Consider the following 72089-nt stretch of genomic DNA (forward strand, 5'->3'; position numbering starts at 1 on the left):
ACTCGTAGCAAGCCTTAAATCACTATTAATTTTTCGCAAATAATAAACAAATAACATAAAGCAACAGAAGCAAGTATACATAACATGTATACACAAACATTTACACTAACTGTTCAAAAACCTCGCGGGCTCTAGTTACCATACCCTGTACGAACTGGCCTCGCGGTACTATATCCATCAGTTAGTGTATCCAACATATCATCGGCATCTAGTGCCGTGCACAACATATAAAACATGTAGCCTACAAAAACATATAAACAGGACAGCAAGTAATATGTACACTCAAAATGTACTGCTGTCCAGGCTACGACTCTGTCACACGGGACCACTACTGCAGCATTCATAGAAGTCAGATACCAAACATATACAATTGACTTCTGGACTTCCAATTTGGCCTCTAGCTAGGTCCACATACTAAGTACCTGAAAGACATCAAAGGTGAGGGGTCAGTATTTGGGAAAATATTGAGTGAGTTGACATTTACTAACGGTATTAATATAAAAACATAGCATCGCATTCCAAGAAACAATAATATAAAACATATAAACATGTATTTGATCCGTACGAAACTAATATCCTAGCATGCGACACATTTCTCGAATAATCATTATCATTCAACCCAATCGTAAATATCAATCGCGAGTCTAACTCGCTGGTGGCCCAACCACTAGATACGGGGACTCCAGACTACACCGTAGCCGAGTACTCACTCGTATCAAAAACCCAATCGTAAATATCAATTGCGAGTCCAACTCGCTGGTGGCCTAGCCACGTAAATTTCATAATCATCATCAGCTCCCAGCTGTGTAAAGTCATTTCTCAAATGCAAACATACTAGACTGACTCGATACCGGTGATCACACAGCCTATTGACACCCAATAGGTAGCTAGTTTCTTCGGATCGCATACTAGTTCTCATATATAGAAACTAATAAAACATATAACATTTCAATCAATTATATATAATGCGATGCATGTAAACAATATATATATCTATATAAAATAACTTTAATATATAATACACGAAAGTAAAGTGCAACTCACAGTGACCGCAATCCAATCAATAACGTGGTCGATTAAATGATATGCCCTCGCTATCCCACGTCTACTGACCTCTCTGCTCGCTGACACGTCTGATAAATAATTAACGTTTAATGATTAGACGTGAATCTCGTATTCCTATACGTATAATACTTTTAAGTTTTAGGGTTTAGTTTCATTTCGATGAAGTTTCAAGGAGTTTTCAGGACAATGTGCAGGTGCTGCCTGCACACTGACACTGTTTAGTAAAACGACGATCTCTCCCAATTGAACTGTTGGATCGAGCTGAAATTTGACAGAGGCGTTCCTAAGAGGCAAATCTATAAACTGACCGTTGGGATTTTGAATCTGCCAAGTTTTGGGTAGTGTGCGAACGCACACCCCAAAATTCAAGGAGTGTGCGAACGCACACTCAATGTGTGCAAACGCACACTCGTGAAAGCCCCCGGAAAATCGTTTTCCAGGGCTTTTCAACCATCCCGACATGCTAAAAACCTTCAAACACGCCAAACCCATATTTCCGTTTACACCAAAACGCTAAAACGACTCTAAAAACGTCAAATTCCTAATCCTTAACTTTAAAACATAAAACAGCCCTCTTTTTCACAATTTTAACATCCAATCATGAAGAATTACCTTAAAACGGAACTTGAGATTGATAGAGGACGAGATTCTGAAGAAATTGCCGCGAAAATCGCTTGAATCGGACGTCGAACGGCGAAACGGCGGTATCGTCGAAGGTTTTCTCATTTCTCTCGATCCTTCTCTGCTTCTATAATTCAATCTTTCATTTCATATATAATCCGGCTAAAGTGCCACTTTGATCCTTGTTCTTTTTGTTTACTATAATTTATCCTTTAAACTTTTCTTTTATTCGATTTAGTCCATAACTAAATCGATAAACTCTTAAATTATTACTGTTACGTATTATTTATATCCGATAAATAATACGAAGCTCAATATTAATACTTTCCGTCAAAATCTTCAAATTTTCATTTTCGACACAAAGTGGCTAAATTACCACTTTGGTCCACGTACTTTATTTTGGACTTTTCTTGACATATTTCCTTTTAATTCCAATTCTAAATTTAGAATTGAAATATAACCTTAAATTTTCTCATAGTTAATTTCTCAAAACCGACCTACTTGAAACTTATTTACTTTATCTTTTCAGAAATTCTTCTGATATCACCATTCTGGCGAATCAAAACTGGACACGTGGTCCAATTAGCTAATTAAATATTTTGGGGTATTACAACCAAAACCTCGAATCCTACCGAAGATCATTAAGATCAGATCGCAATCAATTGGATTATTGGTTATGCTCAAACAAAATTTTTCTAGAAAGACGCTTTCCTTAAACACAATAATATAATAACGCAATCCATCTTTAATTTGAAATCATTGGCACCTCAAAATTAAATTTTCACTTTCAACCGAAAATAATTAACCCGTTGAAAAATCCTTTTGTTTGTAAACGTAGCAACATAATAAAATACTTTCAATTTGAAATCATAACCGAACCTTACTTTCAAATAATTTCATGATTTTATAAAATCGTTCACTTAGAAAAATCTTAAAATCCAATTTTAGATCAAAAATGATAAAGTTTCATCACTTCTCAAAAAATTAAAATTTCACAAATAAGATTTCCTTTATTTATGGAAAATTTCTATATCTGTATCAAAACGTTTTGTACAGAAATCGAATCTGTAAAAACAAAATTTCTTTTAAATTTTTCAGTGTAAATAGACACGCAGAGCATAACTAATTTCCTTAAATAAAAAATCCTCAAATGCATACTCTAAACTGACACAATTCGTAAATCCGAACTAAACCTCGAGTGCAACCTTATAACCATAGTTCCTATTTACCAAATACTGATACTCCAACAAAATTGAATAAATCCTTACAAAGCAACTTCTCCTAAATCACCACCGTCGTCACAGAGTATTTGTCTAGTTTTCAACCAAATAAAAATTTCAAAACCGTTTGAAATTTAATAACTTTTTAAACACCGTTTTCACAATATAACTCGCGAGTTTATAACAAAACATTTTTCTTGAAAAGTCTCACTGATAAAATTTATTTTACATAATTGTGCGCCAGGGTGATGACAGCTCTCATCCCCAAAAAGTTGCATCCAACCCTAATAATTTAATATCGTGATGAATGTTCTAAATGCATGTATCAATTATCTATTTCTCTTTTAATTAGTGATCATACTCAATGCTCAATGCAGTTTCCTATTCGTGGCATTTCAAATGCATGTTCATGACATGTCTGGGCACAATTACGTGATAAAAACATTTCAATTACTTTAACAAGTTAACATTTGAAATCAATTTTCCCTCGAAACATTTTTTAGACATTACATTTTGTGAGACGTGCACTCGTCCATCTTGACATAGTTTCTCATCTCCATTATCCTAGTCCACCAATAGACATCGTCATTAACGAAATAACCGAAATTCAAAAACGACACCAAATTTACCTAACAACGAATTCCTGCTTAAATCGAATTTAATTTTTTTCCAAAGGCATCAAAAGGTAACACGACCGCCTTCACAGCTCCACTATCATTTTTAGCATTTCACCGATCCACCTAAAGATAACACCAGTGTATTACTACACTGATCAACTTCGAACACAGTTTCCATATTTTTTTCTTGAATGCCAACAGCCGAAGAATTTTGATACTCAAATTTACACAACGGACACGATCTAGAAAAGCATAACTCTCGAAATTTCACGCACGAGGTAAACACTCACGAGTAGAATTATTCCACCGGTGCTGAGTAATACAACTCAAATAACCTTCCTCCAACAAAGATAGATTCTTAAACAGGACCTACTACCGATCTGAAGAGTCGCCTCTCAAATTCCTTGATATGAAATTTATCACCTAAAATCTCCAGAGTTCAAATGTTAGTTCCGGCTAAACTATTTAGAACATCGAAACTAATCGCAGAGTCGAAATAAAGGTTTGAATCGCACATCAACACCAACGCCCAAAGTTAAGCCAAAGAAAGATTAGCGAGAAATACCCTCACGTGATACTCCACACAATGAGGCCAACGAGGACAACACTGATATGGCTTAACTTAAACAAACATGAGAGACATAAATAATAACACAGTAACGTAGGTTATGAATTTTCACATGACCGAAAACCACTCAAGCATTTTGCAATAAAACAAATAATACCAATCGAATTGAACATGTAATATTTTATTTGATATCATGTTTCTACTGACATGATAATAAAACTCAAACAATCAAATATGATAACATTGTTATATCATATAACAGCAAGCTCATAGCGCCAAATTAGATCAAAATAAAAAAAATTACTGACCAAAAATATTTAGCAAAACCCATTTCGGAAGGTAAAATTTACAAAATAGATTTCAAGTTAAAGTCGAGCCCCACAGTTTTAATTTTTTTTTCGGAAAACCTCCTTACAAAACTATGGTTAAAAATTTGTTTCCGTATGCCTCAAATTAAAACCACCGAGTTAGCCAAGTAATTACAACTTCTAAGCTCAACTCCAAATTTAGGTGACCCAAGTCAAACCAATTACATTTGTAAAATGTATACAAACATTTTCAATCCGGAAAAACGCATTTCAAAACAAATCTCATTATTTTCAAAAATAAGAAGCTCGACGTCACCCAAAAACAACATCAGACTCATCACCCAAGTGAGAAAACAATTTTTCTTTAACAACCTTTTCAGAAACACAAGCTTCAATCAAAATTAGCAAATCGAGCACAATACCAACAACACTAAGGTGTTGAAAACTACAAAATGGTAAAATCACAAAAGTTATCTTAAATCGTCAAATCAGTATCGCCTTTTAAATATATAATTTTATTTTAAAACGACCATTTTGAAAAACACTAAGCTAGACGTAATATTTGAAATTGCAGAATACGAAAAATTCATTTTATTTCAAAAGAACATGCCTTTTTCAATCCTTAGTCAAATATAAAATTTTGAAATACATGAATTTCATTTTACTGGTAAGATACTAAAAATAATATTTTAGGGTGTCGTGTCCAGACTACCCGTTTGACTTTTTGCGTCAAAACACCAGTTAGGCAAAAATAATTTCATTAAGGAACTTTTAAAACCAATTCATGGTCATCAACATAATCCACAAAACGTGATAAAGATTTTTCGGTCAAAAATCACTTAAATCCAAAACAATGCCAAAGCCTAACAAAATATTACATTTAGAAATCAAAACTCACGGCCAAGGCCAGAGGTACTCACAAAATAATTCAACGTCAACTATTTTATTAAGGGCATAAAAGACAGAATACTATCACCCAGTAAAACGCATCAACAACATGATAAGAAAAAATACCATCATGCCCAAGCATGAACTAATGAAAATTACCAGAATAAGATTTTCTGAGAAATCAAAAGCAATTAAAATCACCCAAGTGAAACAGCATCAACAGCAAAATTATTAGCATCAAATCAAGACATAAAAATGACTGACTCGACACATTCCTATCGGTGTAGGCAGAAAATTTAAAATTAATGGATGACGTTTCAAAAGATAAGACACGAATCCTAATTCCGCAGTAGTATCTATGACTCAATAATAGCTTAACAGAGTAAACACATAGCATGCAAATGGCCTTGGTTTGAAACCAAAGCTCTGATACCAAGTTTGTCACGACCCAATTTCATGGATCGCGACCGGCGCTAGGGTGGTATGGTTGTACCAAAACCCGTAGCAAGTCTTGCGAAAAACAACCAATCATATAAACCTGCAGAAAATCCAATGCTCGGGGGCAACCGAGACTCAACTTAAACTAGCAGTTTATATAATAATATTTCCATTAAATAATAAATAACCAGAGTTTTAATATGTCAAAGCATAAAATAAGCAAGTCAGACCCAATCCGACAACAACTATGATAATATAGACTTCTATTTTACTACTGCGGTCTAAGAATAAAAATTAGTTTGACAATTTGTTAAAATGAAATAAACCTCCGAGGAATAAAGAATCGGAGATCAGTAGACTCGCTCAAAATAATAAACCTGGAAAATGGGAAAACAACGGGGTCAGATATACTGAGATGAGTTTGCAATACTATTTACATTTATTAAGTTTAAAACCCTTAAATCAAAACATTTTATACTAATATAATATGATTATGGAAAACAGTATTGAAATGATCCCAGCGTAAGTATGACATAGCATACTGAAAAATCCAAAGTGGACGGGAACAAATCCTCGTCATATATATATATACCAGCGTAAGCAAGACTTTAGTCTGTCGATTCCCAGAGTACTTACCGGTGCACACAGTCTCGATACAACCTATCGAGTAGCTCGTTTCAATCCAGATCCATAATCGCTTAAAACAGTTCGAAAGCATTTATAATACTAAAATAAATTGCGGTACTTAATAAAGCGGTAAATAGCACTACAAACTCACAGCTTGCTTATCCACGTGAATCTTGGCAACTAGCTAACCCTGCGTAGACTCCGAAGCACGAGCAGTCGACGAGTCTAAAACAATATATAAGTTAAAATCCATACAACTCCTAACTCTAAGAATACTAAACACCACATAGGACAAGCACAATACCGAGTCAAGCATAAACGTAGCCAGAATAGAATGAACAATTAATCACGTAATGACCCGAGTCAAAAGTGAACCACAACGAGTAACACATTACGCAAATAAATAAATAAGCCAAGTCTATTGGGTTTCCGCTTTAAAATTTGTTCCGAAAAGTATTACTTAAATAATAAATAAATAATAACTTAAATCAATTTACTCAAATATAGGGTTAGCCGAGTTACCAATAACTACCAAGCTACCTCACATGTCGGTGACCCAAGTCTAACTCGACCCAAAATATTTTATCAAAATATAAACCAGAGTTTATAATTCCCAAAATCACTTTGATAAAATAAGTATAATCATACCCAATTATAAACCATAGTTTATAATTATAAAATCAACTTGATAAAATAATAAATCAATATTTAAAACGGAACCCAATAACTTTAACCTCAAGTAACCCAAGTTACAATCGAAAACTTAATCAAATAAGTTTTAAAAACGTTTAAGGACTAAATTGTAATTTAGCCAAAATGACATACCAAAAAGATATTTAAAATCAAATATACTTACTCAGGTAATTATATTAATTTAGATTATAAAATAATCATCATTTTTAATTTGATAAATTATATAACGAAATCCAAAAGTTAAAATATAATTTAATCACGTTGGCACACCAAGTCAATATTTAAAATAAATTACAATTACCCAAGTAATTATCCGATAAAAAGTTTATAAAATAAATATTTTTTTTTAAAATATAATAATCCAAAAACAATTTGAATTATAATCGATATTAATTTTTTTTTAGACTTGAATTACGTTATCAAATATCAATTTAGAAATCTAGACGATATTCGAAAGTCCAGTTTTAAAACCGATATATAACAATTTAATAGCTTAAAATAGAGACCCAACCAAATACTATGAATTAATTGTTGGCTCAACAAATTTGAAATTTGTTTCTATCGCCTAATATAAACCAAAAGCAGTAAAACCAAAAGGAATTATTAAATAAAAATATAATCAGCCAACACTCTTATTACTTTAGTTTGCATCCCTCAAAATCCGAACCAAACACAATCACAGGTCAAATAATTGATGTCAAACCAACAAATTTTAATTTAAGATGATAAAATATTAATAATGATGAACATAAACTAAACATTACTTGGGACCACAAAATAGCATATTATCCTCCATTAATCATCGACTAAGGCATGCGAATAAGCATTAAAAAATCAAACAAGAAGAAACCAAACCCAGCACTTAGCAACCAAGAGTAATTCCAATGCATCAAAACAACGTAAGGAAATCAATGAACCCTAGCAGTAACTTCACCAAAAACCAACAAGATGAAAATCCAAACAATAAGAATGAATTCCTGCAATGACAATCAAAAGCTTCCCTAGCACACTGGTGAAGAAACGAATCGAGAAGAAGCAAATAATTTCACGGCATAAACCCCAAGAACAAACAACAGCTTAAGAATTTTAAAAAAACCGATAAAATGACGATACTTAATACGAAGAGATTAACGTACCATTTTAACGATTTCAAAGTATAGAATTGTAGATAATGACGAATACCGATGTAACCAGCAATGGTTTGATGCTAAACGACGGAGATACGAATTAGAAACGGCAAAAGCGATAACGAACGGAACAGCGAGAAAAGTGATGAGAAGCTTACCGGGTTGAAACGAAAGAATGGGATGATGAAGGCGATATCTCAGAATGTTTCAGAGCGTATGGCGGCTAGGGTTTTGTTTAAAAACAAAATAAAGAAAATAGGTTTACAAAAGATAAAACATAAGCATATATATATACGAAGAAGAAGAAGATGAGTCTGCAACTCTTTTATGTAACTAATTGTATTGGACTTAAAGAAATGGGCATCTCATGCTATTAATAGAAAACATGGGCCAAAGTTATGTGGATAATAATAAAAAAATTAGACATGGGGTTTTTATTTATGCATGAATGGATTCTATCCAGTTATTATTATTATTATTATTTTATATAAATAATATGCTTGCCAAAATTTATTACTACAAACCGAACACGAATCGAAGCACGACCGAGTCAACGAACGATTCAATAAAATTAAATATATAAATAATAATAATAAACTACACAGTTTGACGGAATGAAAAAAATTAAAATTAATTTTTTTTTTTAAAATATTCAAAAATACGGGATATTACAGTTTCTTTCTTCATTTCCTCCTTCGTTTCTGGGCTCTTTCCTTCTGTCACTTCTTCCTTTGGTTGGCTCCTATCGGCTTGGATTTGTATTTTCGGTTCTCCCTCTTCTTCTGGTGGCAGTTGGGCTAAAGTTTTCCCTTAGAATTTTCATTATTTCATCATGTCTGTCATTTGTTCTTTTGGCTTCACTGGCCAACCTATCCAGATTTGCTTGGACAGATTTCAGCACTTTTTTCAGCATATCGTTGTATAGATCTTGCGCTGCCATGTCTGGCGTCAGCTCTTAGATTGAAAGCAATTGGGTTACTTCCTCTCATCGGATTAGTCTGGTACTGGGGGTAGAAAAGGAAGTTCCTCGGGTATCACTTTTCCCAGCAGAGCTATACAGCCCATCTTCAGCGACGTTGATTATTTCCGGCGTGTTTTTAGGATCCATTGGTTGTTTGTCTTTCTGGTTCATTCCTTCAGAAGTCATCTTCTTCAATGAAATTTGTTTGAGTTCAGAAAAATTCCTTCGAGTTTGAAGTTTAGATAAGCTTTTCCCACAGATGGCGCCAATTGATGGAGTCTGCCTTCTGAACCGGTGAATGTACTTGCAAAACAGAGTAGAAGCTAACCGGACGATGGTTTTCCGATTAACTCTTCGATGCTAAAGTCAGTTTAGAGCTTTGAACTGCGTTTTGAGTATATCAATGTAATTGTGTTTTTAATTATAGTAGATAATCGCATACCTAATAGTGTTGTAGTAGGAAAGTGAATCCTACTCTGTAGGGATTAGCCCCGATTTGGTGTAGTCCACCTTACTCGGACATTAGTTCTATTTAGGAACGTCTTCCTAAATAGTCTCCTCTTCCTAAGTTATAGCTTATCTTCCTAAGTTGGAGTTTGTATCTAAATAGGAAGGTATTTCAAGATAATGTAGTAGATCTGGCGATATATCCGGATTCCAGGATCAGCGCGCTTTGGCCGAGTTGTAAGGGATTCGGTCTTCGTCTTGTTGAATGATATAATGGCGAATCCTATGGATTCGGCCGTCTTCCTTATATGCATTGTTCTTCTAATGGGAGTCCGGTATCACCTGAGAGTAGGGTTGTGCGTTCGGTTAGTTCGGTCGGTTCGGTCACCGAACCAAATAAACCGAACACCGAAGTTTGGTAAAAATCCCAAACCGAACCGGACCGAATTTTTTGGCTTATACTAAACCGAACGGAAAAGTTCGGTTTGGTTCAGTTCGGTGAAAAACCGAAATTTTTTACTTTCTTCATTTTTTAATTTTTTTATCATAAAATAAATTCTAATACTAAATAATAAGTGTCTAATAAATATTTTTATATATTTATTAGCATAATTATATGTTGTATGAAATTTATTAACTTATATATCAACTATAATTAAAATATTAAAACAAAAAAATATAAATTTACATATATTTATATATTTTTTTATTTTTTATTTAATTGTTCGGTTTTTCGGTTTTTTCAGTTTTTAAAATGCTCAAACCGAACCGGAAACCGAACATCAAACTTTTATCTAATTACAAACCAAACCAAACCATAGTGACAAAAAACCGAACCATAATTGTAATTTCGGTTTGGTTCGGTGAAACGGTTCAGTTTGGTTCGATTTTTGCACAGCCCTACCTGAGAGTGGATCTCCTGTGACTCGGCTCCATTATAATTAGGGTAGAATTCAGTATCCATCAATAATTATAAATTGTATTTAAATATAAAATATCAAATAATTATTGAAATAGTAGTTAATTAGAAGTAGTATATCTTATTAATATAGAATATAAATAGAAAATATCAAGTAATAGTTAAATTAGTAATTTATTAAAATTAGTTTATCTTAATTAAAATTTTAGATGATTAGATAACAATTAAAGTAATAATTATTAAATATTAAAATAGTCTATTTTAATTAGTACTGTAGACAATTATCTTAATATGGTATTATAAGTAGTTTATTTTAATTAGTACTCTAACTCTAATTAACTTTAATAATTATCTCAATAGTTTTTTAATTAGTAATTATATTTCATAAAGTAAAGAAGATAATTCAAATACATGTAAAACAATACTAATTACATCTTGAAAACAATCAGATACACTGCTTAAACAGATAAATACACCACTAAAACAGCACTGATATGTCTCATAACCATCTTAGATATATAATACATCTTAGATATATAATTAATAAATATTACATAAGAAATGAAATCTTTGAAACAAATTAAATACATTTTCAAAATATTTCAGATACATCTCGAAAATAATTCATATACATTTTCCGAAAATAAGACAACTCAATTAACTTTTTGGAAAGAAAAAACATTATCGAAATCCTCAACAAAAGATAAAATAAAAAAGAAAAATCAGCAACCAATAATAGAACAATAAAAATCACAAAATGTATACAAAATGCATAAACAATACATATCTAAAATAATATTGAAAATATATCCAATATGTATATACGATATATCAACGGTGCATCTATACTATATCCTATATATATATATATATATATATATATATATATATATATATATATATATATATATATATATATATATATATATATATATATATACACGTGATATATACACGGAAAAACAAAAATAAAAATAATATAATACATTCATTAAACAATAACAATTTTTTATTTTGTGAAAGAAATGAATTTTAAAAATAATTTAATTATATTTCAAAAATATGATAGATATATCTTAAAAATAGCTAAGATTGTAATACCCCAAAATATTTTAAGGTAATTAAATCGTGCCACGTGTCGTGATATCCGATAAATTAAATCAAGGAGAATTTAATTTAATTATATCGGGAATTTAGAATAAATTTTAATAAGTCAATTAGCGGGATTTGAGGATTTGACTTTGAAAATTAATATAAAATAAATTATAAATCCCGTAATGGATTTTATTTCACCAAAGTCCGCGAAATAATATATAGTATTTGTGAGAAAAGTTTCGAGTTGATCGGAGATCGTTTAAAATTTGGACGCGGATAGTTTTTGGGCTAAATTGTAACTTTTGAAAAGTTTCAAGGACTAAAGTGCAAATTATCCGTTATATATATATATGTTTTCCTTCAATTGAAGGATCCAGATCCTTCATTCTTCAACTTCTTCTCCTTTCTCATTTCTTCGACGAAGGTTTACTGTCCGTCGCGCGGTTTCCGTTTCTCGTCCGTTTCCGACGTTTAATAGCTCAAAACGATCGTATTTCAGTGGCGTATCACGGTAAGCTTGACGTTTTCTCGTATAAACGGATATATTTTGAGTTATATCGATTCAAAGTTTTAGGCTACGAAACGATTTTATCGTTTTATCGATTATAGGATTGATATATAGCGTTTTGAGCTAAGAATACGCGTTTTGGTTGAGTTTGGAGCGTTTTGACGTATGTAGCAGGTCGGAAACCCCGGAAATCGATTCCGGGGGATCGTGCACGTATGGTGCACGGATGTGCACCATCAATGGTGCACGAACGTGCACCAAGGTGCACGAACGTGCACCAATACGTGGTGCACGACCGTGCACCAATACGTGGTGCACGACCGTCCAGCACCGAGGTGCACGATCGTGCACCCCCCTGCACGAACGTGCACCCTCCGACCCTCGCACCCCGATTTGTATTGTTTAATGTTCGTTAGTATACGCGAGTCAAGATTGAAAATCAATTGAAAACAATTAGGTATCGATTGATGTTAGCAGTTAACCTAATGAGGTTAAACGAGAATTGAATTAGAAATGATATATGATCCGTAAACAAATTAGATACTGTTTATCGGAATATACGTGAGAAGCACGACGATTAGTGAAAGTAAAACGTGTCGAGTCTCGAGTCTAGAGTCAATCTTAGAATAGGATTCTAATACAAGTCAAATGTTTTAAAAAAAAACTGTTTTAGATCCGGCGAGGCAAGAAGCAGCTGGATCAGTAGTTCGGGAAGTTTGACGTTCTAAAACCATTAGATAAATGGAGCACTGGTTCTGCTTTGATTGAATCAATAGATTGCAGAAATTATTGCCTGAGCAAACGCGAGAAACAAGAAAAGGAAATTGAAAATCGAAGAAGAAGAGGAGAGTAAAAAGTGCCATTACATGTGGCAATTAGAAAATAAATGGGTATAAAAAGTAGTAATTTGGCCAGCTCATCTATTTAATGTAAATATATTTAAGAAACCCTAACAGTGTATTGGTATTAACAAAAAAGGACCTCTCCCTTTATGTGTTACTAGTTCCGTTTTTTTACCTTGCCATGATAATATTATGTAATGTTATTGATACAGTTTTGATAATAATATGATAAACTTATGATAAAGGTTAGATAAATTACGTAAACTATTTTTTGCATTATATGGCTATGATATTGGGACGCTGTACTTGTTGTAGTACACTATTTCGTCACGTTCCTATTACAGCAAGGATTTGTGTATCCTGGTCGGACAAGGAAGTACACATAGTAGAGGGACAAGAAAAAACTATAAATATACATTGCGTTTATGTTAGGGCTCCACACAAATTATTTGACCATTAAGGTTAAAGAAAGAGGTAAAGAAATTTAAGTTTAAAAAGTAAAAAAAAAGTAAATCAAATTTTTAAGTGAGACATTAAAAATAACAATAGAACTTTATGAATAGAATACCAAAAATATTATTTTTGAAAGTCGTTCGAGAAATAACTCTACAAAAATAAGTATGGTTGATTGCATATATATAATAAATTTAATAAATTATGTATAATTATATAAAAAAATTGCAATCTAATTCGTCAGCCCAAAATTCAAAATCTCTAAAGAATCGAAATATCGAATTTATTTGTAAATACACATTAAAAAAGTCAGTATTATATGACATTAAAATATAAGTGAGTCAAACATAAACATGATCTGTTTATTATCAGAATTTATCAATATTTATCATATGAAAAATAGTATAAATACTTTGTATTTCAAATCATCCTTACAAAAGACCAAAACAAATATGAGTGGCTGTCTATGCGGTAATCATAATAAAAAATATCTATTTTATTATCAACCATAAAAGAACATGAAACACAAATAAATTAATTTGATGAATATCTTAAAGATACCGATAATTATGGTATTTGATATATATTTCATTACGAAAAAAATCTACGTGAAATCTTTTAATCCTTTATAATAAACAAAGACGAAAAGAAGTCATTGAAAATATAATATGATAAAATTCCAAGACCAAAACTTTATAAAATATAAAAAATATATAATAGATATTTAATATTTAGAATAGTTGATTATAATTGTTATAATAAAATTTAGTTTATTTACTTTTTATTAGTTTATAGATTATAAATTTATTTTGAACATTTTTTGTATCAAAGTCTTTTCAATAAAAATACTATTAAAATTGATTCTGCGCAAATGTGCGGGCATAGGACTAGTTTTAAATAGATGTGAGGAGAAAGAAGAGAATAAAAAGGTCGCCACATGTCAATTCCACGTGAAAAGGATAGTCAGTCAGACTCAGAAGATAAATGTTGCGCTTTTTGTAGTACACTATTTGGTCACATTCCTATTCCAACGAGGATTTGTGTATCCTGGTCGGACGAGGAAATTCATATACTAGACGGACAAGAAAAAACTATAAATATACATTGCGTTTGTGTTAGGGTTTCACACAAATTAATCTCAAGCTCTACTCTCTTCTTCTTTACTTTTCTTTTTTCCTGCGCTAAAACCCTAAACGCTCTCCAAATACACAGACCACAATTTGCATTACAGAGATGACGAGGTTAACCAAAAAGCAACGTGAGAAGATCAATGTTGCTTCTGAACTCGGTGATGATGATTGGGAAGGCCACGACAGTTTGCTTGATGATCAAGAAAAGACGACAGCCATCAAGCTTAGCACTGAAGGGAAGCCAAGAAACGGGCGAATGGGTAGCCATGTCAGTAGTCGAAAAGTTGTTGTCGTAACTGATAGCGATGGTGACGAGAGTTTCCAAACTGCACCTCAATTGCTAGAGGATCATTTGATTCAACTATCTGAGTATAAAGGTAAACCAAGAGGTGATCATGCGTTATCCGTTATTGCTGAGGCGCTAAACAAGGAAGTAAAAGTTGAATTTGCTGAGAAGAATTATGCTACGCTGTTGTACATTTGCCTTTTCTGCGTAACCAACAGGAAAGGTTGTGCAAAAGAATTATTATTGGCATCCAAAGCAATCGGATTGTTGGGGATGATTGTGGAAGACGAAGACTGTGCCCATGAAATTTATCAAGACTTTATTACTGTGTTTTTAGAGGATCTTGTTTCTGAATCCAAGAAGTCCAAGATTTTGGATTCTTTGGCCATTGTCACTTTTTTTGGAGCCAAGAATGTTGAGGAGACAGAAAAAGCTATGCAGATTATATGGAAATTCCTTCAGGCAGACTGTAATTCAGGTGATAAACTAATTGGGCAAAAGTCTGTACTAGCTGCAGCAATTTCTGCTTGGTCCTTTCTTCTTTCCTCAATGGAAGGTTGGAAGATTAATCAAAACTACTGGAAAGGTGCAATTGCGTACCTGTCAAATCTGCTGGAGGATGATGATGATGAATGTGTCTATGTCGCAGCAGCTGAGGCGTTGGCGCTTATATTTGAGACTGATAGCATTGACAAGTTCTCATCTGAGGATTCATTCAAACAGGGGTTCAAAGAAAGCATAACAGAGAAGCTGAGGTGCCAGGCTATGAAAGCAACTGAAAATGTAGGGAAACAAGAGGCAATAAAGGATGTTTTGAAACATTTTGAGGCCGGAGGTAAATCCTCAGAAGCATATGCGGAATTTGGAGGAGATGAACTGGTATTGTTGACATGGACTCAGAGAATACAGCTGAAGTTTGTCAAGAGTTTTCTCGGAGAAGATGGATTTGTCAGGCACATGAAAGAAAATGAAATGCTGCAGTCGGTTTTCGAGTTTACACCCATTGATGATTATTCTAGAGATAAAGTTTGCTCACCGGAGAGAACAGAGATGACCCTTCGCTTCTTCGAAAAGATAGACTGCTCGATGCTATCTTTCATGAGCAAAGAGAAGAAACAGCTCCTCAAGAGAATGACTTTGTCCTCTAACTCTTGCTTGAACAAGGCCAGGACTCGACTACTGAACAAGCAGAGAATGCTACAGTTAGGGAATGACTATGAAGAGTAAAGGATATTTCTAAGTACATGATTAATGATAGCATTCAATTGAGTTGGTCTTTGTAATTTGTTTCAGTTGTTTGTTTTGTTAGATACAGCACAATATATTTTAATTATAGTTTTACCTTTACAATCACATTTCTTCCAACTGAATTAGACTTGCAATTCCTTTCTGTTTCAGTAGCTTTATTAGAAACGGCACATTATACTTTAATTTTAGCTTATCTTTACAATCATACTAGTAATATAACCTTGTAGGATTTACCACTGACAATAATCTAATATACTTTTAAAAGTTTGATTATGTTCAAATTAAATGAATACTAAATAAAATATATGTGCAAATAAAATGAATCATATAGTAGAATAAACAAAGCCTAAGAGAAGAATGGTTAACAATTATGGGTAGAAAAGAATCAGTTGATAGATAATTGCTTAAATCACACAGCATACACATCACATATGCTCGGCACAGCAAAATGCTACACCAGGATATGCCAAATTTCTACCATAAGTACCTGCTTCATTCATCTCCAATCTCCCCATTTACGTACACATCAGATATGTTGCTAATCCTTCATTAAAGACAACAATATAGCAAATTTAAACCTGTAAATTTAACAAAAATAGCTCAAATTAGTAGAAGAATTGAAATAAGCAAAGCTAAAAAAGGACAAACATAGATGAGTGAGGCAAAAATCAAATTCAACCATGAAATGAAACCACCAGCAGCAGCCATTAGCTCAGTTAGCTGGGCAGTCATCAAATTAACCCCACTGTCACCAACATTCTCACTTACCTCATCGTCACGTACCAACAGACTCTCAACCACCACTTCACAAATTCTACCGTATCATACCAAGCTAATACATTACAGGAACTACTGATATTTGCTAAGATCAAATAAATCATGCACAGCGTTAGCTAATTAGATACACCGTAAAAATTTAAATGCATGAATTTTATATTAGAAATGCACGAGTTTTATAATATATATGCATGATCTTTATTAAAATTGCACAAGTTTTGTTCCGAGCAAGATTAAATTAAGAGTAACAAAAACTTCTGCCGGGTTATTGGATATGGAAAAGACAGAAAAGGACTGGTGTTGACTACCAACATTCAAAATTCCCAGTCTCCCCCGCCCCAGCGCTCGGGAAAAAAAACAGTCCATAAATATTTTTTAATTAATTAGTACCTGCTTCATTCATCATTTCCGATCTCCCCATTTATGTACACACCAAACAAAATTGCTTACTGATGGGATTGCTATAATAGCCTTTATGTTGCCGAAGCTCATTTTGGGCCCTGGATTTCCATTGACTGACTGGGAGCAGTTCTCTTCATCGGTCCACAAACTGCAAAAGCGAATTCAAATACTTATTTACTAACTCATAAAATGGGTGAAATATAATACACAAAATACTTTTCAGTAGACACAAACCGCCTGTTACACATGATGATCTCTGAGCACCTGGTAGTGGACACAAAACCCCTTAAAATTAATCCGAAAAATTGTTCGAAGTGCAAAATCTCGGTCCTAAAGGAATCTGCTTCACATCACTGAACGTTTAAGTTTTGTTTCGATTGTCTGGATTGGTCACCTTAAACTACATCTATAGAGACCCCATAACCTCAATATGATATAAGATAATTGTCTCCGTCTCATACATCACTTACCTTCAGCAATATTGTAATTACTTCCATGGACGGAGTTTTCTTCTTTTTTCTTTTTTAGCAATATTGTAATGGCTATCATTTTCATGCCTGCTGTGGCTCTACTTGCAGCAGTAGCTTTCTTTTGTAACTGCTGCTTGTGTTACTGACCGACATCAATGCCTGCCAATATTTGAACCTGAACCAATGCTTACTCCTAGATGCTATTCTCTTAATTGTTCATATTATAATATGCAAAAAATAGTAATTTTGATGTTTGTTGTATCTATAAAAAATGACAAGGATCTGAAAATTGCAACATAACCACAAATTTCTCACCCGACCAAGTACAAAAATGACCTTCAAAGTGAATATAGGATCAGGAATGTATAATGATGAAAATAATTTCCAAATGCATTGGGTAACGAAGTGAATGAATTTCATTACAATAACGTAATAGCCTCTCTAGTTAGGTTCAACGCCAACATCAAGCGGAACTTTTGTAGGTCATTGCAGCATCGATTTCATCACTTCTGTTAAGAAACAAAATGATAATGAAAAAATTGAAAAAACATAAAACTAGACAAAAAGAACAAAGTATTAGACTGGAAACCAACCATGACGGGGTAGAAGAAGAAACACAAACTCTGACAATAAGAAGCACCATCTTCATACCAACGAGAGTAGCATTGTCCGTACTAACAAACTTAAGACGTCTTTTAAAAACCCAACATTCTCACAAACCTTATTGTAAGCAGACTCATGAACCACCACAGCACAAACTCTACTATATCAAACAGTCATCTCCATCTCACCAACAATTTCCTTCAAGCCAATTGCCATAAATATGGAAGCTCAACAAACTAATTACTACCAAGCAGGGAAGGATTAAAAGAGCAAAAGTATCTATAACATTTCAGACCTCAACTTATTCATCTTTAGTTCTAATCTAGCTAAGGCTCGCTCTGCAGATCCTTTTTGTCCATTCCCTTGTTTTAATGTCACGTATCCAAAATAATAAATCAAAAATCCTTTTTCAGACTTCACCACATGTATGGTAGACTATATTTCATCTTTAGTGAGGTCTACACAAAAGAAATTCATTGCATAAAGACAAAATACTACCTTAAATTTTTTTGTAAAGGAGCAAAAGGAGGCAGAGTTGCAAAAACATTACTGAAAAGATAGAAATCAAGAAAATGCAAAGTAACATGGAAATTTAGACAGGAACAAAAGGTATTATTTGAACTTGTGAGGCGTTCTAAGTTCCCAACTTACTTTATTCTTGACAAACACATTTGGGTCGACATTGGTTAAAGGTGCATTTTGGTTTGATAATAAACAAGGATCCATCTGCATACTGCTCCCCTCAGTCTGCATAGTGACATTAGCCCCTGCAAGACATAACACTGTATTTTGTTACAACATGTTAAGATTATCACATTGGTTTATGAAAACAGAAAAGCACATTCACCTTCTTCAATTCACTAGATTCTCTGAAGTATCCTCAAGCTTATCATCTTTTCATCACATTAAATGTACAGTGAAACACAAATCAGCACGTCATTAAAAAGAAAATGATTTGAATCAACAGCAGCAATTCATTTGATTTAACGAGAGATTTTCAGCATCGCATATCTTTGCCTACAATTTGTGAAGCTACAAAAGCCAACAATTGCCAATGTCCCCCATTTGTACACAAGACTTCACTACTTGATTTAATGCCATAAATATAAAGGCTGGTTGGCCAAACACTGGGATTTGCTAGTTTTTTTCCTTGATAAATAAGAAGAGTTAGGTATTTTTATCACCAATGATCTCCACATTTGTCTATTATTAGAATGATGAAAACGATTTGCATCCCTTACAACTATTTTCCTATCCACGATCTTTGAAATAAGCTTGATTGCTGCTGACAGCTTTCACAAGCCCGGAGATTCTTAGTGATCTGAAGTGTAGTTCCAGGAGGAGTACTGATAATCCCATAACCAATTGCTAGCCTCTCACAATGATCACAAGAGTTCGCATCCTTGTTCTACAAGACCTGAATTTTTGCATGCTGAGAGAACCCCTACAAAGGTGACATCATTTGGGCACATCCCAACTTTCTTCATTGACTCACAAAGATCAATGGCTTCTGGGCCACGACCATGTAATCCATACCCCATGATCATTGAACTCCATAGAACAACATCTTAATCTAAGAACATCACGAGACAATTCAATGCTACCACATTTGGGAAACATATGAATGAGGGAAGAGCTAACAAAAGCATCATTTGTTCAACTCAGTCCTAATAATATAATCACTCATCCATCTTCCTCAGGGTACCCATTCTTCACATAAACTTAACTTGGCCACATTGTGCATACATAGAAGCAAGTGAAATGAGCAAATCCATCTCAAATTCAAGACCCATTTTAATAACATGGCCATGAATAGACTTTCCATGTTCTAAGTCATCAAGGGAAATCCAATCAGGTTTCACATTAGCTTTGTTCATTTGAGTAAAAATCCTCAAAGCTTCCATAGGCTGTCCGTTCTGCGCATACCCAGAAATAATACAAGTCCAACAAACAATACTCCTATCATTTAATCTATCAAAAACAACATTCGCAAGTAAACCTTACGGCATTTTGCATAAAAAGCTGCGACACCATTCTGAACAAACACATCAGCCTCAAACCCATTCTGGTTCAGGAAAATTGTCAAACAGGTTATGTGCATAACAAATTTCTCCAAAATTTACAAGTTTAGTAATCAAGAAGCTATTGTATGCAATTGAGAAACGAACAACTGGGCATTGATTTGATATACGTGAGTAATGTTGAGTGAATTATGAATAAGAGATGCCTAGAATGTGCAAGGGTAAATTTCAAATCTTAAAGGAAGACTTCAAATGGAGGGGTAGAGAAGAGAGAAATAAATTTCCTGCTGCCAACTCCTACAGCCCGGTGACGTGGCAGTTTAAAAAGCTGTCACTCCATCTGATCATTTACGCATCTATATATTTTTTTTTTTTTTTTGATTGCAAAGAATGGCCAAAGCCAGATGAAAAGGAAGCTAAAAGCTTCTGCTCAAGCGAGGAAGGGAAACCCCAACCAGATCATCTAAAATAAGACCTGCAACGAAGGCCGGCATGGCGTCATGGATCATAATACCCAGGGACTGATCAAAACCTGAATTAGCCATTTTATCTGCGCATCGATTTCCTTCTCTAAGAGTATGCCTGATGTGGATTTGCCACTCCTGACACGTGTTAAAATCAAAGAAGGATAAGAAATTGAGGAAGAAGCTCAAGAAGAAGAAGAAAAGAACTCAAAGAGCATATTTCATTCATATTAATCATATCTAACATCAATACTTATTAACCAAGATATAGCAAATCATCTTGAGTCAACTAAATGGAGTAATAAGGATGATAATTGGAGTAATAAGGAAGTTGACCAAGATTTGATTTGCTTTCCAGAACAAGAAAAGTCTGGACACCAAGATTTAATTATCCTTCCAAAAAGATGAAGAATATCTACTTACCAAAAGAAGAGGAATTGTGTAGAGTAAGGTAAGAAGTTCTATAAAGATCCAATCACTACATTATAGGAAACCAATTGAATGACTCTCTGCTGTAAATTAGCTGTGTAATTAGTACAGTATAGTTGACTACCTTATTTATAACAGTCTATATAATTCTGTAATTGTGCAAACAAAAGCATCATAAAAAGAATTCTCCTTTTCACGTTTCATACTCTCTTCTATTTTTCTTTATGGTATCAAAGCCATTGTGAGACAAGAGAATTCTTTTTTTCCATGGCTTCCACAATATCACTCAATGTTGCCAATTTCGTCACTCTCAAACTCACACCAGAAAATTACCCCCTATGGCGAGAACAAATGCTTGCTCTAGCCGAAAGTCAAGATATGGTCGGGCTTCTCACAGGAGAGAAAACAAAACCCATCATGTACACCAACACCACAACAGAAAAGTCACCTTCAAATGAAGATACTGATATACAGTTTTCAGAAGAATTTCTCAGTTGGAGAAAAAACGATCGCCTCCTACGTGGATGGATCATTGGAACACTCACCGAAGAAACTTTAGGTCTGGTCATCGGTCTAGACTCATCACAATCAGTTTGGAACGCTTTAAAAGAAGCGTATGCCCAAGACTCACAAGAACGTGAGTTTACTCTCCGACAACAACTTACATATCTCAAGAAGGAACCAAACCACTCCTTAGCTGAACATTTGAGAAAGTTTAAAAGCATATGTGATAGCCTAGCAGCCATAGGTAATCCTATACCTGACAAAACAAAGGTCTATTCCTTACTTGCAAACCTCGGCCCCAAATATGAAGCTTTCACAACAACAATGCTCAAACCTCCAATGCCGTCCTACACCGAAGTTATTTCGCTGTTACAAGGCTTTGAACAACGAAACTCTTGGATTGAAGAATCACACTTGCCAGCATATGCATTTTATGGACAACGTAACCCAAGTCGACAACAACAACAAAATCGCAGCAACCAATTTACATCAAAAGGCAGAGGCTTTCATGCTACAAATAACAATTTTCAATATTCTAATTTTGCAGGAAATAATGCTCACACTCCGAGATCGCTGCAAAGAAGTACCCCTAGACCACCACCACCTGGAAAACGAAGGATGACTGCCACTGAAAGAGAAATGTACAAAGATGAATGCTGCCAGTTTTGCGGCAGGCAAGGTCACATCGCAAAAATCTGTTGGAGCCTCCCCGATCAAACGAACAATGACGAACTTCCTCAAGCCCTTGCAGCACTCACTATGGACACCTCAATTCCTGACACTGAATGGACCACCGACACCGGAGCCTCGCATCATATGACTGCACAATCTGGTATGCTTACTAATCTTAAAAAATATGTTGGCAGTGATTTTGTGTTTATTGGCGATGGGTCTTCTTTAAAGATCGATGCTATTGGTGATACATTAATTTCTGACGGTAAGAACAAATTAATGCTACGTGATGTACTACTGGTTCCACAATTAACTCGGAATCTACTTTCAATTAGTCAATTAACAACACAATATCCTGTGAACTGTGAATTTACTGATGAACTATTTTGTGTTAAGGAACGAACAACAGGCCGAATCCTACTAGTGGGTCAGCGTAAAGGAGATCTTTATGTTTTATCCAGGATGAAAGAGGCAAATTTTTCTACAAGACAAAATACAGGAACTGAAGAGCTATGGCATCAGCGACTTGGACATCCGCAAACCTCTACTGTTAAACTTTTGGAAACTAAGAAGTTAATTAGTGTTAATTCAAATAAGTCAGTTGACACTCTTTGTGAAAGTTGTCAATTGGGCAAACTTAGCAAGTTACCTTTCAATTTATCTAGTTCTGCAAGTACGAATGTTTTTGATAAAGTTCATTGTGACATTTGGGGACCAGCTCCTGTTTTATCTCTTGGAAGATTTCGATTTTACGCATGTTTTGTTGATGATCATTCTCATTATATGTGGCTAATTCCTCTTCGTGCTAAATCTGAATTTGTTGATGTTTATTTTTCATTTGAAAAGTATGTGCAGCGCCAATTCAACAAGAAAATAAAAATCTTTCACTCCGATGGAGGGGGAGAGTTTGTCAATAACCGTCTTCGCTCTCATTTTCAGCAACAAGGAATTGTGCACCATCTTTCATGTCCTTATACTCCTGAACAAACGGGAATTGTTGAACGACGACACCGTATCATTAGAGAACTTGGGATGACTATGATCTTTCATAGTGGTGTACCAAATTCTTTATGGGTTGATGCTTTTTCCACAGCAGTATTTTTAATTAATCGTTTGCCGTCCTCCTCGTTAGCTTTTGATACTCCTTATTTTCGATTATATGGCTCTAACCCACAATATTCCATGTTACGTGTATTTGGTTCTAGATGCTATCCATACACATGGAACACCAAGAAAAATAAATTTGATGCAAAAACTGTTCCTTGTGTTTTTGTAGGATACAGCAATCAACATAAAGGATATCGATGTCTTGATCCATTAACACATCGATTATTTGTCTCACGACATGTGCTGTTTGATGAAAACAACTTTCCCTATAAAAAATCAACTAAATCGCCAGCCTCACTTCCATGTTTCACTGATTTTTTGGATATTTCTCCCTCACTACCTGCAAATCCACCCCTCACAGTAGATACACCTCTACCAAATCCATTATCAAATAGCACAATCCCTGAATTACCCACTCCGCATATTTCAGTAGTCGAAGATGATATGTCTGATCTTGCACATCCAAGTGATACCACCTCATTGGACTCGGTTGACACAGAAGATACTCCCGCCATAGGTAATTCATCTCCAACATCTGTTTCCTTAAACTCTAATTCTTCTTTGCATGTTGAACAGGTCCAACCAACTTCTATAGTCACTCGTTCTCAGCATGGCATCCACAAACCTAACCCACGCTATGCTTTAACTCTTGAACGTGGCGGTATTCCTCATGAACCACGCAGTGTCAAATCCGCCTTGCAACATGATGGTTGGAAACATGCTATGCTTGAAGAACTCGATGCTTTACATAATAATAAAACTTGGGTCTTGGTACCCCGAGAACCCCACATGAATGTCGTTGGCTCAAAATGGGTTTTCAAAGTAAAATTGAATGCAAATGGTACTCTTGATCGGTTAAAAGCCAGGTTAGTAGCGAAAGGATATCATCAAGTTGATGGCATAGACTATACGGAAACATTTTCACCAGTTATCAAACCAGGTACGATACGTTTGGTTCTTAGTATTGCTTTGTGCAAAAAATGGGACATCCGCCAACTTGATGTCAAAAACGCTTTCCTCCATGGTTTCATAAGTGAAGATATTTTTATGGAACAACCACCTGGCATGCATGATTCCAATTTTCCCTCTCATATTTGCAAACTTCAAAGAGCTCTTTACGGTCTTAAACAAGCTCCTCGAGCTTGGTTTGATCGGTTTAGTTCCTTTTTAATTAAACATGGCTTCTTTTGTAGTTTGGCAGACCCATCATTATTTATTTTACACTCATCACTTGGCACATTAGTTTTATTGCTCTATGTTGATGACATGCTTTTGACAGGATCCAGTTCGCATCTTCTTAATAGTTTTGTTCAACTATTACATTCTGAGTTTGCAATGAAAGATCTTGGCCCTATACATCATTTTCTTGGAATTGAGATTCAACGGGGTCATAATTCCCTTCATCTATCTCAGGCTCAATATGCCTACTCTATTCTTGACAAAGCACAAATGATTGACTGCAAACCAATGAACACGCCCATGGAGTCTAAAACTAGAGGATTTCAAAATAGCAAGGCATCTCCTGATCCTTCACTTTATCGTAGCATCGTCGGTGCCCTCCAATATTTGACACTCACTCGTCCTGATATTTCTTTTTCTGTCAATTATGTTTCTCAATTCATGCACTCTCCATCTTTTGCTAGCATGAAAATGGTTCGCCGCATTTTACGTTATGTTAAGGGCTCAATTAATCTTGGTTTATATTTAACTGGTGATACTACACTTGATCTTTGTGGTTTTTCTGATGCAGATTGGGCAGGCTGTCCAACTACACGAAGATCTACCACTGGCTTCTGTACATTTTTAGGGCGGAATATTATTTCGTGGTGTGCTAAGAAGCAACCCACTATTTCTCGTTCAAGCACTGAGGCCGAATACCGTGCTATGGCTAACACTGCTGCAGAATTGACTTGGCTCACATTTCTTTTGCGTGATCTCCGTATTTCTCAATCACAACCGCCAACCTTATTGTGTGACAATCTAAGTGCGTTACATATGACTATCAATCCTATCTTTCATGCTCGAAGTAAGCACATTGAATTGGACTACCATTTTGTACGTGAGCGGGTCTCTATGGGACTGCTTGTCACTCGACATATTTCCTCTAATTTACAACTTGCAGATATCTTCACAAAGCCCCTTTCTAAAACTGTCTTAAATCAGTTTCGACACAAACTTTGCCTTCAATCTCGGCTCAGTTTGACAGAGGGTATTAACCAAGATATAGCAAATCATCTTGAGTCAACTAAATGGAGTAATAAGGATGATAATTGGAGTAATAAGGAAGTTGACCAAGATTTGATTTGCTTTCCAGAACAAGAAAAGTCTGGACACCAAGATTTAATTATCCTTCCAAAAAGATGAAGAATATCTACTTACCAAAAGAAGAGGAATTGTGTAGAGTAAGGTAAGAAGTTCTATAAAGATCCAATCACTACATTATAGGAAACCAATTGAATGACTCTCTGCTGTAAATTAGCTGTGTAATTAGTACAGTATAGTTGACTACCTTATTTATAACAGTCTATATAATTCTGTAATTGTGCAAACAAAAGCATCATAAAAAGAATTCTCCTTTTCACGTTTCATACTCTCTTCTATTTTTCTTTAATACTAACAGCTACTATTTATAACAATCTAACAATACGAAATTCCTATAAGCTAATAACATCTAAACCATTCATCTTAGATCGATCCGCGTCAACATATATCGATGGTTGAGGTAGTTCCATGTCACCAATTTATTCATCAAGATTTACCACATAACAACTCCCTTCCCATGAGATTCTTGATGGCGCGAATTAAGTTAGTATTGTCCTTGACTGGAACAACGCTATTGAGAAGAGCATCGACAGCTAACTTACTATCAAGCTCGAGAATAACTTTCTTGACTCCTTTATCCCAAGCGATACAGAGACCATCAAATGCTCCCCAGAGCTCAGCTTGAAGAACAGAACAGTGGCCAATGAACCTACTAAAACCGAAGACCCAATCCCCATTATTGTTACGCGCTAAACCACCAGCAGCAGCGTTATTCATTGGCTGACGGACCGCCCGTCGGTGTTAAGCTTAATCCAGTCCTTTGGAGGAGGATCCCAACCTATCAACATCTCTTTTTTGCACCCTATATTTGCATTAGCAAGCTGAGAATATTTTTCAGCAGTTAAAGTGTAGTCCACCATGCGCAGGATCGAGCTAACAATAGCTTCAACACTACTCCTTTCGCCTTTAAAAATGAAGTTGTTCCGATGGTTCCAAAGAGTCCATCACGTTATGCCGAAATAAACGTTCCATTCGCCTTTCTCTGCCATTTTCCGCATCTGCAAATTTTCAAAAAACCAAGTATCAAAAGAGGTATTAACAAAGTATCTTATAGTTGGTTTTAATATTAGTCATTGATCTAAAAAATATAATCTGCACCGTTAAAATGAAAATTAAAAAGTGACATATTACCTATTAAACTGGTAATTCAAATAACCACTAAATCACGATATCAAAACTCTATATCGTTCTTAATCAAGTCAGCTTTTTCATTCACAAAAATTTCAACAGCTATTTCTTACAAATCTCAGAAACTTGACATTTAATCGATCTATGTTTCATATAATCATCAGATATTATGCTTTTAATTACAAATAACCGGATTTTTTAGGAATCTTTTGAGCGATAACGTTACTTTTGTTGATTGGGTTTCTATATCAATCTTAATTCTCAGATTAAGTATTTGATTCGTTTGCTTTGTTGCTGCTACCTTTTTCTGCCATTTTCCCATATCTACAGATAACCATAATTTTTCCCTCCACCATTTGCTGCATAGGTAAATTTCTTTGATTTTTTTGTTCGTTGTTTTGTTTCTTTATAATTGAAAACATATTGCTGAAAATTTAAAATTTTCTTGTTCTTTTTAAATTCAATATTGTAGAGTTGCAGAAATTTATCAAACAAATTGCAAATTTGGTCTTCAATTAAGGTACATTATTGCTGTAACTATATTTTGTTAAATTTTAATGTCACTCAGTTATTTGCAGAAGTTCATACTTGAGGTAAATTGTAATACTCGACGAGTATGCAACCTTATGGCGAGTAAAAACTTATACAGATATGTTTTTACTCGAGGTAACTGGTATACTCTACGAGTAAATTGGTTACCTCGAGTAGGAACATATATGCAGATGTTTCTATTCGGGGTGAGGTTCAGTACTTGTCGAGTTGGTAATTTTACCTCGAGTATAAACTACCGCAGTTTTGATTTTACTCGGGGTAAGTAATAAACTCGTCGAATATACTGCTTACCTCGAGTAGGAACATTTATTTAGTAGTTCAAACTCTTATAAGGTTAAATACTCGACGAGATTAGAAACTTACCTCGACTTTGAACTTGTCCAGAAAGAATTATTCTCAAAGTAACTTATATACTTATTTGTTGCTTTTTCTTTATAGTGCTTCTTGTGTAATATCATGCCATAATGATAGTAGTATTTGTTAGTTTGATTTGTAAAATAATTATTATTAGAATTATACTACTAAGCTTTTTAAAACCATAATATTTGGACTTTTCATTATTTAGTTTTTTTTTAACTTTATTATTATGACATATTATTTTCTTTGATAATATGGTGATGGAAGTGTAGTATTTCTACAAATATTTGATTAATTTTAATTTGTTGAGTTAATTATTAATATATTTATTGCGCAGAACAATGATTGATAACGAAGTCGTTGAATTAACTTCTGAAACAAAGATGGAGCATATGACATCATCCAAGGTATATACTCATTTTGAATATATTTGTGATTGAAAACGTTTGTTAACTAAAAATAGTGTATATTTTTAATTTTTAAATTTATTAAAATGTTATTTTTTTGTTATATCAGTTTTGACGAATACTTGTTTTATTTGGATGTTGTTTGTTTTATTGATATTATTAAATTAATTTATAAAAATATAACATCATAAACAATTAAATTTTAATGTGCTTACAAAATGTTTCAGGCTTATTTGGAGACTCGTTGTGCAGTGCGCAAGTTTTGTAATGTTGTGGAAAAATTTGATGATGCCAAGATCAAGAATGTTAAAGTTCTTGGATTTGGTCTTTTAGACATTAAAAGTCAAAATTTTAAAAATAGCTTAATTGAAGATCTTGCATATAGATTTGATGTGTAAACATACGAATTGTTTGTGCATAGTGATAGAATAAAAATCACCACAGATTATGTTGAACGGTCTTTAGGATTACCTTCGAGAGGCCTAGATGTTTATAAATACTTAGGAGCTTGTGATTATGATATCTTCAAAAAGTCTAATATTCCTCATACGACTTGTGATATTAAATATCTAGCTAAAGAGTTAGGTAGGCTACCTGCAAATGACGAGTTCAAAGTAAAATTGTTATTGTTTGCAATTGGAACAATTATATCACCTAATAAGAGTCAATATGTAATTATATTTTAGGTGGTCTTCTAAAAGATATTACTAAAATTAAAAAAATGAATTGGGCAAAATACACCATCGAATGTCTTGCTAAAGGAATTTAAAAGTTTAAGGAAACTGATTTTGGTGCTGGCAATATCAAGAGATTGAATGGATGCGTCATGATATTTTAGGTATTATATACTCGTAATATAAATATATTTATGGTACAAATGTTACTAAAAGTTTGAAACTTATTTACTTTACATATTTTTTGTTAGTTTTTTTATCTGGAACATATTTGGTTGTGTAAAATTACCAAACGATTATGAGAAGCCTTCCATCCAACATTTGAATAGCAAAGTTGTAACAAATACAACATTGGAATAGCAAAGTTGTAACATATACTTTATGTAAAGTAGTGAGATATGAAGGTCTTGATAGTGACAAGGTAATGTTATAAATTATAGTTTACCAATTTAATATCTGTCTTTTTTTGGAGTTAATAATTACTTTTTCATTTATTATCTTATTATAAGAAGGTGTTGATATCAAAAGGCGATGATAGACCGATGGACCATCTATCAGTGAGTTAATCCTTAAGTAGTAAAATAATTTAACTGATTGAATATTTTAATATAATAATATATTATTTATAGAGCATTATGTTTATTGCAGGATCTGAGATTAAATGTGAATTGTTGAATTTTAAAGAAGAAGTTGTGAATATTTTGAGAGGTATACTGAAGGAAAAAAACGATAGACATCTGGAGAAAGTTGAAAGTGTGAGTGTTATTTTATATTTTAATTGTTATAATTCAGTTTACTTAACATTTGATATTTAGATATTTAACTTTCATTTAATAAATCAGGTGTTGAAAATTGAAATGCTTGAGACGAGAAATGAGCTCACAGAATTCAAACGGAAAACTTTCATTACTATGAAAAACATTTTAAAGGACATCATAGAAAATACCACAAAAGTAAAAAATGTGAGTTGATTAATTTCTCAATATGGTAACACAATGTATATTTTGGTTTATTAATCATTGTTTTAATTTGTTTAGGAATTGAAATTTGAGATTCGTGAGTTCACAAAGGATAATATGAATTCTGATATGGGGAACAAAAATATAGCTGGTGATGTAGAAGGGTTGATAAATGCTAAGAAGGAGTTAAAGGATGAGTTTACAAATTTCAAAAGTGAAATTTTAGATATGTTAGTGGAAGTAAAAAATGGGTTACGAAATGTATCTCAGAAGATTAAAAAGAATAATGTTGATGATAAGGTGCACAATTTGATTGATTTTGATGTTGAGTTGTTTGAAAATGAATATGAAGTTCAGGTTAAGGAGAATAATGATTGTTCTGTCACTAAAGTGCAAGATATGAATGTAATATGCAACAAAGATGATTGCAAGAAGTACTTTAGAAAAAAGCAAAGATTTTGTTTCCTTCAAAAGACATGGAGAATTTTGGATCTGCATCTCTGAATTTAGGCAAGTTGGATACCGGTTATGTGAGTAATGATCATAAACTAGCAAGTGAGCCAACCTCAGTTAGAAGGTAATGCAACTGTCGATGACAATCTTATTTTATTTGGCGGTAAAAAAGTTAGAGGTTTTGGAACTCAAAAAACAAGACCGCGAATAACCCAGGTAACAATTATTTGAATTTGATCATTTTGCTTGTTAATGATTGATATCAAAAATGTTTATAACACGTAATTTATTGTGTATTATTTCTGTTTCTCAGCCACTAATTCAAAATTCTATACAATGTTCTGGGTTATTTACTTGTGCTTCTAAAAAAATCACCTTCTTGCAAACGTCCTAACTTGTGCAAAACGTCAAAACTAAAACCGATTAAGATGAGAAAATTAAACTTTATTATTAGTTTTCGTGGGAAAAAGGCAAAAAAGCATCCATCTTCATTGAAGGTAACTGCTAAAAATATTACATGTTTTTCTAATATATTATAATTATATTTTTTTTGTGTGTTAATGATATGTATATGTATTTGATAATATATATTTTTATCTATTCTTACAAGCTTATCGACGAGCTCTCTGAAAATTGGAATCCTATTATGGGTAAGTGTGCTAGATGCTTAAAATTTATTTTTTATTTTTTATTTTTAAGTTTTATCAAAATTTTATTTTATTTTTTATATTTTGCTAGACAAATTGTGTGCCGAATAGGTTGTGAATATGCCATGCACAAATCGATTTGTTCTTTAAAATCCAATGAATGGGTTAATTCTGAGGTAGCAGCTATTTTTTTTATGTTGATTAGACTTCATTTATTCATATTATGTTCAAATATATACACTAATTGTCATATTAAGTAATAAATGTTAGGCTTAATTACTAAACCCAAACCCCCACCTCCCACCTTTATCCCCTTTTGCAAATATATCCCGACGAAAGAATTTTTCAATTTTACCTTATTTTTTCCTTTTATATTTCAATTGTACCCCAAAGCATTAAATTTTGGGTACAATTAAAACATAAAACGGCAAATTAGGGTAAAATTAGAAAAATTCCTACGCCAGAATATATTTGCAAAAGGAGTTAAAGGTGGGGGGTTTTGAGTGATTAGACCTAAATGTTATGATAAATGCCGCAGTATCTATAAAAAAGGGAAAAATTGAATGGAAAAATTAGTATTTACCGTCAATTTTGAATTTGTCCTAATTTTTTCCCAAATCTTTAAATTTATTTTTAAATGATATAAATCTATAAAAAAAACATTACAATGATTAAATTTTTTAATATTCTCGCAATTGTTTTGGTGATGTGTTTGATACAAATAAAGCAGATAAATGGGTATTTTTTTTCTTAAAGCATTAGTTTTTCTTTGAGATTTTTGGCTCATAAATCAACTTCACAAAAATTATGGCATATTTCACGTAAACTGAGGCACATTTCACGTAAAAAGGAGCACAATTCGCGTAAATTTAAATTTGTCCTAATTTTTTCCCAAACTTTTAAATTTTATTTTAAAGAATGTAACTCTTTTAAAAACATTATAATGACCATATTTTTTAGTATTTCTGCAATTGTTCCGTGATGTGTTTGACACAAGTAAAGCTCATAAATGAAAAAAAAAAAATGAATATTTTGTTCTTAAAGCATTAGATTGTTTTGTGATTTTTGGCTCATAAATCAACTTCGTGAAAATTATAACACATTTCACGTAAAATGGAGAGCACAATCCGCGTAATTTTGAATTTGTCCTAATTTTTTCCCGAACTTTTAATTTTATTTTTAAATGATATAAGTTTATAAAACAACAATAGAATGAGCAAATGTTTTAGTATTTCCGCAATTGTTTCCGTGCTGTGTTTGACATAAGTAAAGTCCATAAATGAATATATTTTTTCTTAAAGAATTAGATTTTTTTTGATTTTTGGCTCATAAATCAACTTCACAAAAATTATGGCATATCTCACGTAAAATGGAGCACAATTCGCGTAAATGAATTTGTCATAATTTTTTCCCCAAACTTTTAAATATTATTTTTAAATGATACAACTGTATAAAAAAACATTACAATGACCAAAAAATTTAATATTCCCGCATTTTCTCCCGTTATGTGTTTGAAATAAGTAAAACCCATAAATGAATATATTTTTTCTTAAAGCATTAAGCTTTTTGTGATTTCCGGCTCATAAATCAACTTCGCGGAAAATATGGCACATTTCACGTAAAAATAGGGCACATTTCACGTAAAATGACGCACAATTCGCGAAAATTTGAATTTGTCATAACTTTTTTCCAAACTTTTCAATTTTATTTTTAAATAATATAAGTCTATAGAAAACATTACAATAATTAAATTTTTTAATATTCCCGCAATTGTTTTGGTGATGTGTTTGATACAAGTAAATGAATATTTTTTTAAAGCATTAGTTTTTCTTTGTGATTTTTGGCTCATAAATCAACTTCACAGAAATTATGGTATATATCACGTAAACTGAGGCACATTTCATGTAAAAGGAAGCACAATTCGCGTAAATTTGAATTTTCCTAATTTTTGCCCAAACTTTTAAATTTTATTTTTAAAGGATGTAACTCTTTTAAAAACATTATAATGACCAAATTTTTAGTATTCCGCAATTGTTTCCGTGACGTGTTTGACACAAGTAAAGCTCATAAATGAATATTTTGTTCTTAAAACATTAGGTTTTTTGTGATTTTTGTCACATAAATCAACTTCATGAAAATTATAGCAGATTACACGTAAAATAGAGAACAATCCGCGTAAATTTGAATTTGTCCTAACTTTTTTCTAAACTTTTAAATTTTATTCTTAAATGACATAAGTCAATGAAAAACATTATAATGACCAATTTTTTTAGTATTTCCGCAATTGTTTCCGTGATGTGTTTGACATAATTAAAGCCCATAAATAAATATATTTTTCTTGAAGAATTAGGTTTTTTGTGATTTTAGCTCATAAATCAACTTCACGGAAATTATGGCATATTTCACGTAAAATGGAGCACAATTCGCGTAAATTTGAATTTGTCCTAATTTTTTCCCATACTTTTAAATTTTATTTTTAAATGATACAACTATATAAAAAAACATTACAATGACCAAAATTGTTAATATTCCCGCATTTTTTTCCGTGATGTGTTTCAAATAAGTAAAACCCATAAATGAATATTTTTTTTTCTTAAAGCATTAGGCGTTTTGTGATTTCGGCCCATAAATGTTCTCAAAACATTATATTCTTTGTGATTTTTGGCTCATGAATCAACTTTGCGGAAATTATGGCATATGTCACGTAAAATTGGGACATATTTCACGTAAAATAGAGCACAATTCGCGTATTTTAATTTGTCTTAATTGTTTCCCAAAAATTTTAATTTCATTTTTAAATAACATAACTCTATACAAAAATTACAATGACCAAATTTTTGTAATTTCCCCCTTTATTTCTCGTGTTAAATTTAAGACCATGAGTTTTTTTTAGAGAAAAAATAAATTCACGTAAAATGAGGAATATTTCACATTAATTAGAAGATACTTCACATTAATTGGGGTCTTTTCACGTAAATTTAAAATTTTCCTATTTAGTTACCCGTAATCTAAGATGTTATTATTGACTGCTTTAACTTTTAAAAATCGTTAAAATGAGTTTATTTTGTAATATTTCCGCTATTTTTCGTGTTTTATTCGAGAATGTGAGTTTTTTTAGTGAAAAATTAATTTCATGTAATATTGTACATAATTCACGTAATAAATTACGACATATTTTGCGTAAAGTAGTAACACTTTTAAATTAGATTTAAATTTTTTTATTTAGTTATCCGGAGTTCAAGATGTTATTATTCAATGTTTTTACTTTTTTAAAATTATTAATGTGAGTTTATTTTGTAATATTTCGACTATTTCTTATGTTTTATTTGAGAGTGTGAGTTTTTTTAATAAAAAATCAAGTTCACGTAAAATTAGACACAATTCATATAAATTAAGACATATTTCACATAAATTTAGTCACTTTTAACGTAAATTTTAAAATTTTCTATTTAGTTTCCAAAGTCTAAGAGGTTAGGATAGAACAGTTTGACTTATATTAAAAATCGTTAAAATAAATTTATTTAGTAATATTTCTACTAAGTCACGATAGTTGTTTGAAATATATAAAAAAATCATTTAAGATGTTTTTTTTTGTTTTGGACTTACAATTTTTATTTAGATGTAATACCCTGTAATTTTAAATAATTAGAATATGTCACGAGGTCAAATTGGAGTAAACAAAATATTAAAAATAATATTTTGAGGTTTCGAATATTAAGAAAAATATTCGGAAAGACTAAGTTTAATAGTCAAAGGACAATAATCAAATTTGATTATTTAAGATTATTAAATTAAATCACGGGAAGTGATTTACTAATAAATTTGGAATACGTAAATTAAATTTAAACGTAAATTTAATTTATATGAATCCGTAAAATAGTATCGTAATAATATGAGTTTAAAATTTAAATCGGAAATTTAAATTTTAATAAAGGAATATTACGGGATTAATATAACAGAAAATATGATTCGACGTCGTAGATGAAAATATATTGATAATTAATATATCAATATACTACTCTAAATGGGGAGTTTAAGATTTCGGACAAAACCCCGAAATTAAAATGTCGAAACTCGGAAAGCTCGACGAGTTATGGACGAATATAAATTAAGATATATATATATATATATATACATATATAATAAAAGAAAAGAAAAGAAGGATAAGAGAAAGAAAATAGGCGGTAAGTAGGGAACAAGTAAGTATAAATATATCCTTTAATCCCTGAATTTTATTTTTATTAGTTTTAGTTATAAACTAATTAAATATTATTAGTTAGTTCAAATTAAAATTAAATAATTTATAAATTCCGAGCGAATAATTTTGGTGTTAATATTCGCGGAATAATTTGACGAGACTACCATCAAATTTTTATGGAATTTGGACATAGTAATTTTAATTAAGCGGGACTGATTTAGACCTAATAAATCTTTCGGGATTTATTAAAAATAAAATATAAGTCGGATGCGAATAAAAATTATATATTTATTCGTTTTATATTTTATTGGATTTTTTGAGTAAAGTTTGATGGAATTTGGAATTAGTCTCCGTTTAGACTACGGACGACTAATTAAAATTAGAGTTAAAGTGTGTTATTGAACTAGTACCAAATGACATTTTAGCCAATTTTCTATATATATATATATATATATACATGAGGCCTCTGCCTCATTTCCTCATTTCTGAAATGAGGGAGCTGCCTGCTTCTATAGGCAGAGGGCGCGTCCAGTACGCGCGAATTAAATTTCGCGAATTCCAATCCGATTTCGCGATTCCGACTCCGATTTTTTTGAGGATCCGCACGTATTTGAAGTAATAACCGTTAATTTGAATTTGATTATTAGTAATTTAAATTCGATTATTAAATATTTGGATTATAATTAAATTTATAACGTCGACCGTATCGAATCGATCGTATTCGAATCGGTTTAACGTTTTGATTGCGGATTAGGATTGGATTGTTATTGAATTGGTGTTTTGGATGTTTCAGAGTGTCGGAAATAGGCTGGTGCGACCCGGGATCAAAGATTCCGGGGTTGTCCGTACTGTGCGGGGGCACAGTATTGAAACTGTGCGAGCGCACAGTAGATTGTGCGGACGCACAGTCCCTACTTTGCGACGCACAGTAAGCTAGTGGGGAATAAGATTTGGGCTTTCGCCCTAACTCGGTTCGGTTTGATCTGGTTAGTTCTAATCGATCTGAAAAGAATATAAGTGGACTTCCAAAATATGAACTAGGACGTTTAAAAGGTTTAAACGAACCTAGACATTTGAGGATAGTCGGGTTATTAAAACGATGTGATGTTTTAATATAATGTGATTAATGTTAAAAGGACTATAAGTCTATACCAAGAGTGGTATTATATATTGAACGAGAAGTTCAATATTGAGATTAATTTATATGCGTTGTTTATAGTGTCGTCTATAACAGAATTTGTTTAAAGTCTATCGTTTATCCGATAAGATTTAAGTTAGAAATTCAATATCTAATATTATTTTTACATTTGAATTTTAATTAGATCCGACGAGTAGTCGATCTAGCGAACCAAACACCAACGTGTTTGACTGGCAAGCTTGTTTGGAGCTTACGTTTTTGAAAATGGGGACGACAGTACTGTGAGTTTTACTTTGTGGTTTTTACTTTTGAATATTTATATTCAAACTGCTTCTAAATAACAAATCGCACTAGTATAATTAACCATGAAAGATCCATTGGAAGAAACTTCCTATTGGTTTTCAATAGGACGGTGTGATCACCCGTAGTACGCTAGATACGAGACTGTGTCTGACATAGAGGTCAGTTAATGTCATTGGGTGTTGGAAGTGCTAGCGACCCTGACTTAACAGTCTGAGACGACAGTAACGGTTACGGTCACATGAAATATTGTGATGGCAGTTTCACGGTTACGGTCCAGATACCCGATTTAGACGGTAGCGATTTAGTTCACGGTCTAATGCTCATATTGTGTAGGTTGAGACCCATACAATTTTGTACCTTGTAGGGTTTCATCTGGATCAAGTAATTGGTAATATTTTTGATATGTACAAATGCTTTACATATATGCGATTTAAATATTCAATTGTAAATATGTGAACTCACTCAGAAATATTTATATTTCTGACTCTCCCCAATGTTTACCTTTCAGATAATCAAGTACGAGGTCAGACTTCCAAAATAATCCCGGAAGTCGTCAGTCATACCTCTAGAGCTGCAAGTAATTGGGTACTGAAAAGTCTGTCTTTTTATTTACATCAGTTCAAACTTAGTTTGATAAACTCTGATTTGAACTACTGTATATGTATATGTTTGAAAAGTTGCGTGTTTAAAAAGAGTGTTTATCCCATGCAACCGTTGCGCCACGTCATTTTTACATCAAGCCAATGAGCATTTGCGATAGGGAATCTTTTAATTATTACTTATTTTTTTTATCATTCAATTTTCCACATGGCTAACGCACAATTGGTTTGTTGCACGAATGACATGGCGCAACGGTTGTGTGCAATAATTTTTCGTTTAAAAATGCTAGGACCAGGTGTTTGAATGATACACTGGTTTCATGTGTTTAGCATTTTAGAAATGTATTGGAAATAGAGCAGGTTCGTCAACTGAGATTGATGTTTGCGCTCTAGTTTCTTTAAATACAATCGGGATTTTACGAACCCAGTTTTCAGAAATGTGTTCACGTTAAACGAGAAAAAGTTTTCACAATACTTTCTGAAAACAGATCATACGTGATGTGTGGTCTTGAATTGCGAAAAATTTACAAAAGTTTTTAGGCTTGCTACGGATTTCGGAGCAACCACTTCCATTCCCTAGCGCCGGTCGCGATTCATGAATTTGGGTCGTGACATTAGATTAAACATTAGAAATAAATTTTATTACATTATAATTAAAATTAAAATTTTAAGTCATGATGGTATACAAATTTTAAATAAGATTATATATATTATTTCAAATTTATTTTTAAGTTATGGTAGTCTATATAACCATTATTATTATTATTTAAAAGTAAATTTAGTAGTGTATATAAAGTTTGTATGAAAATTGAGTGACTAAATCAGATATTTAATTTCTACACAACCTGCTAAACTTGCCACAAATTGTTTCCAAAAGAAACCTGCCACATGTAAGATTTTTTTTAGGTGAAAAAACAAAATATGTTACTAAACAAAGTAACTAGCAAAAGCCAGAACACTTTGGTTAATATTTAGTTCAGTTCTTGGTTAAATATTCAAAGAATTTTAAAAACTGAGCTGAATACTTGATCAACTTTTACTATGCATTGTGTTCAATCACATGGGACATTGATAAACAAAATTTTCCATCTCATAATTTTTTATTAACTGTGCTGTTCTAAATTTCTAACTTAAAAAATGAATAAGCCGGCAATATCAACATATGAATATTTAATTCATCGAAACAGAGAAAATATTTTTCATGTTTCCAATTTTGTATAAATGGACCAAATAGAAAGAAAAAAAAACATAATCCAGTTTATCGAAATATCTCGGCACAATTTAAAATTCATTCGATTCTACTGTTTTTAAAATTTGCAATTGCATCATAAAAAATTAAAAATTTATAATTAAACAAATAAATATAAATAAAATACTATATATAGAAAATATATAATTTAAGATAATTTCATAAATTATCAATTATCAATTACCTGAAAAAGCTGAGTATATGAAAAATTATCTTGATTCAAAAATGTATAAGAACTGATGGAGTCTGCCTTCTGAACCGGTGAATGAGACCTGCAAAACAGGGTAGAAGCTAACCGGACGGTGGTTGTCTGATTAGCTCTCCGATGCTAAAGTCAGTTTGGAGCTTTGAGCAGCGTTTAGAGTATATGAATGTAATTGTGATTCTAGGCATACCTCATGCTCCTTTTATAGTAGCCGAATATATCTTGTAGAGTCGTAATAGGTAAGTGAATCCTACTTTGTAGGGATCGAGCTACCTTGTAGGGATTCACCCTGATTTGTCGTGATCTACCTTATTCAGACATGAGTCCTATTTAGGAATGTCTTCCTAAATAGTATCGTCTTCCTAAGGTAGAGCTTATCTTTCCATGTTTGGAGTTTGTGTCCAAATAGGAAGATACTTCTAGATATGGCGATCTACCCGAATCCCGGATTAACGCGCTTTGGGCAGATCCTATGGGATTCGGTCTTCGTCGGTATATTGCCGAATCTCAAGGGATTCAGCGCCTTCTTCATATATTTAGGTCTTTATGGGGAGTCCGGTATCACCCGAGAATGGATCTCCTATGACTCGGCTTCACTGTATTTATTGTAGGATTCAGTATCCATCATTAGCCCCCCCGCAAGTGAGCTGAAGTGATTGGTATTTATGCCTTAATAGATTTTAGCTCTTTTGGAGCTAAGTCTTTTTATATTCTGGGCGAGTCGCTTCATATTACAGGCGAGTCGTTTCGTATTATCGGCGAGTTACATTTCTTCTCTGGTAAGATTCTCTCTATTGCCACGTGCCATCATTTAATGATTTGATGAATGCTTGTCATTTTGAAACTCTTTGTATTTAAACTTTTTATATATCTTCTTCTTCCTCTTACTTCTATTTCGAAATTATTCTCATTACTCTCATTTCTGCAATTATCTTTTCCTTATTCTTCATTTGCTTATTCTATTCTTCATAACTCGTTTCTCTAGATTTTCAGGTATGTTTCTTCTTGTTAGTTGTGTTTTGGATGTTGAAGATGCTTTTCTGCTTTCTTTATTTTTTCACAATCGTTGTTCTGGAAAATGTTTTTCTGTCCTTGGTGTTCTTCAATATGTTCTTCAATATATTCTCTGTTTGATCTTTACTTTGTATTCATATTTGTGATTTCCTGTTCTAGATGCCTCTTAGTCGAGTGGAAGATGCATGCACTACTATGGCTATTACCAGATCAGGGCTTTGTAGGAGCGAAGTCTTGGATATTTATTTTAAGTATAGTTTTCCCTTTGATTATAGGGTAATATTACCTGGTGCCGATATGGCTGCCTCTGATTCTCCTGGCTCGTCTTGTAGGATGGTTGTTTTTGAAGAGCAGTTCGCCGCTGGTCTTAGGTTTCCTTTAGATTCGTTTTTAGTAGAAGTGTGTAGGGATTTAAGAGTTACCTTGGGGCAACTTTATCCTGGTACGATTAAAGTAGTGCTCGCCTTTGCAGAGGCGTGTAGGCTTTAGGGTTATGCCCCTTCTCTTAATGTGTTGTATTACTTTGTATATTTTAGGAAATGCGATGGTTGTTTCGTATTTGCCCTTGATAGGAAAGGTCGGTCTCGTATTTATCTTCCTTGTCTGACCAGCCGCTGGCAAAGGCGTTTCTTTATTGTTTATCATAATTTTGCTTTTCTTCATTTTCGGATGGTTTTTCTTCTCATCAAGTCCGGAGCTGTCTGTCTCCTTTAAGTTTGTCTGAGTCGACACTTGCTTCTGATTTATCATTCCATAGTGTCTTTCAACGTCCTGTCTTAGATGTTTTGGTTAATAGTCATCTTCGGCATCGATGGTTTCCTTTGGAGGATCCTCCTCAAGGCCTGGCGGATCTTTGCTACTCCTTTCTCCAAGGTATATTTATTTGTTTTTAAGTTCACTTGATGTTTCTTTTTGTAGGATGTCTTCTTCTTCTGACGATTTCCTTTCCGGATTTAAAGTAGATTTGGATGTTCCGATGGGCGGTCCCGAAGCTCACATCGCCGAGCCTATTCCTGGCGACGTCGAAGTTGCTGTAATTCATGCCGAGGCGGCTATTATTCCTGCCGAGACAGTATTGCCTGCTGGCAATGGTGTTATTGTCATAGACGATGATGATGTGGTTAAAGAACCGACAGGTGATGAGGCCGTTACATCTCCACTTCCCCCTCCAGCATCATTTGCTGTTTTGGAAGAGGCCGAGGAGGTGAATTCGGGCGGGTTGATTGTTGTTGATCCGGAAGAAATTTTCCCGGATCAAAATACGGATTCTTCGTCTAGAAAGAGACGTCGAGTTAGCGATGATTCTCCTTCAAGGGAGAGTCTTCCCGGAGGTTCTTCATCTGCTCCCAATCTGGTGCAGTGGGTTGAAGGTCACGATCCGGCTAGTTTACTGAACCCTAGGGTGTTGGCGGAATACATTCGGACTTTGGCGATTCCTGACGACATTACTTGGTTCTGCTCTAGGCCGGGGCAGGAACTCTCCGATCTTACTTGTTTTCATGGCTTCTCTGTAAGTTGATTTTTTGTTGAGTATACTGTTTGTTGAATTCGTTATTTCCTTATTGATTTATTTTCTTGTGTTGTAGGCTCTTCAATCTGTTTTGGTGTTGAATGACCGCCGTCAGTGTGCTGAGGAGGAGGTTGAGCGTCTATCTTCTCTTTTGGCGACGTCCGAGTCTGAGAGGGCGAAATTGGAGGCACCCTTGGAGGCACCCTTGGAGGAGCATGATTCTCTTTTTGCGCAACTTAAAGCGTAGGATGCGATTAATGACCGCCAAGTCAAAGTGATCGAAAAGAGAGCTAATGACTTGACTCAGGAGATCGAAGAGCTCATTCGGATCAATACTCTTGTTGGCGAGGAGAGAAATAAGCTGAGATCAGAGGTAGAAGGGCTTCATATCCGTCTACTTGATACGAAGGCTTTTTATTCTGCTTTGATTAGCGAGTATCGTCTTGCAATTGTGAGGAAGCTTCTGGAGCAGAACCCAAATATTGATCTTTCTGGAGTTAATGGGTTGGATCCTCAAGCCATCGCTCGCGATCTTCTCGATAGGATGTCTAAGGATCGTGCTAAATAGACTTTATTTCTTTTGTTTTTTCTTATTGTATCTATTTATAATTCGCGATGAATATATTTTCTTTTTGCTTCAATATAAGTGTTTGCTTCTGTTTTATTCAATGTTTCCGAGTTGATGCTTGATTTAGATATTCGTTTCGCCCCGGGAGTTATTCTAAACCTCGTTTGGCGTTTTTGCTTTGACAGAGTTAATCTAAACTCTTTTATTTGAGTTAGCACTTGTAATTTTTCTTTTATTTTGAGTTAATCTAAACTCTTTTTTGGTGATTTGCCTTTTGTGGCGATTCGCCTTTTTTTTGTGATTTGCCTTTTGTGGCGATTCGCCTTTTTTGACGATTTGCCTTTTCTGAGTTAATCTAAACTCATATTTTCATTTTTTGCTCATCTTTGATTTAATCATTCATGGAAGTTCTTGATTTTTGTTTCTTTAGTGATTCGTCTGGTTAATCATATAGTAGGGAAATTGAACTTTTATTGATAAAAAGACTGCATACAAAACATTAAAGATAGTTTTGACGCCATCGGGTAAGACATAAAATTGTTACTGGTGATGGGTCGTTTTTGTTTCCTATTCTTCCTTCTTCTCGGTCTTGTTCTCTTGAAGATCTACTACGGACTCGTCGTAGTATTTCTTGGCGATACTCTGATCTCCTCTCAGCGTCACTACTCCTTTCTCGGTTGGTATTTTCATTGCCAATGCTCTTATGCTAGTCACCGCAGCTGAGTCATGGAGGAAGGGTCTTCCGAGGATGGCGTTGTATGTTAATTCCATGTCTACTATGTTAAATAGTGACATTACTTTCTTGTTGATTCCTCTCTCTGGGCCAATTATCACTTCCAAGGTAACTGCTCCTAGTGGATTGATGGAGGGGCCACCGAGTCCTGACAATGGAATCGGGACTCGGCGTAGCCTTGATGCGGTTCCTCCAAGCATTTTGTACGCTGCGTTTGTCATAAGGTTCATTGCGCTTCCTTCATCGATTAAGATTCGCTCCATGTTCCACTTTTCAATGATAGTAGTTACTACCAAGGCATCGATGTGGGGTGCTTTGACATGTTCATAATCTTCAACATCAAAGATTATGGGCGGCATGTGAGTTTCTCTGATGTTCATCACTTCTTTCCTTTTCTTTCTCCTGATTGTAGAGCTGCTGTGTCCACCTTCATTGATCATATGTATGGTTCCCAGTATCTTGGATGGGCGTTCATCTTCTTTTTCCTTTGGTTTGTCATCCCTGCTTCTTTTTTCTCCTTTGTCATTGCTCTTCTCTTTTCGGGCCACGAATTTCCTTAGTTCGCCTGTGTCAATCATTCTTTCGATCTTGACTTTCAAATCTCTGCAGCTATCCGTTTCATGTCCGTAGTCTTCGTGAAATTTGCAGTATTTTCTGGTGTCCCTTATCTCGGCTTTCATCTTTGGAGGCTATACCACATTCTTGACGTTTTCTTTGATCCACATGAGGACGTTAGTTCGGCTGGTGTTCAGCGGTGTGAAGTTGTTCTCGTCATCTCTGGGGTCATATCTCAGTTCGTACCTTGTCTGGGGGGCGAATCGCCTATTTTCTTCTGGCCTTCCTCTCCTGTCATCGGGTTTCGACTTCGACTTTTCTTTGGATTTCTCTTTCGATTCTTTTCCTTTTGCTTCTTTTCCACGAATCGCCCTTCACCCTTCGTCTAGCTCGAAGTATTTCTGGGCTATGCCCATCAAGTTCGAGAAAGTCGTGGGTTTATTAACTAGTAGCTTGTCTACCAATTTTCCGAATCGTGTTCCTTCTCGCAATGCTTCAGTCGCCATATCGACGTTTAGGTTGTCAATCTTCATAACTTGCTTGTTGAATCGTTCGATGTAGCTTCGCAAGGTTTCTCCTTCTTCTTGGATGCAGGATCTCAAGATGCTGGCGGTAGTTTTTGCTGGTATGTTTGTTAGGTATCTGTTGAGAAATTCTGTGGAGAGCGAAGCGAAGCTCTTGATTGATCCTGGTTTCAATTTGTTGTACCACCTCTAGGCGGTGCCTGTGAGCGTGGTCGGAAAGACCCTGCATAAAATAGCGTCTGATACGCTGAGTAGCCCCATGGTGGCCGTGAATCTAGATGTGTGATCTCGGGATCTCCTTCTCCGTTGAAGGTTGGCAGGACCAGTAGCTTCATGCTATACGAGATGGTTTCTTCAATGATCTCGGGCGAGAGAGGTGATCCTTTCAGCCTGAGATCGTCTATATCTAGCTCTTCCGATTTTAGCTTTTTGAGTGCTTTGGCGATCTTTTCTTCTAAGTCTTCTTCCACTACGTATGTGGCTTTGCTTTTTTGGGGCGCTTCCGAAGATTCGCCCTCCCCTTCTTGATGTTTTTTCTTTGGCTGTTTTTTCCCCGCATCTTTGTCTTGTCGCTTGCTTTTTGGTGGGGCATCTTCTTTTTCCTTCTCCCTTCGCTCTTCTCTCTTTGAATTCAACCCGCTTCGGGCATCATCTTGATTTTGTTCGTTTCTGGGTGTTTCATGTGATTGCTTATTGGACTTGTCTTTGTTTTGATTGCCTGGGCTTTCTTCGTTGCTTCTAGTTCCATTCTCCCGTTGGTTTCTTGTCTCGTCTCTTTCCTCGTTTCCTCCATTCTGGGGTTCCCTGCTTCTGTTGTTTTCTCCCCTTGTCTCTCGGCGATTTGGGTTTGCGTTTTCTGTTCTTCCTCTTCTTCTAAGAGCTGTCGGGCTGAAATTCTCCCTTAGGATTTTCATAGTTTCTTCGTGCCTATTATTCGTTCTTTTGGCTTCACTAGCCAATTTGTCCAGATTTTTTTGGACAGATTCTAGCATCTTTTTGCAGCATCTCGTTGTACGAATCTTGTGCTGCCATGCCTGGCATTTGTTGCTCCTCCGATTTTAGGTTGAAAGCAATTGGGTTGCTTCCCCTCATCGGATTAGTTTGGTATTATGGTGTTGAAAAAGCGGGCCCTCCAGTGTCGCTTTTTTCCCCCGGAGTTGTTGTAATAACCTGGAATTGCGAGACTTCGAAAAGAGTCGATGAGTCTCATTTTGAATTGTCAAAATGAGAAAAGTAAGAAATTAAACGGAGTAGTTGGATAAAGAGAAAACGAGTAGGTCGATATTGAAATTTTAATAAGAAAATTTCAATAATAATATTCCATAAGAAAGAAGGAATTGGATTAAAGAGATAAAGTTGAGAAAGTGGCTAAAAGTTAACTTTAGCTTAAAATTTGAAAATGAGCTTTTAATTCCCAGAAAATAGAAATTAAATAGAATATAGACAGGAATTAATATTTATAAAAATAATATCGATAAAATGGTTATCGATAATTATTAAAGTGGAATTTGGACACAAAAGAGAGAAAAAGTGCAAGTTAGCTCAAAATTGGAATATGAGCGTTTTTGGCTAAAATTGCCAAAAATAAGATATCGGAAAGTGATATTATAAGATATTGGACTAATATTATTTATTTGGAAATAAATAATATGGAATTGATCGGATCTAAAAGATTTAGCGTTCGACGGACTAAATTGGACGAAAGAAAAGTTACAAATTGTGAAGTGAGGAGGTGGCAAGTCTAAGGACTAAAGAGGAACTTAGGCCATATATATAAAAGCAAGAAAAACAAATTAAGAATCAGCAAAACCTCATTTCTCTAGCTGAAATGAAGATCATCCCGTATGTTCTTCTTCTCCTAACCCTCAAAACTTCATTTGGCCATATCTTTTTCGTTTCTTAACGGAATTGAGCGATTCTCGCGACCACGGAACGAGGAAAGGATCCTCTATTTAATTATGGCTTCAATTTGAGGTAAAGATTATAATATAAGGTTAGGTTTTCAGAGGTATCAGTTCGGGGTTTTTGAGTTAAGGTTAAGGGCTTTGTGTATTGATGTTGTAGGATGATCTTGAGTTTATTTGGAGCAAAGTCATGGTGAATTGATGCTTAAAATCATTTGGCCAAGGGACATCAACAAGAAAAGGTAATATTCTGAAATCCTAAGCTATATGATTCGGCCTTGAGGTAAAGGTCATGGTATTTGAAGTTTTTATGTTAGATGATTGATGATCATTTAGTCTAGCTTATGAATATGGTGTTATGAGATTGAAATTTTGATATGTGAAGGTAGAGTGGTATGCGTCTATAAAATAGAATGATGTTAAGTGATTATAAATGTTCTATAAGTGTTGGTTTTAAGTCTAATAGCTTAATATTGATGGGAATTGAGTTAAGTTTGAATGTATGAAAGTTAGATAAATATTGCAGAATCTGCCCTGCAAAACAGCCTTGTTGAGAGGGTTATATCTCAGGCTATATAGCTCTTAATTAAGTTCTGTTTGTTGGTACAGAAACTTAAGAGTGTCTTCTAAATATGTCTAGGTTTAGGTTTCTGCGGATTCGGCCTCTAAGTGGCCAAAACAGATCAGAACATTACGACGCGCATAACAGTTCTGATTTTCTGGACAGCTCAAGTTAATAAGTTAAGGGCTAGTTTCCGACACCTTCGGGTGCTAGTATTAGTCCGAGACCTAAACAAAACTTGTAGAGGACATTCTGAACTATAAGAATGTCAGTTTTGTTTAGAGGTCGGACTATTTTACGATTAGAAAACATATTCGACTACGGGGTCGATAATGCGACAAGTTATGCAACTTGTTTATCTCGAGTCTAAGTATCTATTGATTTAAAATCTCACTCGAGATCTATATGATTTGTCCTAGGTTCGACAAAAAAAAACTAATAGAGGACATGGAGCTCAGGGAGCTTACGCTATTAATAACGAGGATTTTGGATAAGCAAGCAGTGAGTATATTTTACTTACTCGCATTATCGTAATTAAATCTATGTTAATATACTATATGAGTAGTACTTAAACGCATCGCAAATGTGTATTGTTTGGATTGTTTCGGATTGGATTGGTTGTTTTGTATATGGATTGATTTGTATTGTTTGGCTTGGATTGTTTGTATTGGCTTGATTTGATTGGATTGGTTTGTGTCGTTTGTATACGGCTTATTTGTATTTCTTTGTATATGCAACTTGTGAGGTGTATATGGTTCGAATTAGAAATGTGATATGCATTGTTGGCTATTGGATAGTCATTTTAATTGGTTAATGATGTATTAAAGTGTTTGTTGTTGAAATTGTTTTGAGATTTGGTTTTGTGGCCAAATGGTTATTTAGTTGTGCTTAAATGGTTTGACATATATGTTGGTGATATGCCACTCTGTAATGATGTATGTGAGAGGTGCTGAGTTGTGATATTCACATGTGATTATGTGCTGAGATAGAGATATGCACATGGGAGAATATTTTGTTAGGTGTCAATGCGCATGACATCGGGCTAAGTCCTGAACGATGGTCGGTGAAGGGAGAAGGGCCGAGCCTGCTAATGAAGTAGAAGGGTTAGCCGTCAGGTGGCCTAGAAAGAGTTTGGCTAGGCTGTAAGCCAGTGTTGTGTTCCTGGTTACAGACCTAGGGTTTGATTAATTATTACAGAGATGGATATCACAATTGTTGATATGATGTTCATGTCATTATGAGTTTTATAGATGTTGAGAATATTGTTGTTAATCATGTCACAGCTAGAACCTTTGGTTGGTTGTGTATGTGAGGTAAAATGAAAATGAGTATTATTTATGAATTAGAGATTTAACTAGTTTGTAATGGATTAAAAGTATATGTATATGAAAAGTTTGTATTTGCACACAATGGTTTTATAAAGGCGATGCTATTTTGATAATAGGGTGAGTAATGTATATCTCACTCAGCTCAAAGCTGACCCCCACAGTGTTTGCTTTCAGGTACCTATATTCTGGACTTGGCTAGAAGTCCATTCTTTGATCGGAAGTAAATCTTGTCGTGTGCAGTCCAGACTTCCGTAGTTGCTGCAGTAGTGTCTTGCCTGACCAGAGTTGTGGTCTAGTACAACATTTTGATACAGTGTCGGTTCTGATTTGATGTCTTTGTAGTTATATATGTTTTGTACACGGAAGGTGAATACCTGTGATGATATGGTTTTGAACAATAGTATGTATCGGGCTAATACGTACATGATACGGAAACAATAAGCCCAAATATTTTGTGTCAATAAGTTACTAGTGTATAAAGATGTGTATATGTATATGCTTCCGCTATAATGCCAATATATGATTGATGTTTTGAGAAAACGTTTTAGTGAATTTTAGGCTTGCTACGGGTTTCGGAACTACCATTCCCATTCCCTAGCGCCGGTCTCGACTCGAGATTTTGGGTCGTGACAAAGCAAGTTGGTATCAGAGCAGTTAGTCCAGTTACTACTGCTAATATGGTTTGGGGCAGATTGATATCACTGCCAGTCTGTGATAAGTATTTGTTTTACTCATAAGGTTACCTAGGAACTACTGCAGCTATAAAAAAAAGTCGTACCTGAGTCTGATTGTCATTGATTGATTGTTTTGTACTAAGGTTGATCGATCGATTTGTGAGATGTTGTGTGCTTTTTGTGAAGTATGTGGTTGAGGCAAGGATGCGTACTACGTTTCGATAACATATGCATGTGTTTAAGGATTGCGCCAGTAGTACTTGGCATAACCCTGCACTCGTGCAAAGAGGTAGAAGTAATATTACACGCGCTAGAAAACGCGAACGTGGCATCGTGACTCGAGAAAGGGGCGAGTCTAGTTAGGCACCACCAGGTATGACCTGATTTTTTGTTGTGTGCCATACATGTTTATATGATTAGCGTGTTTATATGCCATATGTGCTTATGTGATTGAAATAATTGTATTGTTTTATTGTTATGTGATTGGTTGATCAGATGGATATTGATGAGATGAAAGCCTAAAGTGTTAGATTAAGAAACCCGCGCACATAGGCTTTATCCTAAACGTAGTTGCTTATAGAAGAATCAAATTAAAAAAAACGCATGAAACACATAACATATATGCGACGTGAAACGTAATCCCCTATATTACGTTTCCATTACCATGAAAATGGTAAGGGATACTAAAAAAGGAATGGTATGAAAGATTGATCCATGAGCCTGAGAGCTACGTGGTATCAAAGTATGGTCAAGATAGTGAACGGTAAAGATAAAAGAGTATTGAAACGGGAAAGCAAAAGATTCAGTTAGCAATGTTAAAAGAATAGCATTAGCTATAAAACACTTTGATAAGTGTTAAAGGAAAACGATAAGTCCAATATCAAAATTATAATAAAACCCCAATAAAGAATAATAAAAAGCCGTTAATGTCGCAAGGTGTGTAATCTGGAGGGACTTACTGTGATTTAAAAAAAAAGAGAAGAAATCTCATATTTTAAACAGTGCAATTGTGCTCAGACCTCGCATATGATATGTCATGATCACGTTAAACAATGCATATAAAACATGGTTTTCAAAACCATCATGCATCATATCTTCACAAGTAGTAAAAGAAACGTGATTTTATCGAGCAACTCTTTAGTGATGAGAGGTGTCATCACTCTGAGCTACATTGTACTGATATTTTAAATGATTTGAAAGGAAAGAAGAGATTGAAAGACTAACCGGTTAGCAAAGTCAGAAATGTTTGAAATGTATTTGTTTTGTAAGAAACCCAGATGTAAAGCCCTGCGACAATAAAGATAAAAGAAACTGGTTAAACAAGAATGAACGTATGTGATAAAACACACCCCAATATAAGCATTAAGCCCTTATAATAATAAGGTAAGATTGAGATGGTCGATGTAAGGCATGAAGGGTGTCGGTAAGATACCTACGATTGGTACTTACCTAAATATGAGATGGGAAAAACATAGAAAATGTAAAGCGGAAAGGAAGGAAAAATAAAGACCCGAAACGAATACGGGCCATGGAAAGACCATGTAAGGGTGAGAAGAATCGAAGGAGTAGTACGTGTATAACGCCTAGTACTCGATAAGAACAAATGAGGAAGGAGCAGATCATAATAAGGTAGTCTGACAGAAAGACACCTAATATGAAAAATACAGACGTAAGGTAAAAGAATATGGATTTGGAATAATCGCAGGCAGAAGAGTCAAGCAGAAGGACTTGACATAAGTTTAAGATGGACCTTACTGATAGATCAGATATTAGTAAGAATCTAATATAAGGAGTACATTGGACTATATTAAGAATTTTACCAATCCCGAATAGACGATTCAAGTTAAAGGTTGTTAAGTGAAAGATCGTATAAACCTAACTGTAAGAACAACAGTTAGCAAGTGGATAATCAGAGTATTGCAGCGAAAACGTGGTAGAAAAAGATAAGAATAGACATGATCGGACGCAAGAAAGATACGAGGAACGTCAAATAAGATGACGTTAGACTCCGATAAACTTGGAAGGTTATAGGATGTGAGACAAAGATAAAGGCTATCAAGAATAGAAAAACCTAACAAGGAAATGTTTGGAGTAAGATTTAGAAGGAAAAGTAAAAGAGCGACGTTAGTCGAACATAGGATAGGTGTTACGCGTTGTTTGGCTTAGGCAAACACGGTAACCCAAATGATAAGAAATACGCTTTAAGATAAAGCAAAAGGTCAATTTTATACTTAATTAGAAATTATAAGTAAACGATGAGTATGAACGTGAAAGGGATCGTCAGGATGAGATAAGTTGGAATTTACAACTACAAAGCGCAGTTCCCAGTCAGCCCACGAGGCAATGTGTCGGACAAAGTTCGGACCCCGATACTCGATTACTTTTAATCGAAGTCAATGAACACAAGTAGATAGCATAATATAGATTAAACTTGGATAGTTTAATCATGATGTGGTTCAATTGGATTGAGTGTTTTTCAAGCTCAAAGATGACCGAAAAACACGAAGTTAAGCAAGAAAGGCAAGTGTGGCTAGTAGCCAACTTCGAAAGCGATTTCGGAAACCGAGAAAATGTCGGATGAAGTTCGACTCTTCACGAAAGTTGTAGATTAGGCATTGAATTATAGGGATATGAAATAAAATTTGGAAAGAGACTGAAATAAATGCTTGGTTCATTGGCCTTAACATCAGCCAGGACGGCAGTTTTGCAGTCTTCCGAATTCAGCTCAAGAAGGCAACTTTGAGGTTGATTTCTGATACCTTCGAGAAGGAATCTCAACTCAAAGTCTAAACAGAAGTGGTAGACCACTTTGTCGACTATAAGCATACTAATTTTATTTGGTAAATAGACGCTTCTAGATAAGCGGTTTGGATAGCCGAAGTAGGCTCGAGAGTCAGTTTTTGAAAAGTCTAAGTTGACTTAAAATGTTAAGTCAACCAATTGGATTGCGAAAGATTAATCAAATATAGTTTTGATTAATGTCTAAGATCGATAATAAGACGGTTTAAGATAAAGCAAGTTGGTATATAAAAATATTAAAAAAAACGGTTAAAGTTGGTACGAGGTTAAAGGAATAAGAATTATGCAAATTCGAGGACGAATTTTTTTTGAGGAGGGAAGAATGTAATAACCTGGAATTTTGAGACTTCGAAAAGAGGCGATGAGTCTCATTTTGAATTGTCAAAATGAGAAAAGTAAGAAATTAAACGGAGTAGTTGGATAAAGAGAAAACGAGTAGGTCGATATTGAAATTTTAATAAGAAAACTTTAATAATAATATTCCATAAGAAAGATGGAATTGGATTAAAGAGATAAAGTTGAGAAAGTTGAGAAAGTGGCTAAAAGTTAACTTTAGCTTAAAATTTGAAAATGAGCTTTTAATTCCCAGAAAATAGAAATTAAATAGAATATAGACGGGAATTAATATTTATAAAAATAATATCGATAAAATGGTTATCGATAATTATTAAAGTGGAATTTGGACACAAAAGAGAGAAAAAGTGCAAGTTAGCTCAAAATTGGAATTTGCGCGTTTTTGGCTAAAATTGCCAAAAATAAGATATCGGAAAGTGATATTATAAGATATGGGACTAATATTATTTATTTGGAAATAAATAATATGGAATTGATCGGATCTAAAAGATTTAGCGTTCGACAGACTAAATTGGACAAAAGAAAAGTTACAAATTGTGAAGTGAGGAGGTGGCAAGTCTAAGGACTAAAGAGGAACTTAGGCCATATATATAAAAGCAAGAAAAACAAATTAAGAATCAGCAAAACCTCATTTCTCTAGCTGAAATGAAGATCATCCCGTATGTTCTTCTTCTCCTAACCCTCAAAACTTCATTTGGCCATATCTTTTTCGTTTCTTAACGGAATTGAGCGATTCTCGCGACCACGGAACGAGGAAAGGATCCTCTATTTAATTATGGCTTCAATTTGAGGTAAAGATTATAATATAAGGTTAGGTTTTCAGAGGTATCAGTTCGGGGTTTTTGAGTTAAGGTTAAGGGCTTTGTGTATTGATGTTGTAGGATGATCTTGAGTTTATTTGGAGCAAAGTCATGGTGAATTGATGCTTAAAATCATTTGGCCAAGGGACATCAACAAGAAAAGGTAATATTCTGAAATCCTAAGCTATATGATTCGGCCTTGAGGTAAAGGTCATGGTATTTGAAGTTTTTATGTTAGATGATTGATGATCATTTAGTCTAGCTTATGAATATGGTGTTATGAGATTGAAATTTTGATATGTGAAGGTAGAGTGGTATGCGTCTATAAAATAGAATGATGTTAAGTGATTATAAATGTTGCTATAAGTGTTGGTTTTAAGTCTAATAGCTTAATATTGATGGGAATTGAGTTAAGTTTGAATGTATGAAAGTTAGATAAATATTGCAGAATCTGCCCTGCAAAACAGCCTTGTTGAGAGGGTTATATCTCAGGCTATATAGCTCTAAATTAATTTCTGTTTGTTGGTACATAAACTTAAGAATGTCTTCTAAATATGTCTAGGTTTAGGTTTCTGCGGATTCGGCCTCTAAGTGGCCCAAACAGATCAGAACATTACGACGCGCATAACAGTTCTGATTTTCTGGACAGCCCAAGTTAATAAGTTAAGGGCTAGTTTCCGACACCTTCGGGTGCTAGTATTAGTCCGAGACCTAAACAAAACTTGTAGAGGACATTCTGAACTGTAAGAATATCAGTTTCGTTTAGAGGTCGGACTATTTTACGATTAGCAAACATAGTCGACTACGGGGTCGATAATGCGACAAGTTATGCAACTTGTTTATCTCGAGTCTAAGTATCTATTGATTTAAAATCTCACTCGAGAACTATATGATTTGTCCGAGGTTTGACAAAAAAAAAAAACTAATAGAGGACATGGAGCTCAGGGAGCTTACACTATTAATAACGAGGATTTTGGATAAGCAAGCAGTGAGTATATTTTACTTACTCGCATTATCGTAATTAAATCTCTGTTAATATACTATATGAATAGTACTTAAACGCATCGCAAATGTGTATTGTTTGGATTGTTTTGGATTGGATTGGTTGTTTTGTATATGGATTGATTTGTATTGTTTGGCTTGGATTGTTTGTATTGGCTTGATTTGATTGGATTGGTTTGTGTCATTTGTATACGGCTTATTTGTATTTCTTTGTATATGCAACTTGTGAGGTGTATATGGTTCGAATTAGAAATGTGATATGCATTTTTGGCTATTGGATAGTCATTTTAATTGGTGAATGATGTATTAAAGTGTTTGTTGTTGAAATTGTTTTGAGATTTGGTTTTGTGGCCAAATGGTTATTTAGTTGTGCTTAAATGGTTTGACATTTATGTTGGTGATATGCCACTCTGTAATGATGTGTGTGACAGGTGCTGAGTTGTGATATGCACATGTGATTATGTGCTGAGATAGAGATATGCACATGGGAGAATATTTTGCTAGGTGTCAATGCGCATGAAACCGGGCTAAGTCCTGAACGATGGTCGGTGAAGGGAGAAGGGCCGAGCCTGCTAATGAAGTAGAAGGGTTAGCCGTCAGGTGGCCTAGAAAGAGTTTGGCTAGGCTGTAAGCCAGTGTTGTGTTCCTGGTTACAGACCTAGGGTTTGATGAATTATTACAGAGATGGATATCACAATTGTTGATATGATGTTCATGTCATTATGAGTTTTATAGATGTTGAGAATATTGTTGTTAATCATGTCACAGCTAGAACCTTTGGTTGGTTGTGTATGTGAGGTAAAATGAAAATGAGTATTATTTATGAATTAGAGATTTAACATATGTATATGAAAAGTTTGTATTTGCACACAATGGTTTTATAAAGGCGATGCTATTTTGATAATAGGGTGAGTAATGTATATCTCACTCAGCTCAAAGCTGACCCCCCACAGTGTTTGCTTTCAGGTACCTAGATTCTGGACTTGTCTAGAAGTCCATTCTTTGATCGGAAGTAAATCTTGTCGTGTGCAGTCCAGACTTTCGTAGTTGCTGCAGTAGTGTCTTGCCTGACCAGAGTTGTGGTCTAGTACAACAATTTGATACTGTGTCGGTTCTGATTTGATGTCTTTGTAGTTATATATGTTTTGTACACGGAAGGTGAATACCTGTGATGATATGGTTTTGAACAAAAGTATGTATCAGGCTAGTACGTACATGATACGGAAACAATAAGCCCAAGTATTTTGTGTCAATAAGTTACTAGTGTATAAACATGTGTATATGTATATGCTTCTGCTATAATGCCAATATATGATTGATGTTTTGAGAAAACGTTTTAGTGAATTTTAGGCTTGCTACGGGTTTCGGAACTACCATTCCTATTACCTAGCGCCGGTCTCGACTCGAGATTTCGGGTCGTGACAGTTGTGGAGCCCGTCTTCCGTCACGTTGATTATTTCCGGCGTGCCTTTTGGATCCATTGGTTGTTTGTCTTTCAGGTTCACTCTTTTAGAAGTCATCTTCTTCAATGAATTTTTTTTTGAGTTCAGAAAAGCTCCTTCAAATTGAAGTTTAGGTAAGCTTTTCCCACAGACAGCACCAATTGATGGAGTCTGCCTTCTGAACCGGTGAATGAGACCTGCAAAACAGGGTAGAAACTAACCAGACGGTGGTTGTCCGATTAACTCTCCGATGCTAAAGTCAGTTTGGAGCTTTGAGCAGCGTTTAGAGTATATGAATGTAATTGTGATTCTAGGCATACCTCATGCTCCTTTTATAGTAGCCGAATATACCTTGTAGAGTCGTAATAGGTAAGTGAATCCTACTTTGTAGGGATCGAGCTACCTTGTAGGGATTCACCCTGATTTGTCGTGATCTACCTTATTCAGACATGAGTCCTATTTAGGAACGTCTTCCTAAATAGTCTCGTCTTCCTAAGATAGAGCTTATCTTTCCATGTTTGGAGTTTGTGTCCAAATAGGAAGATACTTATAGATATGTACCCGAATCCCGGATTAACGCGCTTTGGGCGGATCCTATGGGATTCGGTCTTCGTCGATATATTGCCGAATCTCAAGGGATTCGGCGCCTTCTTCATATATTTAGGTCTTTATGGGAAGTCCGGTATCACCCGAGAATGGATCTCATATGACTCGGCTCCACTGTATTTATTGTAGGATTCGGTATCCATCAAGAACAATCAGTCTGTAAATTTTCGGTCATCTGTTGAGAAATAATGAAGTCTACAGATAAACATCTTCCGTTTAATTCCTTCAAACAGATTATAAATATAAAATTATTAGACAATATATATTAAAAATTCTACAGACTTTATTATTGGTAGAGCTGATCAACTGTTATATATAATTGATTATCTTTTTATATTTATATCAATCAAAATGCATCTCTAATCAATAAATTAAACAAATAAACACTAACTAAAGAAGCAAAACCATAATAAGTATTAAACATAAAATATAAAAATCTCAAGTTCTCCGAATCTTTTTGGTTCTGATTCCTCCAGGTAAACATCTTTGCGCCATTATCAACCTAAACTATATTATATTTAATGAGAAAATTATATAACAAAATAAGATTATATACTAAAATTTAGGATTTAATATAATTTTGGTATGTGAACTTTTTTAAAAAATTATAAAATAGTGTTTAAACAAAATCTTATTACAAGTGAGTGTGTGAACTTGTTCAAAAGTTACGAACTGGTATTTTTAGTAGGTCACCACCAGGTTGCAGGTTACCAACCAGATTTTTAACTATAAAAAAAAGGCAAGTTTGGTTCCTAGAGTTTTCAAGCAGCAATACTGATAAGTACAAAAAGAAAAAATATTTTTAATTTAGTCCATATTTTCAACTAAGAAGAAAATAAACTTTTGAAATAGTGTAATTAACACTGTTTGAATAATATTTAATTAAATTAGGCTTAATTAAGCTAGTTTAATGGGTAATCCAACCGAGAGCTCAGACTCTAGTAATCCATCAGGATTGACTTCGCTACATAACGTACAAAGCAAAGTGCACTAACTTCTTGAACATTTTCATGCAAAATGAATTTTAGGTGATTCACTAGAAGAAAGATCTACTTTAGCAAATGAAGTAGAAAAACGGGTATATGAAAGGTTAGATGCAATTGAAAGGGAAAAAGGTTTAAAAAAGACAAAAGGACCAATAACTGAAAAAGAAATTCTTCAATTGAGAAAAGAAAAAAATTATTCCTTTTATTGTAGATCCGGCAACAAAAGCAGCCAACATGAAATATAATAATTTGGCACAAGACTTTAGAAAATCCTTAGGTTTGGTAGAAGAAGCTCCTCTGCATATAGATGACAGAACTTTTAATGAGCTAGTCTCCACGAAAAGAACAATGTACAAACCTAATTATCCACATAGGACAAAAGAAGAATTTGTACCCAGAGATAACTTTTGAGACCGGTAATTAGCCCAGCGGCAGTTCTCAACTTAGATTGTAAAAAACATGCGTCCGAAAAAAACAGATGAATAGATTACTATGATTAAATTTACAGTCAAATCAGGCGGTTACACTCCTGGAGATGCCTACGGATTATGTAAAGCCACCATGGTTGGCAATGCTAAAAAATATTGGAATCATTAATAGCTAACACTTCTATAAAAGAAGAAATTGATAAAGAAGTGTTTGCAGATGGAGTACTAGCTATAGTGGTAAACGCCTTGAAAAGAGAATTTTGTGATTTTTCATTGTCAACAGAGTCATTAGAAAAAGATAAATTTTTAATGGCTTTAATGAAATTACAAATCTGTGACATGTGCTATTTTGCTAACTTTGCCTGTGAATTTCAAAAATATTATTATAATTTAGACTTGGCGACCCAAAATTACTAGTTAGAATTATTTTTTGCTAAACTCCCGGATCCTTGGCCGGAAGTAGCAAAGACTGCATTTCAACTTCTCCTAAATGAAGACAAAGTAGTTGATGGTTTAGGAGGGAGGATACAAGCAGTGAGGTATTCTATGAGAAAAGCATGCACTGAACTCCAAGAAAATATGGTAGAGGACCAAAATATCCTAAGGGAAAACCTTTGAGTAATTGTTTTTGTTGCTAGGTATGTGGCTCTAAGAGTCATAAAGCCGATACTTGTCCTCAAAAGAATAAGCGACGAGAAAATCTTAGGAGAGTATTCTTCGAAAATGAGAGTCTAGCATATGAACCAATAGATGAAGAAGAATTTTCTGATATAGACTCTGAAGTAGATTCAATTTATGAAGTAGTTTCTGAATATGAAACTGATAATGATGAATCTGATTTATGGACAGCTAAAATATTCATGATGAATACTTCAGGAGCTGACATGGATGATGAGTTAGTACCATTTGATACTACTCTGGTACATGAAGAATCCTTTCAGTACGAGGATCCATCTAGAAACTGTCTAAAATGGAAACTGCTAAAGGTAGACATCAACTCTATTTATAGTAAGTCTAGATTTAGCTTCAAATCAATAGTCGGTGTCTCCTAGTCTGAGTCCACATCTCAGGTTTCTAGCACAGAATTAGAAACATTGGATGTATCTCTAATTACACTTGCCAAAATCAGAGAAATGATGAACAAGTCTAAAGGTGAATACAAATACATCCATGTTGGTCTAGTGCAAGTAGGATTAGACCCTTTGTTTAATCTCCCAACGGACAGTCCTGTGATAGCAGTAGTCGTAGACAAAAGACGGAAAGAATTTAAAGACTAGCTAATATCTGGTGTTTAGACTAACCTAGCAAATGGTCCACTTTGGTTTCAAGCCTATCCAAATTATTTAATGGCTTTAAGCGATAAATGTTTGGGAAACTCTTTGACTCCTAGGATTAAATCCTCTAAGATGAATAGAATGAGTTCTCAGGCCAAGTATTTGGCGTATCATACCAGGATTGTCTTTAGACTTATTAACACGACTAATCCAGGAGTGAGGAACATTTCTAAAGTAACAGAATTGTTCGAAGAAGGTTCAGATAACTATAAGCAATTCAATAGGAAAGAGATAAATCTTGTAGAACTTAGTTGGCCCAAAAGTTGGGTGCTTACAGAACCAGCTGAATCTTCAAGGCAAATAGGATCTTCTCAGATAAACCAAAGGGGAAAAGACATCATTCCGAATCTAGAAGAGCCTATGATAGCTTTTAGAATCTCTGATCCTATTCTCAGGAGATCATTATCCTCTAGGAACATGTTTAATGCTACAACATTAGACCAACTACCTAGAAAATCAGTATCTAGTGCAACTGAAAATAGGATAGAAATTCCTAGAACATCAATAAGAGAAGAAGAGGGACAATCATCTGATAATAGGAGAATTATACGCTACAAAGAAATAAGTCTGCCTATCTATGCAGATGAAGAGGAAGTCGGATAGACCAGGTAGGTTTATTATAAAAAGAAGTAACCTTAGAGACAAAGAAAGGATAGGTGCGTTCAAGAAAAAATTAAGGATCTTTGAGTAACTGTTTAATTCCGCCATTGTAGGAGTAGGCTTACAATTGATGGTATCAGAGCCTAGTAGATTTTTAGAAATTTCTGGACTGTTTTGAAAAAAATAAAATTTAAGTACTAAAACTGAAATAATAAAAAAAGTTTAAAAACTGGTTAAAGTCAGAAACTGCCAAACACACCATATTGTAACTATTCAACAAGTTGCAACACCATATTGTGACAAAATAAAGTTCAAACACCATATCGTCATTTTGTAAAAAGTTAAAACACCAAAAGTATAGTAATCCCTAAAAAATTTATCTCACATTATCATTTTTGGAAGAATCTTTCTTATTTTTTTATTTGCCAATGCTTTCCACACGATCATCCTGTTATAGCATAGATCAAGATATTATGTAAAAATATAATTTTAAATATTAAAAGCACAGGGGAGAATATATATATATATATATATATATATATATATATATATATATATATATAGACATACTGTAATATCCCGTATTTTCCATTATGGTTTCGTTGTGTTTCCGACTTAGTTTCAGATTATTAATGGTGGACTTAGCAAGTGTGAAATTTTAATTGGGATTGGATCTGTATCTTGTATGTGTCACATGTGTCGTGTGAGTTTTCGATGGCGATTTGATTTGTATCCTGATTATAATCGATGTTGTGTTCGTGTGCCTTCTAAATCTGACATGTTTTGATAAAGCATTCATATCTCTCAATTGAACTGTTGGATCGGGCTCATTTTTGGATATGCTGTGCACGATAGAAAGTTGACCGTTGAATCAAAATTTGAGGCGCTTTGGAGGAGCGATGGAGTGCAAGATCGTGCACGAAGGTGCACTGTGCTGTTACGGGATTTCAGCTATTTAAATAGACGTGTTTCGTTTTTAAACTCTATTTTTCATATTCTATCGTTTTCTATCAACCCTAGCCGACTCCCTCATCCTCAAACACTCTGAAACATTCTACCATCATCCCTTATCATTAGCTTTTGGATTCGGTAAGTAATTCACATCTTTTCCTTCATTATTCATTCGATATCGCTTTCCCGTAATATAACTCATATCTCTATCGTTCTTAGCATCAAGCTGGAGTGGATTTCTCTGTTGCTTCTGTTCTAATGATCCTATTCGATCTGTGGGTGTTGAATCTTAAATTGGTACGTCGAATCTCTTGTTATCTCTACGCCGTACGATTTATCGTCACATTATTTTGATTTTCTGTTGTGGCTTTAGCTTGAAGTTTCTTGATGTTTTAGTTGATTATTAGGTCCTTGATTCATTGTTTATTGTTAAGAGTTATTATTTATTTTGAGATTGAGGGTTTATGATTTGGTTTTATCATGAAGCTATTTGTTATGTTGCTTGAGCCATAAATTCGTTTCTGTAGTTGTATGTAGGAGTTGGTTTGATATGTGAAATAGATGATGATGTGTCTTTAATTGTTTGGTTAAATTGGGCTTTGTTTGGCTAAAGGTTCATTTAGGTGATTGATTTGTTTTGCTTTAAATCTATTGATTCCTTAAGTTAAATTCTACCTATTGCTTAATTGTTTTGATTTCTAATTTGGGGATTTTATTTTAAATCAAAAGTTGTTAAATTTTTAATATTATTTTTAAACTCTAAAAATAATATTTTAGTTAATAATATTAATAGTAATTATTATTATTTAATTACCGTTTTGCAAATTTTGGGCTAAATGTGTCGTTTTAGTTAAGTTACGTTTTAACTCTAAAATGTGTTCTTAACTTATCAAGTTAAATATTGATATTAACTTTTGGTTTTTGTTTCGATTTATAATTGATAAATTGAAAACGATAAATATTTGGTAACTAAGATTATATAATTACTTGGGTAATTATATTTGATTTTAATATCAATTTGGCATGGCATTTTGGCTAATTTACAATTTAACCCCTAAAGTTTCTTAAAGCTTACTCAAGTTAAGTTTTACCTATCAGTTTTGTTTCGAGGATAACTTTTGGATTTTGTTTGATTTAATAATTTAGTAAATTGAAATTCAGTAATTAAATTTGATTTCAACTATCAAATTGGCTAAATTACAGTTTAGCCCCTAAACATTTTTTAAAACTTAATTTGGTTAAGTTTTAGTTGTAACTTGGGTTACTTGGATTTTAAGATATTGAGTTCCGTTTTAAATATTGATTATTATTTTATCAAAGTTATATCTATCATTATAAACTATGATTTATAATTGGATATTATATTTTAATCAAAGTTATTTTGTGCTTATGTTTACATTTTGATAAAATGTTTGGGCCGGGTTAGACTTGGATCGCCTAACATGTGAGGTTAGCCTGGTAGTTATCAGTAACTCAGCTAACCCACTATTTGGATTTTAAAACGAATTATTATTAATTTGAATAATATTTTCTGAAATTAATTTTAAAGCGGGAACTCAATAGACTTGACTTGTTATGGCTTCATTATTATTCGAGTATTATGTTTACTCTGACTTGGTTTTACTTTGACTTGTTATTTGTACTAGTCCTATGTCGTGTCTAGTACTCTGTAGAGTTAAGGTCGTTTTAATAATTATTTATATGTGTTTAGACTCGTCGAGTGTTCGTGCTTTTGAGGCGAACCGAGTCTAGGTTGCTTGCCAGGAGTTTTCACGTGAATTAGCAAACAGTGAGTTTGTACTTACTATTTATCACTTTATTAAGTAAATTGTTATTTTAATATATAAATATATACTGTACGTATATTTCGAATTGTTTTCCATTATGGCTTTTAGTTGGAACATACTACCTAATGGGCATCATTAGGACTGCGTGCGCACCGGTATTGATTTAGAAAAGATATGTGATATGTGGTGGTAACTCGGTGTGAGCATAGCTCTCGGGACCAGTAAAGTAACTCGGTGTAGCTCACCTCTCGGAACTCTGGTTATGGATTAAGAGTGGTCGGTGGTAACTCGGTGTAGCTCAGCTCTCGGGACCAGCCCTAATGGATTATGGTTATATTTAGTATTGTGGATTAGGGTTCTAACTATTATACGTAATGTTGTTATTAGATGTTTTAAATGGTTTTAAAGGTTTTCCACTTGATAAATATAAATAGTGGTATGAACTCATCTCAGTATATCTGAACTCGTTGTTTTCCCAACTTTTCCAGGGTTATGATTTGAGCGAGTCAGCTGCTCTCCGATTCTTTATTTCCTCGGAGGTTTTACTTTATATTTTAATAAAGTTAGTAAACTGATTTTATTCTTAGACCGCAGTAGTAATTAGAAGTCTTATTTGTCTAACGCTTGTTATTAGATTTAGTTCAATTGATAATTATATTGTTTTAGCATTTTTTATATTAACTTGGGTTAATATGTATTTATTTCATATTTAAGGCTCAGAGTTGGCTGAGCACTTTTAAGAAATGTCGAATATTATAAACTGCTAGAATTAGGCTGAAGTCCCGGTTGCCCCCGAGCATTGGTTTGCAGGTTTATCTAATTGTTGTTTATCCGCAAGGCTAGCTACGGGTTTTGGTACAACCATACCCATACCCTAGCGCCGGTCGCGATTCTTGAAAATGGGTCGTGACACATACCTGCACTTTCGATTGTTTTTAAGAATTTTTTATTTTTTCTAAAACACCTTTTATCCTCTTATTTGGACGTCCAACTGTCACTTTTGTCTTGACTCGCAAATAATAGGAAAAGATAGTATGTCATCTTTTAAATTTGATAGACTGCTCGGATCACTACTTATCTTCATTTCTTGTAAGTCTTTCAATAAATTTTTAAAATTTTCACAGGCATACCCATACATATTCTCACTTTTTGATGCAATATTTAATATTTCTTAAAAATTATGACTGAAAATTGAATATCTTTTTCCTATCTACTCCTGTGGAATATTTCCAACCCCAAATGCTATTATTGTCCTTAATCATTCCAAATTTTACATCTCTTATCCATCTCTTCAAGATATATTGTGGTGGAATTTGTTTAACATTTTTCTTATCCAAGACTTTCAAAGTATGTGCGCATCAGATTCCCACAAAACAAAATTTCATACAACTGCACTTGACTATTTATGTTGATGCTTCTAAAGTAACCAAGTGTTCTTGATCTTTTGTACCACATTGAACTTTATAGTTGGTAATAGATTCAGACTTGTCAACTTTGTGCATAACACAATCCAAAATCTTCATATATTCATTTGGAACATCTTATATACCGTCAGAGTGTATACTTTTAAAGCATGTCTTAACATCTCCACATTAGCCTGTAAAACTGGATCTCTTTCTCTCATTCTAAACTCTATTAACAGCTCATTATACCGTTTATATGGTAACGACCTGTTATAATTGTCAAATAAATATATAAAGTTATTCTTTGCATCTAAATATTTCTTCAGAACATTATTCATTGACTCGCTTCGCTGGGTGCTCATTATATCAGCTGTAAACATATGTCTTCCATATACCATAGTCCATTTCTGTCTTACTTCAAATATTCCTTTACACCATTTATTATCAGTAAGCATATACTTATTAAGCATAATATCCCAAGTTTAAAGCCATTTTTCTTCCTCTTCATAATCATATACACGAGAGCTAAAATCTTTTGCAAACTATTTTGATGAATGAAAAATTTGGCTCAAATTTTTAGCTGCAATCTGATAAATATGCCACACACATAAACGGTGATGAGTTTTAGTAAATACCTCTTTAATTGCTTTGACTATAGCTAGACATTGATCTGTTAATATCGTTTGAGTTTGCTTACTAGACATTTCACTGAAAAAGGTCTCAAACAGCCATTTAAATGATGATATTGTTGCATCATATAATAAAGCTGCACAAAAAATAATACTTTTTTTATGTTGATTAACACCAATAAAAGGAGCAAACGGCCTGACATAAATGTTATTTCAAAAATCAAAATTCCACATAAAAAATTTAAACAACCAATTTTGTGTTTTAATTTGTTTATGGGTTTTTTTAGGAAAAAGTTGAAAACTATCTAAATTAACCATAGTATTCTAAAAAATATGGATGTTCCTTTTTTCTTGGGACCGACACTTTTATTACTTTCAAAATTGCTTCAACCCTTTATTCTTGAAAATATTCTCACCCAGCGCTTGTTTTACTTTTCCTCCTTAAATCTTACTATTCTTCCTTCTTGCCAACACTTGAATTCTGGCTCCACATGTCAGTCTCCTCCATATTTGGTTCTCCAATTCTCCTATTATCCGAATCATCATCCTACTGCTGAAGTTGGCGAGCTGGAGCTGTTGTTCATTATTGATGATGAAGAAGAACCTTGCTGTTAATGACGAAGAAGAAAACGCCGCAATTATCATTCTTTTTGTGTTAATTTTCATGGGTCTGTAATTTTTTTATGGATTTGGTTTGTAATAATTTTTGGTTTCAATTGCTAAGCAAAAGTCACAATTCTTGTTTTTCTTTTCAAAAGTAGCGGTGATATAAGGGGATGGATTAAAGTGAAAAAAGGATGGCGGTGGTGGTAAGAGTGGTAAGAGGAAGAATGACAGTGGATCTTGATTGTTGAGGGCAGAAGGCTGCTTTAATCAATTGGGTTTTGTTATTGTTTTTGACACTAATTTATTTTTAGGAAAATAATTTGGAATTGAATTTGATGGGAAGGAGAAGCAGGTCACGGTAGTGAGGAATTGGTCTGTGGTGGTCAGGGCAAGATGGTAGCACATGAATGTAACTATATAAGAATGTAGCCTATTTTAATTAAAAATGTATTAATTAATTTATAAATGTAATTAACTCTAATTCCAATAAAGTATACTAATTATTATAAAATTACAAAAATATACATAAATTATATTTATTATATTCTATAAAGTTTACAAAGTATACTTATTATTTTCTATAAAACATACACAAAGTATATGTAAAAATACTATATAAAATATATTTCTTATTTTCTAAAAGAATATACTTGTTAGTATTTACCAACTATATATAAAAATGTATCAAAACTAATTATTTTAACATTATAAAGTATACACAAAATATATTTATTATTTTTCATATAATATATATAAAGTAGACACAAAATATACATAGAGTATACTTATTATTTTTTATAAAGTATACATAACAAATACACAAAATATACTTATTATTATTTATAATATATATATATATATATATATATATATATATATATATATATACATAAAATATACATAGGATATACTTATTATATTTTATAAAGGGCTTAATACATCATTTGACCCCTAAACTATACACTTTTATTCTCTGAGACTCTTAAACTAATTTAATATTCTATTGGACCTCTTAACTTTATTTTTTGTTCTATTTAACCCGTCAATTGTAATTTTTTTGCCGATCTGACCTTTTTCATCCAACGTGGCAAAAACGCGTGTTTTCAAACGCGTTGAAGCGCGTGAAGGATAATTAAAATGCATAACTTGTTCTATTGAACCCCCGAACTACACTATTTTGTTCTATTTGACCCCTGAACTTATTTTATTTTTCTATTGCACCTTCAAACTTTTAATTTTTACCCATTAACCTTCTCAAAAATACAATTATTTAACTTTTATCCATTTAATCTTCTAGAAAAATAAAAAATATTGAAATTTAGTCAAATAATTACATAATATAACTTCTTGTACATGTAAATATTTGTTTACATTTCAATAATGATAAAAGAAGTTTTGTCTGTTTAACGATATTATAAAATATATAAATTTACTATACTGTGATAATATTAAAAAAAAGACTGATTTTTTTTTAAAATTATAATTTTTAGTGTATTTCACGAATTTCCAATTATAAAAATTTTAATACACCAACTTTTTATTTTTTGCAACTTCAAACTTTTCAAATCAATTCTGAATTTTTAAAATTTGTGTTAAAATTGGAAAACACGCTAAATTTCATGACTTTTAAAGCCTTAAATGATTTTTTCAAATAATATGTAAAGTACATATTAAAGTAACTTTCCTAGCAAATTTGACTGATTGAACTGTAAACCAGGTAGCAACCCAGTCTTGCATCTGGCAAGTGAGAGTCTTGCATCTGGCAAGCGTGTGACCTCGGGGTTTGGGATTGTTCTGAGTATTGTTATTGTGTTTTAGTCTCTTATTGGGGTTCGGAGTTAGTGGGAGACATATCTTCTGTGACCAATCATTTCTTTGTCTCTTTGTGGGTTTTGGTGAGTAGGGATTGCCCAATTGATGTGTTGTATTTTCATGCAAATTTAAACCCTAGTCTGGTACGTGGTTTTTGTTTTTCTTTTGTCTTCTGTTCTTAGTAGTGAGGGGAAGTCTATTTGTTTTTGATGGGAGATAATTCGGGAATCCTGGAAGGTGTTAATCGTCTGACTATTCTGGAGGAGGAGGAAGATGTGTTGGATTATTCAGCGGAGGCTAATGTGAGGGAGGCGGAGACTTCAGGTTGGCTGGTTGGCAGATTCTTAACTGACAAAATTGTTAATCTCATAGCAATGAGACAGATGATGGCTTTCGTTTGGAAGCCGGTTAGAGGAGTTAAGGTGTCGGAGATAAAACCAAACTTGTTTTTATTTCAGTTCTTTCATGAGTTAGACCTGGCGAGAGTGGTTAATGAGGGACCTTGGACGTTTGAACATCACCTGTTCTTATGTCAGGAGGTCAAGCGAGGGGCAATAGTGGAGGATATGGAACTTTGGCATGCAGATTTATGGGTTCATGTGGTTGATATTCCCCTGGGATATGCGTCGGAAAAGTTGGCCCAAGATGCTGGGAAGGTGCTTGGTGGATTCATTACGCAGGATTTCAATCCTGGCAAGACTGTGGGGGCTAATACTTTACGAGTAAGGGTGAGAGTTGATATTCGTAAACCATTGAAGAGGCGTATGAAGTTTAAGCGTGGTCCAAATGAGTGGAGCTGGCTCAATTTTCAGTACGAACGTATCCCGATGTTTTGTTTCTACTGTGGTGTGCTAGGGCACTCAGAAAAATATTGTGAGAAGTATTTTGATAATCCAATACCTAGGGAGCAGCTGCCGTATGGAGTAGAGATGCGTTTTAATCCGAAGAAAGTTGATTCGAAGCTAGGGGATAGGTGGTTGCGAGATGATAGTCCAGTTAGGGTTTCTAAGGTACAAGACGATGATGACGTGGAAGCCCTTAATGGAAAGATTACGGGAAATCTGTCTATCCAGAATTCAAATTTAAATTTTGGAAAGGGCGGTGAATACAGGAGTGATTTGTGTGGAGGTTATGGGAAGGATAATGGAAATTGGAAGGTGACCAGCTCAAATAAGCAACAGATCCCTTATTCTAAGGGATTTGATGATACTCAGATATTAAACGTTGAGGATGTGGTAGTTGCGGATGCCAAAAGAAAAAGAAGTAATAAAGGGGATGGTTTATTGGCATTGGATATTGGGCCTAGCTTTCATAATTCAGATATGATGATAGACTCAACAAGTGACAGACCGGTGGGCCCTGGGTTCCAGGCCCGCCCAGCACAATGAGTTGTCTAGCTTGGAATTGCCGTGGCATGGCCAACGCACGTGCAATTCGTTTTTTAAAGGAGTTGGTCAGATCAAAGAAACCTGAAATTTTATTCCTTAGTGAAACTATGGTGACTTTGGTCAGGATAGAAGCATTGAAGTCTGCCCTGAATTTTGCAGATGTTTTTTGCGTGAACAGTGTTGGAAGGAAAGGAGGATTGGCACTCTTTTGGTCGTCTCTTTACCAGGTTAATATATTAGATTCTTCAGCAAATTTTATTGATGCAGAAATTGTTGAAGGTGATGGGCGTAGATGGAGATTTACTGGGTTTTATGGGTTTCCGGAAAGGAGTCGTAGAAGGGAGTCATGGAATTTAATTAGGAGCTTGAATGCTTCTAGCTCTCTTCCCTGGGTCGTTATGGGGGATTTTAATGATATTCTTGACTGCAGTGAGAAGAGGGGTGGGGGTGTTCAGCCGAACTGGATGATTACGGGGTTTCGTGATGTGATTATGGAATGTGGGCTGACTGATATAGGGTCCAATGGTTATAGATTTACGTGGCATCGAGGTCGAGGAGATGGCAGGAGAATTGAGGAACGGCTTGATAGAGCTCTATGCTCCTATAGCTGGTTGGGTTTGTTTCCTGAGAGGGAGGTGTGGAATCTTGAAGTTTCCTCGTCTGACCACTTGCCAATCTTTCTCAGTCAGCGTAACTTGCAACTTGGGCACGCTAGACATCACTTTAGATTTAATAACACATGGCTGGTCAATAGATCCTGTAAGGATGTTGTTTCAGAAGCATGGAGGAGGACCAGTGAGGATAATATTATTCTGAACTTAAAGAGATGCAGGTCGGGTCTTGAAGATTGGGGGAGAACTGTTGGTGTGAATTTTAAAAAGAAAATTGCGGCGAAGAGGAAAGACTTGGCTCGGTTACAGAATAGGAATGATGCAGGTGGTAGGGTGAGCTATGCTTTAGCTAGTGAGGAACTTCATCGTTTGTTGGGTGAAGAGGAAAAATATTGGAAGCAGAGGTCCAAAATTTTTTGGCTTCAAGGAGGCGATGCTAATACTCGGTTTTTTCATAACTTTGCTTCTTCAAGGAGAAGTCAGAACAGAATCCTTAAACTCAAAGATAGTGCGGGAGAGTGGAAGTATGATAGAAGTGATATTAATAATATTATTATTAGCCACTATTCTGAATTGTTCTCTGATTGTGACAATAGCCTCTGTGATATTTCTAACGTGCAGCCCCGTATTACCGCAGCAGAGAATGAGTTGCTGAACAGGCCGGTGCTTCCTAGTGAGGTTAGAATTGCTGTTTTCTCCATGCATAATGATAAATCTCCGGGACCGGACGGATTTAATCCGGCTTTTTATAAAAGCTATTGGGATCTAGTAGGGGTGGATGTTGTGCGCACTTGTCAAGAGTTCTTTGCAACAGGAGTTATGCGTGAAGGGTTGACGGATACTGCAATCGTTCTTATTCCTAAGGTGAAGAATCCAGAAGGAGTAGGGGATCTTCGACCGATATCCTTGTGCAACGTTGTGTATAAAGTTATCGCTAAAGTCCTTGCTAATCGGATGAAGAAGCTTATGTCAAATATCATTTCGGATACTCAGAGTGCGTTTGTGGAGGGAAGGCTCATCACTGACAACTTCATGATAGCCTTTGAAATAGGTCACTATTTGAAGCAGAAGAGAAGGGGGAGTAATGGGATGGCGACTCTTAAGATTGATATGAGCAAGGCCTATGACAGAGTCAGATGGGTTTTTATTAAAAATATGATGCTGAGTCTCGGCTTTAGTACGGTTTGGGTGAACTTAGTAATGGCGTGTGTGACAAACGTGAAATATACGAGTATTGGCGATAACTATGATATGGTCCCAATCACTCCGAGTAGAGGGTTAAGGCAAGGTGACCCTTTGTCTCCTTATTTGTTTATCATTTGTGCGGAGGGCCTTACTAGTTTGATTCTAGAAAAAGAGCGACAAAATAGAATTCACGGCATAGCTATTTGTCGAAATGCCCCATCCATTAGTCATTTGTTCTTCGCGGATGACTGTTACTTATTCTTTCGGGCAAATGTGGAGGAGATGGTGGAAGTGAAGGATGTTCTTGACAAGTATGAAAAGGCATCGGGGCAGCGAGTGAACTTCTCCAAATCGAATCTTATGTTTAGTCGAAACGTTCCTGACTTATTGGGTTTGGAGATAGCGGCGGTTATGAATGTCAAAGTGGTGGTGGATCAAGGTAAATATTTAGGTTTGCCTTCTCTTATTGGTAGAAATAAGAGACAAATATTCCAATTCATTAAAGATAAAATTTGGCATAAGGTGAGAGGGTGGAATGCGAAATTTCTTTCGAGAGGAGGTAAAGAGGTGCTTATCAAGTCGGTGGCTCAATCCATTCCTAATTACATTATGAATGTTTTCTTGATTCCGGTTGGGTTGTGTGAGGAGTTAGAACGGATGATGAACTCGTTTTGGTGGGGTCGAAATCAAGAGGTTAAGAAAGGGATTAATTGGGCGTGTTGGGATAAACTTTGTAAACCCAAAAAGTTTGGAGGTTTGGGGTTTAAGAAGATTAGGGATTTCAATGTAGCAATGCTCGGCAAACAAGCTTGGAGGTTGATTTCTTTGCACGATAATCTTATGGTGAAGGTTTTTAAAGCAAAATATTTTCCGAATAGCTCATTCTTGGAGGCAAAGTTGGGGACGAATCCTAGTTACGTTTGGCGTAGTATATTCGAAGCTCAATCAGTCATGAGGAAGGGGACCCGTATTAGAATAGGGAATGGGCTGCACACTCGAGTGTGGAGAGATCCTTGGGTCGTGGAGGCAGTCGATGGTCTTATCTCGGACCCCATGCCGCCTTTGTTGGCAGATGCCAAAGTTAACCAGTTGTTGGAGGTTCAGTCTAGCAAATGGGATATAGGGCTGGTTAATGATGTTTTTTCGGCCCTTGTTGCTAAGTTAATTATTAATATCCCATTAAGTATTAGATTACCTAATGATGGTTGGTTTTGGAGGATAGAGGCTAAAGGTCACTTCTCAGTTAAGTCTTGCTATAGACTTATTAGGGGTGAAGAGAGGAGTGCAGTAGAAGGGATTTGGAAGGTCATCTGGAGTTTGTGTGTTCCCATGCACGTAAGAAATTTCTTATGGAGATTGTGTGCCAACTACCTCCCTACCTCAGATAATCTGGCTTCTCGTAGGGTGTTTATCAATGCATCTTGCCCGGAGTGTAGAGATTTGGATGAATCGGCCATGCACTTGTTTGTGGTGTGTCCGTTCGCTGTTGAATGTATGAGGAGAGCAGGTTTCATTCTCCCGGCAGTCTCCCATCTCAGATTTAAGGATTGGGCTTTTGGGTGGTTGAGTTCCCTGGATTTGGGAAATGCTAGTCTTGTCAGTTTGATTTGGTGGAACATCTGGAGCCACAGGAATGGCTTGGTATGGTCGGAGAAGAGAACTTCGTCGTCGGAGGTGGTGAATTCTGCAGGAGCTCAGTTACTTGCGTGGCAGGCTGCTCGTTGCAGTGATATGGATTTCCCAGTTCAGTTGGTGGAAAAAGGAGATGGAGCAGTTAGTTGGTCTAAACCGAGTGTGGGAGTTTGGAAAGTCAACACCGACGCAGGTTGTAATATGGATGGGTCTTCTGCTGGGCTCGGATGTGTAGTCAGGGATAGCTTGGGCGTTCTTATTCAAGCTAGAGTGGTAAACATCCAGGGTAATCTTGACCCAAGAGTAGCTGAAATTATGGGGATCCGCGAAGCTTTGAGTTGGATCAAGACGGAGCAGAGTGTTGTGGTTGAATCGGACGCTCTTGAGGTTATTCGCGATATTCGTAATCCGTCTAGAGAGTTGAATGATCCTCTAATCGAGGATTGTGTGGAGTTAGCGAGACAGTTTTCCAGTTTAGATTTTGTTTATGTAAGGCGATCTGCGAATCAGGCCGCGCATGTTCTTGCGCAGTACGCCCGTTCCATGTCAGGTCAACAGGAGTGGTTTAGCCATTTTCCTGATTTTCTTACAGCTGTTGTCGCTTCGGATTTGAATTAATATTATCCCATTTTCTCGTCAAAAAAAAAACCTTACCTTTTTATTTCCTATGACCTCTGAACTATTTTAGTGTTCCATTGGACATCTTAACTACTTTTTTTTATTCTATTTAACCCCATGTCAGCAAAGCCATGTCAGCAATTTTATCCACGTCATCGCGCGTGGTGTGCACATTCCGAATGAGGGGTTAAATAGAACAAAAAAAAGAGTTAAGAGGTCCAAAAGAATACGAAATTAGTTTAGAGGTCGCAGAAAATAAAATGGTATAGTTTAGGGGTCAAATAATTTATTAACCCTTTTATAAAGTATACATAAAAAATATACAAAGTACACATATTATTTTCTATAAAGTATACACAAACTATACATAAAAAATACACAAAATATATTTATTATTTTTCATATAATATATATAAAATATACACAAAATATATATAGAGTATACTTATTATTTTTTATAAAGTATACATAAAAAATACATAAAATATATGTAAAAAATACACAAAATATACTTATTATTATTTATAAAGTATATATAAAATATACATAAAATATACACATGGTATACTTATTATTTTTATAAAGTATACATAAAAAATAAACAAAGTATACATATTATTTTTTATAAAGTATACACAAAATATACAATGAAATTGTACAAAATATGCTTATTAAAAATATACTAATTGTTTATCAAATGTATATTAAAATCACTTCATTAAATAATAATTCAACTTTTGAAACTTCATTTTTCACTAGTGGGATTAATAATTCTATTTTCAAAGCTAAATTCTTCATTAGTGGAGTTAATATATATAATTATATTATTCTTTTTATATATAATTTAAGACAAAAGAGACACTTTATTAATAATTTAGCTAAAAGCGACAATTAAATAAAAACGAAGAGGATATATTATACCAAAAATATACAAAATCAACTAACTAAATTTAATACACTTTTTTACTTTAAAATTTAAATTTTGTATGATTCATAATCAATTCATATTAAAAATATATTGTACTATATAATATGTAAATAGT

General features: G+C 34.3%; 2 protein-coding genes and 3 long non-coding RNA genes across 5 annotated transcripts; all 5 read left to right on the forward strand.

Moving 5' to 3' along the window:
* Nucleotides 1-14630: 14630 nt before the first annotated feature.
* Nucleotides 14631-16040, forward strand: LOC126657380 (uncharacterized). The gene has a single exon (XM_050352055.2). The coding sequence runs from the start codon at nt 14631-14633 to the stop codon at nt 16038-16040; it is 1410 nt and encodes a 469-aa protein (XP_050208012.2).
* Nucleotides 16041-27429: 11389 nt separating this feature from the next.
* LOC126657384 (uncharacterized) lies at nt 27430-28569 on the forward strand. The gene is made up of 3 exons (XR_007633319.2): nt 27430-27480; nt 28207-28276; nt 28504-28569. It is a non-coding gene; the product is annotated as an uncharacterized LOC126657384 (long non-coding RNA).
* A 16787-nt stretch (nt 28570-45356) lies between these two features.
* On the forward strand, nt 45357-48079 carry LOC126657383 (uncharacterized). The gene is made up of 4 exons (XR_007633316.2): nt 45357-45579; nt 45670-45751; nt 46491-46572; nt 47574-48079. It is a non-coding gene; the product is annotated as an uncharacterized LOC126657383 (long non-coding RNA).
* Nucleotides 48080-51758: 3679 nt separating this feature from the next.
* Nucleotides 51759-54999, forward strand: LOC130014598 (uncharacterized). The gene is made up of 3 exons (XR_008789460.1): nt 51759-52017; nt 52108-52189; nt 53995-54999. It is a non-coding gene; the product is annotated as an uncharacterized LOC130014598 (long non-coding RNA).
* A 10822-nt stretch (nt 55000-65821) lies between these two features.
* LOC130014835 (uncharacterized) lies at nt 65822-67000 on the forward strand. The gene has a single exon (XM_056103784.1). It carries the CDS (start codon nt 65822-65824, stop codon nt 66998-67000), a length of 1179 nt encoding a protein of 392 aa, XP_055959759.1.
* The last annotated feature ends 5089 nt before the right edge of the window (nt 67001-72089 follow it).

This window comes from Mercurialis annua, linkage group LG7 (assembly GCF_937616625.2).
Source record: "Mercurialis annua linkage group LG7, ddMerAnnu1.2, whole genome shotgun sequence".
Taxonomy (NCBI): domain Eukaryota; kingdom Viridiplantae; phylum Streptophyta; class Magnoliopsida; order Malpighiales; family Euphorbiaceae; genus Mercurialis; species Mercurialis annua.

Bases quoted from the DNA above. Each gene is read 5' to 3' on its own strand.
- LOC126657380 (XM_050352055.2), top strand. From the start codon at position 14,631: ATGACGAGGTTAACCAAAAAGCAACGTGAGAAGATCAATGTTGCTTCT.
- LOC130014835 (XM_056103784.1), top strand. From the start codon at position 65,822: ATGGGAGATAATTCGGGAATCCTGGAAGGTGTTAATCGTCTGACTATT.